General features: G+C 42.0%; 2 protein-coding genes across 2 annotated transcripts; both read left to right on the top strand.

The window, feature by feature from the left end:
- Window positions 1–22,141: 22,141 nt before the first annotated feature.
- kbtbd8 (kelch repeat and BTB (POZ) domain containing 8) lies at window positions 22,142–29,997 on the top strand. The gene is made up of 5 exons (XM_015959296.3): window positions 22,142–22,220; window positions 24,003–24,210; window positions 24,394–24,700; window positions 26,187–27,006; window positions 27,086–29,997. The coding sequence occupies exons 1-5, from the start codon at window positions 22,205–22,207 to the stop codon at window positions 27,547–27,549; spliced, it is 1,815 nt and encodes a 604-aa protein (XP_015814782.1). The 5' UTR covers window positions 22,142–22,204; the 3' UTR covers window positions 27,550–29,997.
- A 129-nt stretch (window positions 29,998–30,126) lies between these two features.
- On the top strand, window positions 30,127–51,174 carry LOC107385437 (monocarboxylate transporter 2). The gene is made up of 5 exons (XM_015959297.3): window positions 30,127–30,264; window positions 32,499–32,719; window positions 44,086–44,229; window positions 45,579–46,388; window positions 49,583–51,174. Exons 2-5 carry the CDS (start codon window positions 32,503–32,505, stop codon window positions 49,852–49,854), a joined length of 1,443 nt encoding a protein of 480 aa, XP_015814783.1. The 5' UTR covers window positions 30,127–30,264; window positions 32,499–32,502; the 3' UTR covers window positions 49,855–51,174.
- Window positions 51,175–72,089: the final 20,915 nt, after the last annotated feature.

Here is a 72,089-nt window from a genome sequence, read left to right on the forward strand (position 1 = left end):
AGCACTCATGACTGGTGGCATGCTTGTTTGTTTATTTCCGCACGTCATGACGTGTTACCTCACATCTGACGTCACTTTGCGGTGGTGAAAGCTAAGTTACTGGAATGGAGGGGAAAGGAAAATACATTGTTAACAATTTGGTTATCTTATAAATAATGATGCCTTGCTTCTTTGCTTGCTGACCTTAGTTTAGCAATATATGCTGTTTTGTTTATCTTCCTCTGGGTTTCTTGAAATTCAGTTATTTAAAAAAACAAGTTTATTCTATTTTTATTTATCTATCTACTTATTTATTTTTTTGCTGGAAGAAATTCAGTGGTTCTTTACTCAGGGGAGTGAAAGAAGCTTTGCCTAGTTTACTATTCGTTTTTGTGTGTTTATTCGTGGGAGAATGATTGTGTGTGTGTGTGTGTGTGTGTGTGTGTGTGTGTGTGTGTGTGTGTGTGTGTGTGTGTGTGTGTGTGTGTGTGTGGTGTTGGCTCTCATGTTCACCTCTCCACCTTCTTGACTTAAACTACATAATGTCAGTTAGTTCTAATTTTATTTATTACAATCAAAACACTGTATGGATAAAGGTCTCCATGCTATCCATTTGAATGTTCATAGTTTACTCTCCAAAATTGATCAGCTTAGAGCCTGGCTATCCTACAACAATCCTAATATAATCACATTATCTGAAACTTGGTTTACTAATAGTACCACAGAGTCTGCTATTCATCTTGATAATTATGAAGTGTACAGGGCTGACGGAGGATCCAGTGGAGGCGGAGTCGTTACTTTTATCTCCTCCAACTGAGTTCATAGGTAATGATTCCTGATGTTCAACCTGATCTTTTTGAAGATATTTTTGTGCAAATAAACAATTAATTTTTGGTAACATATACCGACCACCTACATCTCCAAAACTAGAGTCTGATAGTAATATCCTAGCTATGGTTTCATCATTGGGAGTTTCAAGAGAGATTATTCTGATGGGGGATTTCAACTTAAACTGGAATGATCCCTACACATATAGAACGCAACATGGTTAACGGGGCTAATTTGACACAATCACTGAGCCTACTCGAATTAGCTCAAACTCTAAATCTCTCATTGATTGGATTATTGTTTCTCATCCAAACAGAATTATGACCTCTGGTGTTCTCTCTGACTGTTTCAGTGACCACTCCATTTTTCATTGCATTTGGAAAATTAATACTCCTCATCTTTCTTCTAAATATATAATGGTTCGTGAAACTAAACGATTTCAATATAACTTATTTATCAATTACATGCTAAGGATTAACTGGTATAGACTTCATTTAATACGGGATGTGGAAGCTGCTTGGGACTTTTTTATAGTGAAGTAGGGGTGGTTATAGATAGACACACCTCTTGGAAACCTATTAAGGTTAAAGGGCATCATCTGCATTGGGTTAATAGTGAGCTCATTAATCTTTTTAAAACCAGGGACAGTGCCTGGACTAAACATAAACTTACACAATTACCTGAGGACTGGAAGGAATACAAAAGACTTTGAAATGTATGCACAACTCAAACTAGAAATGCTAAAGCTAATTATTATATCCTATCCTATGATCTAAGTAACCCAAAGCAATTCTGGAAGGGAGTCAACACTTTAGCAGGTAAGTCTAATAATATATCAAATAATATGATAGTTGACAATGAAATTTCCAATGACCCAACAGTGATTTCCAATGCCTTTAGCTCTTTTTTCTCTCAAATACCGCCTGTTCATTCTCCTGATCGTTGTGTAGATTCCTTGATGTACAGCCAACCCTGCAACAGCTCTTTCAAATTCCAACTACTCACCACAACAGATGTTCAAAAGGCCATTGATAAGCTCTCTTCCAACAGCAGTCCCGGTCCTGATGGCTTAGAGAGTAAGTTTATTAAACTTGCATCTCACGTCCTCTCACCCCCATTGGCTGTGCTTTTTAATATGTTGTTTGTCGCCTGTGAAGTGCCCCTTGCTTGGAAATGTGCTAAAGTCGTTCCCTTGCATAAAGGAGGTGACTCAAAAATTCTGAACATATACAGGCCTACATCATTAATCAACTGTGTGGTTAAAGTCTTCGAGAAATTAATCTTCAATCAACTTTATGACTATCTCGCCGACAATAATTTATTCACTCAGTGCCGGTCTGGCTTCAGAAAACATTTCTCTACAGCCACTGCTCTCTTGAAATTTACCAATGATGTATTCTCTAGCTTTGATAACAATTTGTGCACTGGTGCCATTTTCTTAGATCTCTCCAAAGCATTTGATTTAGTTGACCATTACCTTTTACTGGATAAATGGCATGCTATTGGCTTTTCAAGAGCATCCTTACTTTGGTTTAACTCTTACCTACATCATCGTCACCGGTGTGTGTTGTACAGGGGCTGTTGGTCAAATTTTACTGGAATATCTAAAGGCATCCCTCAAAGTTCTTCCTAGGAACCTTTATTGTTTTCTATTTATGTTAATGATATGCCCCTGTGCTGCACAGACTGTAATATTCATCTTTATGCTGATGACACAGTTATTTATTGTAGTAAGCCAACTATCACTGAGATACATTTTTCGCTACAAAAATACTTTAATTCTATTCAGCAGTGGCTGTTGGCCATTAAGCTTCTCCTTAATAAATCAAAATCATATTCCTTACTGTTCCATAAGAAAGCCCTAGATATTGGCGAAAAAAAAAAACCTCAAGCTTTGTTTTTTCCTTGTTAGTTGGGGTTGTGTCGTGTGGGGTGAAGTATTGTGAGCCTTTGAGGGTGTGTGTGTGTGTGTGTGTGTGTGTGTGTGTGTGTGTGTGTGTGTGTGTGTGTGTGTGTGTGTGTGTGTGTGTGTGTGTGTGTGTGTGTGTGTGTGTGTGTGTGTGTGTGTGTGTGTGTTTGTGTGTGGGTATGTGTGTGTGTCTCTAAATGATTGTTGTAATGTTTTGATTTTGATTTTTGCTCTGCTGTCTTGCTCTTAATTTTTGTTCTTCTTTTTGCTGTAAAGGAGAACCCACTCGAAAACGAGATGCTTCATCTGAAGTGGTTATTCCTTCGTATAAAATTATGTTTAAATAAATAAAATAAATCTCTCAAAAACACACATTTCAACTACAATTAAACCTCTTCTTTCTACGTGTCATACTTTGCATCCTCCTCCATCTACTTTTTCTGTAATTTAACAAAAAACAGGAAATCTTTTTATAATTAATACACAACTGTGAAATTAATAGTTAAATTAAATGACTCATTACCAAGTTCTGGTCCAGAACTCTGGATAAAAGCTCTGAAAAGCATCATATTAGTCTGAAGGAAACGTAGCGAACACAGATCTGTTTCTATACATTCTGGAAATTATGTAATGATGTTTTTTCATGGTTCCATAATAAAGAATTTTTGTGTGAGATGGGAGACAAAGAAAAAAAGCGTAGATATTAGGTGATCAGTTTCTTTGCCAAAAAAGAAAAAAGAGAAAAGGAGCATCAGAGGCTGGATAATCAGAAACCAGAACTATCATCAAATAACAGCTACCTGCAGGAAGCCTTTTTCTCAGATTCAACAGCAGCTAGGCCCAATTTCACAGGCCACACTAAGGCTGAAAGGAAAGAAATTGGAAAAAAATTGTGAAATCGATTTCTAAGATTGCAGTTGTACTTTTTATTTGTCTCTTCTTCTGTCATCTTACAGCGTTACGCAGCATTTCAAGCCTGCACAACACCGATGATGGCACTGTCAGCTGAATGCTAGATTCTGGTAGCTGTCAGTTTTTTCTTAATTTTGCTTAATTCTTATATTATGTTCATTCTTTTATTATCATGTCGTGGTTGTAGAAATACATAATAATAGAAGTGTGTCTTGTTTAGTGGTGGTGGAGACCTCCTTTGAAACTGCTTGGCTCTGATCACAGTGATTCAACGTGTAGGATGTGTTAAACTTTCAGAAAACGGTACTGTATAAAGCATTCACCTTGCAGATTTATTCTCAGTTTTTTGGGTCAAACTAAAATTTGTCAGATAAGCAAATAAAGTTCAAAATCACTCGAGGATAAACATAGTAAATACTTTTCAACTAATGAATTTGTTTATCAAAGTGACAATGTGTAGTTTTTACTATTAATCTAAATATCAATAAAAATGTTGTTGGAAATTAATTAAATGATGCCCAGTTGATGAAAAATATTGGCAGTTTCGTAACATACAACTATAAAAATCAGGTCTAAAGTGCATGGGAGCAGGTCTATGTCTCTGGGCGATGCCATATTAGACTAGAATAGACTTTCTTGATCCCACAGTGGGGAAATTGGCTTGATACCACAGCACCAACACTTAAGAGAATAATTTGAAGAAAAATAATAACAAACGTACATGTATACACATGTACCCCCGTGCCTGCATGACTCTCACCCAAACCCAAGTCCACCCACCCACCACACATTGGAAAAAGCAACTCCACAGTTATTCCTAAGTTACTAATTTTTTATTTTAAATATTCACACAGCAACTCTTTAAAGTCAACAGCCTGAAGAATAAATGTAAGCTTGAAAGATAAGTAACCTGAGAATATTCCAATAATCAACAATTCAAAATGTCTTGCAAATGTCATTGGGGGTGGGATGCAAAATCAAAAGCAGCATTAAACTGTGCAATCGAAAGCAAAACTCAAATATCAGTGTCATCATAAAGAAAGTTCTACTTTCCATTTTGTTCAACTGCTTTGGCCAGTCAGCAGGATCCATGGGGCCAGCAGCTCACATGTTCACAGACATCTGTTGAAGCTGATGATGATGGCACTTCAGGCTGTTGGATTGGAGCCCTGAGTCTGCTGGTGTTGGGTTCTTCTTCTGTGAGAAAATAAACACACACACACACACACACACACACACACACACACACACACACACACACACACACACACACACACACACACACACACACACGCACACACACACGTACACACACACACACACACACACACACACACACACAAAGCAACTTAGCCCTCTGATGCATGAATTAAGAACAGTGCCACTTTCACATTCAATATTCCTCAGTCATGTGCAGTGATGCTTTTCATTATTTTTAATGTTACTAGATTTTTTATTTTATTTATCTTTTTTTAATCTGTTCTATGAAAACATGAATAAAATGATCAAAAACAGGTGGAAGTGAGCGCATCCATGGGGAATATTTGAAAAAAACTTATGTCTCACTCTCAGGTGCTCTTCAGCATCAAATAAATTGTAGAATATGAGGAAGAAGGTGATCTGAGGCACTCTGAGGATTTCATTTATTAAACAAGAAAATGCAGACGCATTTCGGTACCACCTTCTTCAGGGCATAAACCCTCACTAATGTCACAAAAACTAACGTCCATCCTTTTTTTTTTACAAATTTACAGCCTAATTGACAATAACGTCTTAAGGAGACAATTTCAGATGTGTATGTTCAGATTACTTAATATTCTCAATGCTAAATCAATGCTGCACTCATTGTGCCAAAAACAAGTGTCTGGTGTGGATTTAAATAAATTAATTTTGCATATCGATATATGTGATAAGCCGTTTAATTTGAAAAAGTCAGTTTCTACTGCTGATTACAAATAGCCTAATAAGTAACTTACTCACCTGGTTCTAGATGCTGAGATTGTAGCTCAGTAAATGTTCTGCTGCTTGATGCCTGGATAGAAGACGCTGCAGCGTAAACAAGAAAGAGACGGTATAAGATGTCATGCTGTGTTTAGGCAGTGCAAAAGGCAGTTCTCACTCCCCGCCGGGCCCGGCGGCAGTGGGGGAGTCCCCGCCACGGCTGCGGCGGTGCCGCCCGCCCAATGTGTCGGACAAAGTTGAAATTTTGCTACACCCACACCTAGCGTTCTTCTGATATACAAATATTAAATTCATATTGTATGCATACTTAAAATTTTATACAAAGTTCATAAAAAGGCTGCAATCATACTCCAAAAAACGGTAAAAAAAATCTTACAAACATCATAATCACAGTGAGGCTGGACAGGTGTAGAAGACAGTCCCGCCCCCGTGGTGTCAACAGGTGCCTGTCGACAGGCTGCAGATGTCTCATTGCATCTGGACACGACGATTCAAAAGTAAAATTAATAGGTTAAAGTTATGAGATGCTGTATTGTGTATGTAAACAGCTAGCGAGGGTCCGTCCATGGACCGTGCGTGGCAGGAGGGGCAGTTAGCCACAACAGTAACGCAAAAAGTTATTTTGCCAAATTTATAAAGTCTACAAACCTCTGCTTTGGGCCCGTTTTTTGTTTCTTCCTCCTTCCTTCGCTTTCGGAATGCTGATCCCGATGGCTTGGGTGTTCTTTTCATCATAAAAGATATCAAAAGTTTAAACGTGACGGCAACAGGATGTCCTTCTACAGTGCTACCCACGCACATGGTCTACGGCACCCTTAACAGTCAAATGCTTCGGAGCGGTGGCCCAAGCGGGAGCTTGTCATGCAGCCAGATCATTAGAATTTAAATATTGATGTTTTAACTTCATGTCATTTCAGAGGGGAAGTTTGTGTATTTAGAGAGTGCATTTCATATTACAAACAAAAATTTAATAAACTTTTTTTTTTGCGCCCTATCTATCAGATGGAGCCCCAGGCGGCCGCCTGTGTCGCCTGTCGGCAAAGCCGGCCCTGGGTAGCGTTCTGTTTTACATCTGGGATGTCTCAGTCTGCCTCTGAAGGAGCTGCCCATGGTCTCCACAGCGGAATGCAGTGGACATTAGATGTCATGTTTCCTTCTATGGGAGCCCTTCAGGAAAAAAATGCATTTACTGATTTGTAACAAACAGTTACAAAACTTTCACCATTCATAAAGGTTGTTGTTTTACTCATTTACCTCTTCACTTGTTGTCAGTGATGAAAGGGAGTCTGATGTCCTTGTCTATTTTCTGAAGTTTTCACTTCTGGGGCTTTTTGACCCTAATGAGCATAAATTGATAAGGTCTTACTTCAACACAAACAAACAGTTTGCTTGTAAAGATTTAAGCATCTACTGCACCCTATCGCCAGGAAAATACACACTGTCACTTTAAGAGGGAAAAGCATTGCAAACTATGCTTGTTCTTTTTATAATGTAATCTATCCCTTTGGATATGCTGTGGTAAAACAAATGTTTAGCTGAGTACAGTTTCATGAGCCACATTCAGACCTGATTCCTTCCAAACCTGGAAAAAAAAATGTATGTGTGTGTGTGTGTGTGTGTGTGTGTGTGTGTGTGTGTGTGTGTGTGTGTGTGTGAATAAGGATTCATGTGCAGCAGAGAAAGAAGATAAATCTTGAGAGATAAATGGGAATCTGGTTTGAACACCATAAAAGTTTAAGTCTGAATCCACTAATCGGGCTTAGCAGGAAAAGTCAGCCAGATGAAAATGATTCACAGACCTTTTCTCCGTCGCCAGAGATGGCCAAAGGCTGTGATAAGCCTGAGTCCCCGTAGGGTGAAACCTTCAGGGACTGTAAGAATTTTGGCCTCCAAGTAGGTCAACGGGCGCCTGTGGATTGGAGAAAAATGCGTTCCTCCACCGTGGCTTGACTTTAAGGTCCTCAACTCAGCTGCACCGAAACGTGGAATTCAGAGCGCAAGTCCAGATTCACAAACAGTGCCGAATCAGGAGAACTGTTCTAAATTGCTTTCAATTCTTAATACGCAAACTTGTCTTGAACGCATCAACTTCCGGTTGCACGTGGGACGTCAAAACAAAACTGTCAGACGTGCTGGAGTACAAAGCGGAGGTAAGGATCCAAACACGGGTGAAGAAGACAGGCAGACAGGAATGGTTCAAGGCTTTAATATATAACACACTGACACAGAAACAATGATCCAACACGAGACAAAGAACTGAAGGGGTTTAAATACAAGAGGGTTGGGAACTTGGGTGATTGGAAAACGAGAGGCAGGTGGGAGCAATTAACAGAGACACATGACTAAACCATAAGGGGAGACAGGACAGGGTGTGACAGTACCACCCCCCACCCACCCCCCAAACGGGCGGATTCCAGATGCACCCAGGAACATAGAGCAGGGCGGGAGGAGGGGGACTCGGAGGGAGGGCCGAGAGGGACCGAGGGCCCGAGGAAGGGGAGGCAGGGACCAGTAGAGTCCGGGGATCTGCGCCTGGGGCAGAGGAGGCGACGACGGGCTCTTGGGGGCCTGCGTCAGTGGCAGAGGAGGAGGAGGCAACGACGGGCTCTTGGGGGCCTGCGTCTGTGGCAGAGGAGGAGGCAGTGACAACGGGCTCTTGGGGGCCTGCGTCTGTGACAGAGGAGGTGGTGACGACGGGCTCTTGGGGGCCTGCATCTGGGGCAGAGGAGGCGACGACGAACTCTAGGAGGCCTGTGTCTGGGACAGAGGAGGAGACGAGGATGGACTCTTGGGGGCCCGCGCCTGATGAGGGCAGGACTGGCTGTGACCGGAGGCAGAGACGCCGGAGGAGACGTCCTTGACTTATGGACTGGAGGCGGCGGCGTCGGCTTCTGGACCGGAGGCGGCGGCGTCGTTTTCTGGACCAGAGGCGTCGTCGTCGGCTTCTGGACCGGAGGTGTCGGCGTCGGCTTCTGGACCAGAGGCGTCGTCGTCGTCTTCTGGACCGGAGGCGGCGGCATAGGCCTCTGGACCGGAGACGGCGGAGACGTTGGACCGGAGGGAGCGTCGACCTCTGGACCGGAGACGGCGTCGACCTCTGGACATGAAAGAGCGTTGACCTCTGGACAGGAAAGAGCGTCGACCTCTGGACAGGAAAGAGCGTCGACCTCTGGACTGGAAAGAGCGTCGACCTCTGGACTGGAAAGAGCGTCGACCTCTGGACTGGAAAAAGCTTCGACCACTGGAATGGAAAGAGCGTCGACCTCTGGACTGGAAAGAGCGTCGACCTCTGGACACGACAGAGTGTCGACCTCTGGACACGAAAGAGCGTCGACCTCTGGACACGAAAGAGTGTTGACCTCTGGACTGGAAAGAGCGTCGACCTCTGGACTGGAGGAAGCGTCGACCTCTGGACTGGAGAGAGAGTCGACATCTGGACTGGAGAGAGCATCGACCTCTGGACTGGAGACAGCGTCGACCTCTGGAGTGGATGAGGCGACGACCTCTGGAGTGGATGAGGCATCGACCTCTGGAGTGGATGAGGCGTCAACTTCAGAACACGAGGAGGCGTCGACCACAGGACTGGAAGAGGCGTCGACCACAGGACTGGAAGAGGCGTCGACCACAGGACTGGAAGAGGCGTCGACCACAGGACTGGAAGAGGCATCGACCACAGGACTGGAAGAGGCAACGACCACAGGACTGGAGGAGGCGTCGACCACAGGACTGGAAGAGGCGTCGACCACAGGACTGGAAGAGGCGTCGGCCACCATCGACTTATGGTCCAGGGGCGTCGATTCCTGGTCCGGGGACGTCGACTTCTGGTCCGGCGACTTCTGGTCCGTCGACTTCTGGACCCTCGACTTCTGGTCCAGGGGCGTCGACTTCTGGTCCGGGAGCGTCGACTTCTGGACCGTCGACTTCTGGATTGTCGACTTCTGGACTGTCGACTTCTGGTCCTGGATCTTCTGCCTCTGGACCGCCGGCCTCTGGACCGCCGGCCTCCGGACAGCAGGCTTCTGGACCGCCGGCTTCTGGAGTGGAGGAGGAGTTGCTGCAGATGGGACCGCTTGGACAGGCTGGACCGGATGCGGTGCGACCTCCGGGACCACCGCTGGAACTGGATGCGATTGAACTGGTGGTGCTGGAAACTGGGAGAGGAGGGAGGATAGTGTGTCCAGTTGGAGCTCCTGGAGACGGAGGCTCTGATGGAGTTGGGCCAGCTCAGCTTGGAGACCGGCGAGCTCTGCTGGGTGGACTGCAAGCTTGCTCCTCTGGCTCTGAGACGAGGGAGCTGCTGGCTGGACTGAAACCCCCTCCTGGTGATTCGGGGAGGACAGGGTGTCCAGGTGGGACTCCTTGAGGCTGACGAGCAGACGGATCCGGCCAAGCTCCGCCTGGAGACCTGCAAGCTCTGTCAGTTGGGCTGTGGGCGTGGTTCCTCCGCCTGCAGATGACGGAGGCGAGGATTGGACCGGAGACGGGACTGTTGGTCTGACTGGGGGCGGGTCCAAGCAGGTGCGCCAAGCCGGGGCCGCGCCGAGCTTGCGGCTCCGTCCTGGGACACAGGATTGCGGTGGAGCCCGGCATCCTTCCCCACGCCGTGGGCCAGCTCCGGGGGAGCACACAGCCAGTCTGATGCCCATGAAGCTGGAGCGATCCGGAAGCGTCTCCCGGTCCAACCTCTCATCTGGCTCCGGGAGAGTGGAGAGGAACGCCGAGGCTGAGGGTCGGTGACGGCGTCGGCGGCGAGGCGACGCCAGAGGAGGAGAAGAAGCCGGCCGGTGGTCCGAAGAGAGGAATTGGAGCAGGCACTCCCAGGGGAGAATCTCCCCGCTGGATCCTTTTACGGGTTGTATCATTCTGTCAGACATGCTGAAGTGCGAAGTGGAGGTAAGGATCCAAACAACGGGTGAAGAAGGCAGGCAGACAGGAACGGTTCAAGGCTTTAATATATAACACGCTGACAGAGAAACAATGATCCAACACGAGACAAAGAACTGAAGGGGTTTAAATACAAGAGGGATGGGAACTTGGGTGATTGGAAAACGAGAGGCAGGTGGGAGCAATTAACAGAGACACATGACTAAACCATAAGGGGAGACAGGACAGGGTGTGACAAAAACAAACAGAGTTGCTTCTAAGTTTACCGTAACTGTTGAAAGCTAATTACTTTAAAGCGCCGGGTTCTGCTAGGCCAGATGGAAAACAGCCCGCAGGGAAATGAACTTAAGGCGTCCTTTGTTCTTAAACTGCCGCCATGAGGTTCGGATGGGTGCTTATATAACCTTTTGGGCACGCCCACCCGTATCTTACTCAAAAACCGCTGGAGGGCACTGTTACTCTTCCAAATAAACTCTACCTTCTCCAAGATGAAAATCCATGGTCACAGTTTAACACAGTTATTCATATAAAGCCTCAAAAAGTATTACTTTAGCATCAAAGTATTACTTTATACAGGAAAGAATAAAATTCATGTCTTAAAACTGAACAGTTTTACCATAAGCATGAATTTTACCTGGAGAAACAGCAAATGACAGAGGTTTAGCATGAAAGAAAACACAAAACAAACAGTTTAGGCCTGTGGCTGATAAGATTTTTACTTAGAGCACCTTGATTTCTATTTAAAGGGTGAACAACCTAAACACCTTCTTTGATTATAGATAAACAAAAAAATGGTAAATGGTAAATGGCCTGTATTTGATATAGCGCCTTCTAGAGTCCTAGAACCCCCCAAGGCGCTTTACAACACAATCAGTCATTCACCCATTCACACACTGGTGGGGATGAGCTACAATGTAGCCACAGCTGCCCTGGGGCGCACTGACAGAGGCGAGGCTGCCGAGCACTGGCGCCACCGGTCCCTCCGATCACCACCAGCAGGCAACGTTGGTTAAGTGTCTTGCCCAAGGACACAACGACAGCGACAGACTGAGCGGGACTCGAACCAGCAACCTTCCGATTATGGTGCGAGCACTTAACTCCTGTGCCACCGTCGCCCCATAAATACCAGAGTTTTGATAAAAGCGTGTTGAGGGTCTGCCCTCATGAGGAAAATTACTGTGCAGTGATTTTCTCCAAAAAACTGTGCTAAATATGCTCTAAAAGAACATATTCAAACATCAGCGCCAAGAGACTTCATTTCCCATGATGCTTTGCACACGGAAGCAATGTGATGACGTCACCGCCAAGGCGGAGCACGAACAACACAACAACCAGCTCAAAACTATAAGTTTCAGTGAAAAACGAAACTTAGCGTTCTTTTGCCCAGTATCACTGGCTGTAAAGGACACGCTGCTTTCTCCAGCTCCATTCAACTCAAGCACGCACGAGGCCTGGAGGCTGAAGAGTGCGAACACTGAGCCGCTGGAAAAGCAACTCCAAAACCATCAGAACCTGGCTGGAAACGAGTGAAGCTCCATCAAGCTCACGGAGACGCTGTAAGTTATCAACTCAGCACAAAAAGAAACTTTGTTCTCTTTGTGTCCAGCCCAGTTGGAGAAAACTGCGGAGGAGAAACGACGGAGAATCACATCAAATCAGCGCGGATGACAAGGGGACGCCTTTGCTCCGGAACAGCTGTTTTCTCCTGCAAGTTTTTTTATTTCATTTAAACTTTTACCTTTTCCGTTCCTTCTAGACCAAAATAAACGATCGCAGTGCGAGACCGTTTCAAATTATCAGACGTGTTTTTCTCTTTTTCCGTAACCAAATACGCCATACATCTACCGTGAAGTAAGACCTTTTGTTATTATTTATTTAATCTGGGTTTTGTCGGTCAGCTGTGGCCAGGCTGCATCGACTCTGTTTTAGATTAAATAATTTACAAGTGACCTTTGTTGTTTTGTCAACTTTTGAAGTGTTAAAGTTAAGTTTTACTGTGATTTAATTCCTGTGCCTGCATCTGAGAGAAGAAAAATCACAGCTTACAGCACACAGCTCAAGGACACACACTCCCTGCGCACCTGCTCTGGGAAAACAAAGCATTCATTCACACACACATTTGGTTTCACACACACACATCTCCAATTATATCAAATTGTTTAACATTATTAATCCCTTGTTAATTAAATGTTATAAAATTCAGTTTGTCTCAAGCGATTTGTTTTGTGTTGGTGTGAAAATCTCTGCTCCTAGAACTTTAAGAAAGACTGATAAGAGTTTGGATTCAATTTTTCCCCGGTTAAAGGGGATGGTGCCCCGGAGATACTTAATTTTATCTTAATTAATTAATAACTCGGTAAATATTCCCATATTTACATAATTTATTGAAGAATCCAAAAGTAAGTAAAAGCTTACTAATTATTTGTTACCTAATAACCCCAACAAGCGAGATCCTGGAATCTTCCAGAATGACCCTTAAGAAGTTTTACAGCACCCGGCCTGGGGGAAAGAGTCAGTTATTGGCAGGTTGAGGTAAGACAGACCACGTCCTGATAATGTCCGGCTTAACAAGTCACTTGGTGAAATTTACGTTCCTGGGAGAAAAATGTAGGAGTTAACCAGAATGCCCAACTGCAGGCCAGTTTCAAACTCCCCTCTTTATTTCCTTCTGCTGAATGTGAAAGAACCCTTTGTGTGACAATGTTATTTTTCTTTTCTGTGTAAACCCATACAAAGTTAACCTGGTTTAATGTATATATATACCGTAAATCCTCTAATACAGGCCCGGGCCTGTATTTGACTCAAGCTCATCAAGCTCCGGGCCTTTATTGGAAGGAGGACCAGAATTAGAGGCAGGCCTCTATTTCTATTTGAGCAAAATGAACTAATGGTTCGCTGGAGTTTTTGACAATTAAAATTGCGCCCACATTTTCAAAGTTAAACACATTTCTTTTAACAACGGTAGTTTCTGCTTCAGCCATCTTCCCCCTCCCCCGTGCAGCGGCCGCAAACTCACTGATGCGCCTACAGCCTCTCAGAGTTCCTACTGCTCTAAACATTAAAATAATTGTTTCATTTTCTGTTCCTCACTTCTAATTACCTTCAGTGGTGTCTGTTTGTTGCAACCACCTGGTACAAAAACTAACTTGTTTTTATTTGACTATTTTTCTGTCCTGCCTGTTTATTATCTTCCTGCATCTCCTCTCAATCCTAAAGAAAAACTGCTACCTGGGTTCATATATATTCACCTTATGAGTTACCTTTGAACTGCAGTTCTAAAAGATCTACCGACCGCAAAAACAGCGGAGTGCTCGCTGCTTGGTGGCTGCATCAGTGATCGGTGCGTCACCGAAGGACAAGGTGATGCGCCCCGCTCCACAGCAGCGAAACGCATCAGGCCCAAATAAAAGACAGAAAACATTAAAGGAAATGAGCTGACATGAACGATCGCGTGTTAAATTATTTTTTGAGGTGGCGACACCTGATTTGATAATGTTACTGTGGCCGTGCTCAGGACGCAGATCTACCGACCGCAAAAACAGCGGAGTGCTTGCTGCTTGGCGGCCGCATCAGTGATCGGTGTGTCACCGGAGGACAAGGTGATGCACCCCGCTCCACAGCAGCGAAACACATCAGGCGCAAATAAAAGACAGAAAACATTAAAGGAAATGAGCCGACATAAACAATCGCGTGTCAGTACCGACGCTCTGGCACAGCGCGTTGCCCCCCCGAGCGCAGGAGCTTGTCACCCGCTGACAGCAGGCTGCTGTCTTTTCCGAAGGCTGCATCTTGCCGGTCATTATCACGTGACAGCGACTAGTCGATGACAGGCATAAAAAGTCACTATAGTGAAGTCGACTAGTTCATACAACCCCTATTGCTCCCCAGTGTTCTGCAACATAATCAGCACGTTCTCTTTGAACTTGATATCAAATTTTCGCCGCCTCTTTGTCTCCGCACCTGCCAAATCGCGGTCTGTCACTGGCAAATCAAAAGTGAGACGGATGACACAACACCCCCCCCCCCCCCCCCCCTGGTACTTGCTTGTTACCAAATTCCACCCGGCCACAATAAAATACCGGCCATTATTCACCTCCGCCGACTCCCACACTGGCCAACATATGATACCCGGCCATTAATTGAATACAGGCCAATATTAGAGGATTTACGGTATATGTATATATATATATATATATATATATATATATATATATATATATATATATATATATATATATATATATATACATATATAGTTTACCAGGCTAGAACTAATCTGTAAGGGGGTAAATAATTTTTTCAAAAGTAAAGTTAGAGTAGAAATGATTAACAAACTTTAAACGTTGTTTGGATCTGCTCTGCATGTAGTTAACATGACATCCTACAGGGACATGCTTGTGTAATTATCCTACAAACCTATTAATAAAAGAAATCTAATTACAAGCAAAAGTGATTAAATAACAGCTCCTCAGTATGTGGGGATTACATTGCAGTCAGTGTTCAATAAAGAGCAATTAGTCCATTTCTCCTGACAGCATGGGTTTTGCAGGTGGTGCCACATGAATGTCAAATGACCCGCTGCACCAGAGTCCCAGCTCATATTGAGATGAAGAATCATGAGAAATTAATGAGAAATTAAAATCAATAGTACAATAAAAATAGTACAACAAAAAACATTTGCAGGTTTACAAGCAAACACACAACTTACACAATTCTATGAATGGGTGCAGGCAGAAGCATAAGCCCAACCCCTCAAACCCTTTGAACTTAATCAAAATTTTAGAATAGCATACCGATTCCATAATTTATACACCATTATTGAAATTAATGGGAATATATTCAAATCCCCATTCTTGCTTTATAAAAAAATAATGACCTTTAATATTTTATGCATTTTTTTCATTGACTTGTTTCATAATATTTAATCACATTTGATTTAAACATACCCTTGAACTTTACCATTATTTAACAATCGTTTTGCTCCTGGTCTAATTTATTTCACACATCAACCCCAACACAAGAGATACAAAGTTGCTTCATTTTAGTTCTTACTTTATGCTTTCTAAACATTTTATACCCTCTGAGATGTAGCATCATCAAGGTCCTCTAATTTGTGGCAAAGGTCACATTTACCCAGCTGGGTCAAGCTGGGTCAAACAGTACTTTTAAATCCACAGATTAACCAAGGAGCCATGATGTCTGGGAGAACATATCACCTATCTGCTGCTGTTCCATCCCAGGAGAAGGACACTTCAAGTCACGATAATAATTAAATGATAATATTAATAAAACTCTTTGATTTTATTACTGTTTATTATAATCATCATTAATGATCACTTGGTTCAGTTTAAAGGTATTTTAATTACATGAAATGAATTATTATGCTTTGGGTATAATAATGATTAATTCTGATTATGGTTGATGACGGTAAAAGATGTGTTCAGCATATCAAAATGTCAGTTTCACCTTATCCATCTAACACAGTGGGTTATCCAGGGTAAAGGGTAACTGCATCACATGTTTTTGACGCATGATAAAAGCTTTCTTATTGAGAGAGTGGGAGTGTCCTGAGAGCTTGGTAAAACTAACCATCACCAGCTTCAGTTCAGTTCTTGAACCAACATCATCCTGAGGAGACGGGACGGCCGCCCTGATCCTTTGCCAAGCTGTTCTGTCACGCCGACAAGAATAGCTAAGAATAAACGTAACTGTAACCAGCTGACGGAAACTCTACCCAGAGTTATTGATTTCTGAGTCAAGTTAAGATGCAAAAACTCCTTCAGAGTTACGACTTTGAGAAGCAAATAGTTCCACCAGTTGAGTGACCCAAGGAGACATCTCAGGACCGATTTGGTCGTGCTAGAGGTTTTTCTACCAACCTCGTGCCTGGAGGAAACCCATCTCCACCTGGACACTTCAGATCCAAAAAGGGGGTCTTCTGATTGCGTGAGGTAGACTTCGACAGAATGCGTTTGATACTGTTTTCTCTAAGTGAACAACTCAGGTAGCTGCAAAACATCATTTCCATCCAGAACGCTTCCTCTCTCTCTGAAAGAAATCTTCTGATAATTCCATTCACGTATTTCTAATTTAGCTTCCATCCAGCCACAGGTTTGTCTTTTAAAACAAGTTTAATATCAAAGCTGTTAAAAATTGTCATTAAATTGTCATCCATGAATTGTCGTTTATAATTGTCGTTTCAAATCTTTAAGTTTAAAATAGTTAGTAATACAATTTCTTCATTTTTAAACTTGCCTCATTATTGAAACGAAACACAGAAACGGTATAATATTTCTGGTTATTGAAAAGCAAAGATTCCTAGCTTCTGATTCAAAAGTAAACTTTTGCTATAAATTTAATTACTTAAATTAAACATTAATCTTTGATTTAAAATTAGACCAAACAGGTTGGTGTATGAACTTAGATCGATATGTAAGTATCCGGGTTATTTATACATGATCTAAGCCTCATAGGTTAATCTGATTGGTCATTTTCAGAATCTCCAACTGAATAGCAACAGTGCTGATTCTAGTGTGTAGTTAATCTCTACAGAGATCATAAACACACTCTCTGATCTGGAACAGAACCTGAATTTTTTTTTGGCATCAAATCAATCAAAATCAAAGATACTTTATTAATCCCAGAGGGAAATTAGAGTTTCAGTACACACAATTCAGAGATCAGACATACATGGGCAAGACACATGACAAGAATTGGTGACTGTGGTCATTCGTAACCCTGAGTCGCGCTACCTTAATAGAGATAAGAGGGTAACATGAGGAATTGATTCGGGAGGAGGGAAAAAAGGCACTTCACAGCTACCCTCCCAGGAGGGCAGCTTTGCTCTGCAAAAAAACACCTCACAGATATGCAACAGACTCCAGACAACACAACATAACATGAGACTCCAGTAGGAAGGCGGGGGGGGGGGGGGGGGGGGGGGGCAGCCATCTACAGCGCTCAGCCACTGTAGCCACAGGTGGGGGGGAGATCTTGGGAAAAGCGCAGAGCACATTGACTCCTGCAGGTTGATGACCTCGCCAGGCTGAAGTCCACCAATCCGAAGGCGGGGGGGTAGGTCGGGTTTTCACAGCATCTGTCTGCATTCCTTCGTGGGGGTTTGTTGCTAGCCTCTCAAGGCTGCTAGGGCGTCAGATTCGGATAGCAAGACTTTGTTTGGGTCAGGCTGAGATAATTTTCCTCTCTGCCTTCAGTCTTAAAACTGATCATTCCAGTCCTTCAGTGAAGCCAATTTTGGGTTTTTAAACTTGTCCATACCGTCTGGTGACCCTCTATGAGATGACATCCATTTTGCGCACTAATACCAGTATCACAGCTAGAACATTGTCCAGCTTACGATTCACCTTGAGTAACGTCCCAGTCTGTGAAGTCTCCACACGGACAGTGCTTTCCGTGGGTGCGGGTCACCCTCTAAATGCTCCCGTCTTCCCAAATTTCCAGAAAAACAGATATACTCCCACTCCAATCAGGAGAAATCCAGTGATCATCAGGCCGAATATCCACACGTCTTCGACATCCTCAATGGACAGCTGGGAGAGGCATGTGTTCTTCCATTCCCTCCAGGAATCCAGCATATACCCCGCCGGGTGTGTCCCCTGTGGGCATGTGGGAGCCCCCTGTGCCGTTCTCATTGTTGAAAAAATCTTATCAATCGCGTTGAATGACCAATTTATCAAATCCATGGTTAAAATAGCGTTTTTCAGAAGAAATGCAGAGAAGCGCTCTGTGGGCAGACAGGACAAAGAGCCTTGGGAAAAAAAGATAACGGAGCAAAAAGAGAAGCGTCTGTACTCTGCGAGTGCCAGGAAGAAGAAATGAATCAATTTATTCATCTTTTTATACAAAAATTGTGCAGTTCTAAATGTAACCAATTCTGTTAGCTTTAACACTTTTAAACGAATAAAAAGTAAATGTGTATGCTCTCTACAAGCTGCTTTATTTACAAGTCGAATTACTCTATTCTGAATTATAAACAATGGCTTTAAGTGGGTTGTGTAGGTATTTCCCCACACTTCCACACAATACATGAAATAAGGCAGAATTAAAGAACAATACAAAAGAAAGCTTTTTCATCTAAAAATTCTTTAACTTTATAGAGAACTGCTAATGATTTAGATAACTTAACTGTAATTGTGTCAGACTGGTCGGCTGGAGACGGGAGTTGAGCTTGTAGAGAGCGTGGTTTCACAGACGCGGAAGTGATAGCGTCGGTGAAACGCTGGCTCACGGTTTAATCAAGGAATCCCCGAGCATTCGAGCGTCAATGAAGTGACACGGAAATGCTGGGTTTTCCAGAAGTAAGTAAGAGCACTCACTGTGAGCAGATAGTTCGTAAGATGGATCGGTTGATGGAGCGGGCCGGTTCACAGGAGCGTTCCTCGGGGCCGTAGTCCGCCCAGTCTACGAGGTATTGCCATCCCCCACCTCTGCGGCGAGCGTTCAGGACGCGTTGGACGGTGTAGATGGGCTCACTGTCGAGGAAGCTGGCAGGCAGAGGCACCGGAGCCGGAGGTGGAAGCAGGGAGGATTCCACATAGGGCTTGAGCTGGGAGGTGTGGAAGGTGGAATGAATGCGGAGACTCGCCGGCAACCGCAGCCGGTACGAGACCGGGTTGATGACCTTCTGTATAGTGTAAGGCCTGAGGAACTGGGGAGTGAGCTTCTTGGATCCGGCATGGAAGCGGAGGCCCGCGGTGAACACCCAGACTTTATCCCCAGGAGCATAGGAGGGACCAGGATGGTGTCGGCGGAGATGTTGGCGAGCGTAACGGGTGTTAACTCGGGTGATGGAAGCACGTGCTTTGATCCAGGCATTCTTGCAGCGCCTCACTAGGGATTGCGCGGCAGGTACAGTGACCCCTGGTGGGCGAAGACCGGGGGCTGGTAGCCATAGCAGACCTTGAAAGGGGACATGTGATTGGTTGAGAAGGTGTGAAGATTGTGGGACAACTCTGCCCAGAGGAGGTATTTAGGCCATTGCGAGGTTGGGCAGAGACAAAGCACCGGAGGTACCGACTCAGCTGTTGGTTAACCCGCTCTGTCTGACCATTGGTCTGCGGGTGATAGCCTGAGGATAGGCTGACCGATGCTCCCATTAGGTGGCAAAAAGCTTTCCAGAATCGGGCCGTAAACTGGGGACCCCGGTCGGAGACTACATCGACAGGGAAGCCGTAGAGGCGCACCACGTTCTCCAGGAACAGTTCCACCATGCGTCGGGCCGAAGGGAGACCCGGAAGGGCGATGAAGTGGACAGCTTTAGAAAACCGGTCTGTGACCGTGAGGACAGTGTTGAGGTTGTTGACCGGGGGGAGTCCTGTGACAAAATCCAGGCCCACGTGGGACCAGGGACGGCTGGGCACCGGAAGAGGTCTGAGGTCACCAACAGGGGCCTGGCTGGGTGTCTTGGAGCGGGCGCAGATGTCACAGGCGCTAGTGTATTCCTTAACATCCCTCGCCATGCATGGCCACCAGAGTGCTCGCTGGAGGAACTTCAGAGTTCGAGAGAACCCCGTGTGGCCAGACAGGCGTGACAAGTGGGGCCAGGAGAGCTTCTCGCTGCAACAGGATGTATGGACATAGAGACGACCCACGGGGGTCTCTGGAGGTGCGGGGTTGTCCCGGAGGGCGTTCTGGATAGCCTCCTCCAACGGCCACCTCAGGTGGGCCAGGAAACGGTGCTCTGGGAGAATTGACAGATTATTAAAAAATTCAGTAATGGGTAGTGACCAAAAGAAAGAGTTTGTAGATACAAGCGACCAAAAAGAGCTTTCTCCGTAGGGTGTCTGGGCTCTCCCTTAGAGATAGGGTGAGAAGCTCAGTCATCCAGGAGGGGCTCCAAGTAGATCTGCTGCTCCTCCACATCAAGAGGAGCCAGTTGAGGTGACTCGAGCATCTTATTGCCTCTTGGATGCCTACCTGATGAGGTTTTCTGGGCATTTCCAACTGGGAGAAGACCTAAGGAAAGACCCAGGACACATTGGAGGGACTATGTCTCGCAGCTGGCCTGAGAAAGTCTTTGGATTCCCCCGGAGGAGCTGGCCCGAGTGGCTGGGGAGAGGAAGGCCTAGGCCTTTCTGCTTATAGGCTACTGCCCCCAAAACCCAACCCCAGATAAGCAGAGGAAAATGGATGGTCAGATAGATGGATAAATGTGAGAGGTGGTTAAAATGGATATAGTCTGGAAATTAAACTGAAACGAATAAAATGTTCACATTAATTTGATTGAGTGTTTGGCTATAGATCATTCTCAAGAGACATGACAGCTGAAACTGTGATCAAACTTGCTAGGAGCCTAGTTAGACAACACAACATACCATTATAGTTCTCATAAAAACAAGATTTTTGTCCAAATAACAAAATTAAATAATAATAGACATTGCCTGGTTTTATATTGGCAGTTATATTTAACCCATTAATCCCCGCTTATGTAGCAGACAGTGGGTTGTTAGGATGGATCTCATTGGTAGCATCATGTGAATCCAATTCTCAGTGATCCAGTTTATCTTAATAGGTTGTTGAATGGAAGTCAGCTGAACTCCTGGTTCTTTCTTTGTAGTTCATTTGCTTTTTTAATTTAAACACATATTAGCATTTAAAAATCCACCTTTTATCCTTGAACAATGCAGACAAAGAAATCAACTCTCACCCCTAAACTCATTCTGTGGATTTTGGGCCCAAGTTACAGAAAGAGAAACAACCTACAGCGCTGTGAGTATTTGTCCCCTTGCAAGTTTCTTGTGTGTCTGACTCAGCTAAATGTTTCAGATCCACAAACTAATTTCAAACTTGAGTAAATACCCAATTTTAAAATGATGATTTTGATTTTTTAAGACAGAAAGGTGATCCACACCAACCCGTCCATTTGCGAAAAGGTAATTTGCCCCACACTATTGTTGGCAGCGATTTCAACCACTAATGAGTCTCTCACATCACTGTGGCGTACTTTCGCCCCACTCTTCTTTTCTGAATTGTTTTATTTGGCCTACTTCGGAGAATTTTCCAACATGAATGGCCTGTTAAAGTAAAAAATCACAATAGGTCTGTTCCCTTTCAGGAATTTCCAGTAAAAGGTAAATTATTTCAAGTGGTCCAGGTTGTTTTTCACATTATCATTTTTGTCAAACATAAATGATGACTTTCAATTCTAATGAAATTCAATCAGTTAGAATAATTTTAAAAAATTCAATAAAAAATAACAAAAGAGAGGGACCAGAGGAAGAAAGACAGTTTGTCCTAGAAGGAAGTTACAATTCTGTCGTAAGCACAGCCCTACTTGAACGTGAATATTATGGCTACTTGCAGCACTTTTCAAATATTTAAAACACTTTCTGAAACATTTCAGGACAATTTTGTTTTAAACATGTTTTCTTCCAATAATCTCAGTTGATGACGCCTTTGAACATCATTTTCTAGAGAGAAATTTTCAATTTGAAAGCTTTCATGTAAATTATAATGACATTTTGAGAAATATTAAAGCATTTATTTAAACATAAAAATAACTTAATGTACACGTATAGTTTGTATGCGTGAACTGTTATTCCGCGAATACAAAAATGTATCCGTCCAATTAACTTTTTTCCGCTATTGTAAAAGATACACGAAACATGATTGGCTATGAGACTCAGAGCTCTCTTCTGATTGGTTGTTCCTTGTTTCCGGGGCTCTGATGTGAACTCACTGACGTTTCTGCCGAGAGACAGACTGGAGAGAATGGCTGCCAGTGGAGGTTAGCAAAGTCTTCATTGTTTTCTGCTCTAACCACACTAAAGTAACACGTTTCAAAGTTAGACTTTGTGTGTTTAATCGCTCGCTTACTACAGCCTTTTGGCTTAGGTAAAAGTCGTGACACGCTTTAAGCTCGTTAAGGGAAGTCACGCTCTTTACGACTACTCTAAACTGGTTTTTTTGTCGTTTGCCGGACTGAGTTGCTAACGTTAGCTATGTGGCTAACTTTCGGCCCCCACAGCTGATTGTGTAAACACTTGTTTGTAACGAGAGCCCAACGTTTGACAAGTAGCCCTATTTATTCGCCTCAGCATATTATTGCCACGGGTATCGCAAAAACCACTGATTCGTTCCTTATCCGTGTAGGTTTGCGGCAATTAAAGACACTTTTCGCCCTTATGTGTTGTGTCAAAGAATGCATGCTAATATTAGCTTGCTGCTTGGATTTGTGTTCAAAGTTAAGCGTGTACGTTCACTAAACTACGTGGACGTATTGCCTCTTGATGAAAAAGACGGTAGAAAACAATGAAAGCAGGATAATTAAGAAATCTGTCTCCTTCGAGTTTGTTTTCAGCTCCATTAACTTCTCAAACTGTTGGAGCAGACGTCGGGCATTCGAGGTGATAGCAAGTTAGCTACCACCTGGCGAGACAGTTTCTATTCATCCACTCCCAGCCTTTGTCCTGTCAAGAAGTTACTGTTGCTTAAAACGATCACAAGATAAAGGGTTCTTCAGAAGAAGCCGAAACAGCAGAGTTGCAGATAAACAAGTCAAAAAGTTGCGATGTCTCGCAACTCTCACGCTGTAACGTTAAAATATGTATATTTACGCTGCAGTTTCTAATTATAGAAACACTTTCAAAAAACAACAACCAGGATTTCTACCTCTTGAACTGTGCGTTTTTGCTAAACTGTTAAATCACCAGAGGACCAGTCAGCCATACAGCTGGAGAGTATTCATAGTTTCATTAAAATCATATAATTAAAGAGTTAAATTTATTTCTTAAACATAAGTCATTTGTACTAAAAGCTATCTGCAATTGTTAATGATGATTTTAACAAAGATACAAACTAATTAGTTCAAAGACTATTTTAAAGCGTCTAATAATGTTACGATAAACACCTAAAATAATTAATAACATCCATGTAGGAGCTAACATGAATGAATAGATGGGCAGTTTGGTGAGTTAACTTTAACTTCTGGTCCAGAAATGGCAATTGGAAAAAGGTTGGAGTGATCAGCTTGACTTTTAGGCTCCAGAAACATTAGTGACAGCCTAATTTAGCTCTGGGTCGGAACAAAAGAGACTCCCACAGTTACATGGTTGCTTTTTTATATTTTCATGTTTTATGGACATTGATTGTTTGCAAGTTATCTTGAATCTGGAAGACAAACCTTCTGTGTAACAGGTTAGGTGAAGATGTTAATCATGCCTTGTAGTACAAGGCACTGGTTATTTCTGGTAGAAATAGAATTAATGTGATTTATATCTTAAGTAACTCAAAATCTTACTATAACAGTTATGATCGAATGTCTCAAAATGCTTAAAGGAAATGACTTTTCATATTTAGTCATTTATCTGTACTTTACTCGCAGATCTTGATTTTAATTTCACTCAATGGTTTTTAGTTTTTTTTTTTTTTTTGATTGTCATGCTTTGCCGTTGATATCTTGTCTCCTCTTTGGTATCATCACAAGAACAAATATTACCTAATTTTGTCACACACCTGCTTACACTTGTGTGCATGTCTGTAATAAGGTCTCTTTGTGTGTGTTGTTCAGAGGTAGGGAAGCTGTTACAAGTACAGAATGGGACACCTCCAGCCTCAAACTTCAACGGGGTCGATGCTGTGCATGCCTGCAACATTCTTCAGCAGCTCAAAGCTTTGTATGATGAAGCACAGCTAACAGACATTGTTGTGGAAGTGGATCATGGCAAGACTTTCTCATGTCACCGAAACGTTCTTGCAGCAATCAGCCCATACTTTAGGTAAAAAAATGCTTGATTTGCACAAATGTTTATAATTTAGTAAACGTGGAGCACAGTGGCTGACTAGTTTTTACTGCTGAATACCAGATAATTTATCGTATCATTTCCAAGGAAATCATTTATAGGCTGAGCATAAAATAATTTCATTTATTTTATTTGGGTTTTTGTCGTATTCACCAACAGGTCCATGTTCACTAGTGGCCTTACGGAGAGCAGTCAGCGTGAGGTCAGAATTGTCGGAGTTGAGTCTGAATCCATGCACCTCGTCCTAGACTATGCTTATACATCCAAGGTCACACTCTCCGAGTCCAACGTCCAGGCCCTGTTCACGGCAGCCAGCATTTTCCAGATTCCTGCTCTGCAGGATCAGTGTGCCCAGTTCATGATCAGCCGGCTTGACCCTCAGAACTGCATAGGGGTCTTTATGTTTGCTGATGCCTACGGGCATCAGGAACTGAGGGAGCGCTCGCAGGATTACATCCGCAAGAAGGTCAGTTGTTCCTAAGCAGGGTACTGAGTAGGGTTGCAATGATTATAAATTTTGGTGGTAGGATTTTATTTTGAGAAAAAAATCAGAGTTTCACTATTACCACAATTATTTTACATGAATAGATTTCACATCTGCATCAACATATATAAATCACACACACACACACACATTCTATAAATTATTGATAAAAGGCATGATTACATTCTATAAAGGTTTTGAACCCCTGAAAAATCTATTGCTTCTTTTCAGGGATTTTTTATCAGAAAATTTACTCAACTACTGATTTGCAATATTGATGTTTTACCTCCACAAATAACACAAGTCTGGAAGAGTTCTGCTGTGTGATGGAGTTGCTAATGATTAGCTTCTAATAGCCGAGACGTTTTCTGCTGTTTCCTGGATGCTAGACCAACTACAACCTTCCCCGTCGTGAGTCAAGATTGTTCAGTCCATGAATGTTAAGTGACAGTGTGACAGAGATCTGTCAGAATTTTCTAATCCCAGTGTTTCACTGTCTATTTTGTATCTGAAGCTAATGCAGCAGATAGGTGTAGGAGACTATTTTCATGTTCAGCCTGCATGAAAAACTCAGTGATCTATTAAAATCAGAAATAATATTACAAATTATTTTTCAGTAAGCCACACATTTAATTATATTTGCCTAAAAGCCTTTTTTGAGTTTCTATAAAGACAAAAAGGTTTTACTGTTGACAGTTGGTCAGGGTTAGCACCGAAGGATGGAGACATCTTAATGAAGTGTGAAGCTAAATTCCTACTAGTGAAATTGTTATTATGAATAATGCTTATTACTTAAATGTAATTTATACTTGTTCATATCATTTCAAATTTCATCAGTAAGAATGTTATTTGGACAAGGATAAATTGTATTATTTCTATGTAGAACAGGAATTACAGAGAGGTGTAGTTGATTAAATATTAGAATGGCTTGTCATACAGGCTTGTTGTAGACAGATGGAGGTGAAAAGTTGAACAACACAATATGAAACATCGTTGTTATATTATTGTTAAATCCGTTCAGTCACTAACGTAATCTGACTCCGTTGGAGCTAATTTGCCTGATGATCTCAGAGATGATCTATTGGGAGTGTCGCAACGTTTTTTCTGCCAGGTCTGCATATGGACGAGCCGTCGTTCTGAATCCCTCTCTTAGTGGCTTTGGGAGTCTAAAATATCCCCTCACAGGAGACTTGAAGCGCTTCCTTAGTGGAAATGGAGCAGTCCCAGTGGTTGTTGAAGCTGTTGTGTGCGTCTGTTCAGTTTCACTTTCACTTTGGTCTGCAGACTTAAAAACATTTTTTTTTGCAGTGTTGGAGACATCTTTACAGTGGGTTAAGTGCAGCATTTCACACCGTGGTTAATAGTCAAACTGGTTAATCCTTGCAACCCTAGTACTGAACAGATATTTTCCTACTGTTGATGTCTTTGTTGTTGTCTTAAAATTGAAACCTTTTGTGTTTTGTGGTAGTTCTTGTGTGTATCAAGAGAGCAGGAGTTTCTCCAGATGACCAAGGAGCAGCTGGTCAGCATTTTGAACAGCGATGACCTAAATGTGGAGAAAGAAGAGCATGTCTATGAGAGTATTGTCCGCTGGCTAGAGCATGATCGACCGGGCCGTGAAACTAACCTGGTTGAGGTGTTTTCCCAGTGCATCCGTCTGCCGTTGCTGGATGAGGCCTTTCTCAATCTGATACCTGCCCCTTTTGCTTGTGCCATGGCTCTTTCTAAAGACCCCACTGAGGTCAAAGCTCGCCTCACTGGCACAAACGGTTGTCCACAGCGCCTGGGCATGACTGCTTCTGAGATGGTGATCTGCTTTGATGCTGCTCATAAACACTCAGGTAAAAAGCAGACGGTGCCTTGTCTAGACACAGCAACAGGAAGGGTGTTCAAGCTCTGCAAACCACCTAATGACCTCAGAGAGGTCGGTATCCTTGTGTCGTCAGAGAATGACATCTACATCGCTGGTGGGTACCGGCCGAGCAACAGCGAGGTGTGCATCGACCATCGAGCAGAGAGCGACTTCTGGCAGTACGAGCACGCGGGCAATCGGTGGCTTCCACGTGCACCGCTGCTCAGAGCAAGAATAGGATGCAGACTTGTTCACTGTTGTGGAAAGCTTTTTGCACTAGGAGGTCGAGTTTATGAAGGGGACGGACGAAATGCATTAAAATCTGTTGAGTGTTATGATGCCAGGGACAACTGTTGGACAGCAGTCAGTCCAATGCCAGTTGCTATGGAGTTTCATAGTGCCGTGGAGTATAAAGATCGCATCTACGTCATCCAAGGTGAGTTCATTCTTTTAAAATGATGCTAATTATGCTGCTTATCTGTTCAAAAGTGAAAGTTTTTTTTTTTCTTTTGTAGGTGAATATTTTTTCTGCTATGATCCCCGCAAGGATTATTGGAGTCATCTGGTCCCGATGAGTGTCCCTCGAAGTCAGGGTCTGGCTGCCTTGTATAAAAACTGCATCTACTACATTGCTGGCATCTGCAGGAACCACCAGCGCACCTTCACCGTGGAGGTCTACGACATTGAGAGGAACACGTGGAGCCGGAAGAGAGATCTGCCCTTTGAACAAGCCACAAGCCCGTATATCAAGGCCATGCTGCTGCAAGGGAAGCTACACCTGTTTGTACGTGCCACACAGGTCATGGTGGAGGAGCATGTGTTCCGCACCAGCCGCAAGAACTCCCTTTACCAGTATGACGACGAGGCAGAAGTCTGGACCAAAGTCTATGAGACCCCCGATCGCCTCTGGGATTTGGGTCGCCATTTTGAATGTGTGGTGGCCAAACTTTACCCACAATGTCTCCAGAAAGTGCTTTGAGCTAAGTGATATTTGTGAACCCAATCTATTAGGTGAGGGAAGCGTTGTTGTCCTGCCTGCCTTGTGCCTGGTGTTACACCATATGGACCATTTCTTTTAAGTCTTAAGTTGTTCAAACTTTGGTTCAACATGATCAAAATGGGGGTGCTTATAAAGATTGCAGTATTTTATTTTTATTTTTTTGGATGGCACCAACTACCCACACTGAAGTGTGTTTAACAGAACCGTACAGCAAATCATAAGTGCAATTATCCTATTTTTGCTTGTTTTTGAGCCATGTTCTGTTTTATGTTTGAAATGCAGAAAATGATATTGATTTTTACAAACATCAGGCATGAGAAGTAGGGTGTCTGCTGACTTCAGACTCTCCCTAGAAACCTGGATGATATGTGTCACCATAGATTAAGATTCTCTTTATATAAATAACTATATAAACTATATATTCATACGGGTAAGGTGAGTAACATAGCTTATTAGTAGGTTGCTAGCTCTAAGGTTTGCATTTTATTTTTTTCTTCTATGTTTGTGCTTCCCTTCAGTTTATTTAGTAGTTTTAAAACGATGCGTGCTTCGTAATAACATAGTGTTTTAAAGGATGAAAGCATGAGTGATATTTTTTCCCCCCCCCTTCCTCAAATGTGTTGTTAAACCACACACACACTAAGTGTGACATCATAGCTATTTAAGTTCGGGGTTTCTAGTTGAATGGGGCTCCCGCACCTCACCGTTCTCGAGTCAGCATCCATTTCGTGTCATATGCAAAAGATAATTTAACTGAAATCTTATAAATATTCACTCTCCACATTGGAGAAATAATGAAACAGTCAAATTTGTGCTAACGCTAAGTGACAAGTTCAGACCAACTAACAGGTTTACCTCAAAAACTTCCGATGTTTTAGACTTGGAGCAAAGGGACATTTAAGACCATTGTGTTGATGAAGCAGCTGTGTGAAAAGATCCTTTCAGTGTTGAGATGTGAGGTTGAGACTTTTGGCATCAGACTATGGTCAATTGAAAAGTTGTATTTGATAAAATGCCAAAAAATTTGTTTTAGTTGTGGACGTTGAAACTAATGTGGTAGCAATAAATCAAGGAACTGTGATTAGGCTATATTGGTATACTTTAGTATAAGTGCATTAATGTTTTTTTGTTTGCTCGTCTCTGCTAGTGGAGAGAAGATGATAGTACCAGTAATGATTGCTGGGTTGTTGCATGGGTGCAGGCTTGACATGATGTGTAATTCAGTGCATAATATTTGTGTGTGTGTGTGTGTGAGTGATGCCAATGTGCCTGTGGCTAATAAGGACAGTGTATGGTGGGGGGTTCAGTTAAAAACTGCATCACTTGATTAATTCCTGAAACGTCAACTCAGCATTGCACTGAATCTCTATCCACTTCAGAAGTCGTTAACTGCAAACTCTACGAAGCACCCTCTCCGACTAGACCTGCATGCGGGTTTCACTTTGTGCTATTTCATGCCATGGATTTTGTCTTTTTATGCCATCACATGGACACAGAACTGTTGGTGCTGCTTTTTTTTTTTTTTGACAATCTTGTGTAAAAACCGCCACTGAGTGGTACCTCCCTCCTGTCATAGTGATGTTCTCAGTGGTACCAGTTCATGCAGGTGCCCGTGTTGCGCTGCACATTTCCTGTTTGTCCAAACAAACGGAGAGCGCCCTCTCTTTTTCCCATCACAGGGTTTCATCTGACAGGTTTACATGGAAAGACTTGAGGATTAAATTTACTTCTCCAAGAGAAGATCCACTGTTGAAAAACTAGATGCTGATTCCAATCAACATGTGTTGAGCAATACCCCTAAAACAGAAATAAAACACCCATCTGGATTGTGAGAACTTCACCAACATGGCTACAGGAACGGAGAACTCAGGATTTCTACTGATACACACAGTACTGTATTTAAGATTTTTGTTACATGTAAAATACTGTATTATAGGTTTGCTGTAATTGCACAGGTTTCTAAACTTATATTCAGTTTGTTTTATAACTTGAAAAAAAATTAGATGTGATTTCCCTTTGTTGTCTCCAGTGGCTGTTTTTATTTTAGTTTCTTTGTGTGATTATCTAATTATGGTAGAGTAATCCTGCTCTGATGGGAGGAAAAGATTACCTGCACGAGTGATCATTTAGATTTTATTTCCAGTAGTGCATTAGTTTTTAACACCTCGCGTAACTCCAGATAACAATATGCTTTAAACACCAGTCATGTTGTGCATCAAGCTAAAACACATCTTTTGTTTTTGATCATTTCCTGATCTTTTACATGCATAGGTGCTATTCCATTGTATCGTTTTCCCCCTTCACTTTTACTTTAGTGGTTTTGTATTTTCTTTCTTTTCTTTTGAGGGTTTTCAGGTTATAGTGGTTGTTGAGCTCAACTGTGAACTTCACATTGCACATAATTGAAAATAAAAACATGAGATTGGAGTTGGTTGGCCCCCCCTTTTTTTTTTTTTTTTTTTTGCATTTGAACAGCTCACATGTGAGTATTGATTGGTGGGTGATGCAGCACAGCAGTGTGACCTTTAGGCTCAAATATGAGACAAGAGTTCACAAGTGATGAAGACGGGAGAACAAACCTTCAGTTCACTGCGTGACATGTGACTAGGCGGTGAGTGGAAAGAAGCTGGTTGCAGGAACTCTTGCTTTCCAACTTTCGAACAACCAGACAAACTAAAGGCTCTCGGTGAGAAGGTAAGAGCAGCATGACTTTTTATGGAAAAACTTCGGATAATTTTCCACGTTTTCTCAGTCTCTGGTCTGACTCGGGAGTGATCGACTTTAAGACATTACTAGTAGATCTGGAGTGTGTAAATTTTTTTTTTTTACAGTGGGGTACCTTTTGTTCCCCTTGTACGCGTGTTAGCATAAAACGGGAACTAAACCTCCGTTTGCTGATTTAACTTGCAAACATCACGCAGCTACTGATGCTTTTTGCGTTTATGGTGGGATTAGAAGGTAAAAGTTAATATAGCTCATTTAAAAGTCACGTTTTGATAACGTATAGCTTTTGCAATACGCGCACTGTAACGTAGTGTACATACCAGAAATGTACAATGTGCGGCTCGGGGGCCAGTTGCGGTCATCGGAGATTTTTTATGCGGACCCCAACTTACATTTCCAGAATTATTTTTTCGCTATAGTCGGATTTTGAACTAGATTGGGGGTTAATAGCATTTTTATGTTCATGTTTTTACTAATAGCTTATTTTGGACATACTTTAAGGAGTATAGATGATAATAGTTCACCATAAAGTAATTTATTTATTATTAAAATTTTAATGATAATTTTTAAGGTTCACAAGTACTATTTACTTGAAGACGTTGGCCCTCTACACCCCAGTTATATGCATTATGTGACTTAAACTCCACATTAACACGGTAGTCATTTCATCACAAAGTCTTAAAATGAAACCAGTTGAACCAATAAATATGTGAATAGTTTAATTATTGTAAATGTTTTTCCTTCATAAGACAGTAAAAACTGGTTTGCTGTCAATCCATACATTACATAACAAACTAGACGCTAAATGTTCAAATCAGAGCCATTAAAAAGTGTCTACAGAACAGAAACATTTAAAACAAATAACATTTTACCCTCTATTAGCAACCTTTGTTTAAAGAAACAGATTAGTTATTGGGGGCTTGTCAGAGTTGACTCTTAAAAAGCGTTACTGCTTTTTTAAACAGCTCTAATAATAATTTCATATCAGTTTTTTGCAGATGTTAAATTTTACATTTTAACCCATACTGTGCATGTCACATTCAATTCTGAATCATGTAGTTTTACACTGAAGACATTAGCTGTGATTCTGATGCGTTTCCAGATGTCACTTTGATCATTCTGTCAGAATAACTGGTGAAAAACATGTCACTTTAACTGTTATAAAATAGCATTTCACATAAACTGCAATGAAAATGTCAAAATTAAAGTTTAAGAAACGTGACTAATTGTTAACTAATTTGTTAGACCAGAACTAATCTCTGAAAATATTATGGATTATCTACAGCAGGTAAGATACTAATTGTTCAGAATATCTATACAGAACCTTTTTGCAAAACATGTGAACACAGCGCTCAATTTTTAAAGTTTTGACCTTTCCGTGCAATGATTATCATCCTAAGGGTCCAAGCTCAAACCAAACCCAAACAATTTTTCTGAAAGATTAATCGATACCCTCGCGACTCTTCGAGGATAAGCGGGTAAATAAAATGGATGGAGATTAATCGATATAAACTTTAAAGAAGAGTTTTATATATATTAAAATAAAAATTTATAACAAAAACCCAAGTGAATAAAATAGTTTCCATCCAAAAGCTATTGTCATTTTATGAACAGTGCCTTCAGATATAATGACAAGCCCAGTCATCATGTTTTGGTGTTTTATTCATAAAAAAATTTATACTACTTGTTTTACTTGTTTTTTTACTTGTTCACTTGTGCAGCCTGGGCACCATTTTTGACCTTTAATACAATTCTGAGTGACACTCAGATGCGTTTCTAGCTGTTGATTTGACCTGTTTTGGGAGAATAGTTGAAAAATAGCCCTTAAATAATTTTAACATTTTTTTAGATTAGAAAAAAAAACATTTTCAAAAGGGCTATTAACTTGGCAATTTTTATGTTGTCTTCAAAAGTCTGGGCACCTCCTGACTTAGCTGTACACTGCATGTTTTGACATTTAAGTATGTGTGAAACAAAAATCTGACTATTTTTATTATATATTACTTATATTATTGTATTGTTTTGCATTCCATATTAGATTCCAATGGGGTGGCTTATGTGCACGTATTTTATCAACACAATAAAACCTCAGTTTAACAGCTGTTTTCTGTACTTTCACTTCTGAAACACATATTTGAGTAAATTCTGGCAAGCAAGCAGAGCTATTTTGAAAACACCTCATGAACGTTTCCTTCTTTAAACAGGAAGATGCCTCCCACACCTACAGATGTGCTGGGCAACAAACCCCTGGATGGGGGTTGGGGCTGGATGGTGGTGTTTGGGGCCCATATCTCTATCGGATTTGCTTACTCAACTCCCAAAGCTCTTTCCATTTTCTTCAAGGAGATTCAAGAGGACTTAAAGGCCAGCTACAGTGAAATAGCGTGGCTCTCCTCCATCATGCTAGCTGTTATGTATGCAGGCGGTGAGTTGATCAAATCAAGCTTGGTTTTTGCAAACTGGAAACTAATTACCGTTATCAGGATGTTTCCCCTGAACAAAGATCTTATCTAAGAACGTGTGTTAATGGTGCACTTCTAAACCATTCAAATGTATTTACATTGAGTAATGTTGGTTTAATAGAATACAATACAGCTGAGATATGCCTCATTTAATGCAGATGATTTCTCTCTGGTCTGATTAGTTTAGGAGTTTTTTTATTCAAAAGGAAAAAAAAACAATCACCAGAAATGATTCATAAACATCTCTAAAAGGGGGTTACGAAGACAAGCTTTTTGATTTGTGGTGTGTAAACTTCAACGGGGAACCGCTGATTTAAACTTATCTTTCATGTTTGACTTTATGCAAGATTTCAGCCGACATTCACTTATTTATCAGTGGAAAAAAACTGATAAGTAAGTCACCCAGCATGAAAAAAGAATCTAGGGTTGTGTGTCCTCAGATCTGTAGGCCATCACATGCTCTGACGTCAGCACTTTTAAATCAGCGAGCTTCTGTGTCGACTGCAAACATTAACCAGGTCTAGCTGGGATTCATCTTTATTTCTGCTGATTCATTTTCTGTTATTCTTGATTATTTTTCACTCGTCTTTCATCCTTTGAACAAAGTTGGTGGTAAAAAAAACCACACGAAACAGCTGAGTTCTGATGTGTGTTTGCGTAGTCTGAGACTTTGTAGTTTCTGATTGAGCATCAGGCCAAGTTTTCAAGCACTAAACACAATCTGTACTGAAACACAGCAGCATGTGTATTCCAGCACATAGATAATTGATATATTGACTTCACATGAGTGGATGCACCCATTGACATGGTGGGAGGCTATCTACGGGGAACGTCGCCTGATTTAGATTTTAAATTACTTCCTTGACCTCAGCTCATTATGCACTAATACTAATGCTGTACAAGTTCCTTGCTTTTGTGTTTTCTGCTACTTTCACTGGCTAAATCAACTTTGTATGCAAAAAAACAATCAATCAAACAAAAAAATACCCCGGAAAACATGCATAGGAAATTCTAAAATTCATTATATATTGTGATGCTCAAGAACAAATCTAATATTTTAACGACTCTTCAAAGTGAACGATAAGAGTTGGGTAATTATTGATAACCAGTTTCAAATCTATGTTTTGACTGTTGCTTAAAAACACAAACCCTGGACCTGAGTGGTCAAAAATAACAATTAAAAAAGAGATTTGCAAAAAAAACCCGCTCTAATAAATTCAAGCCGCACATTCTCGACTTGTCTTCTTCCACCTATCCGGGTCCGGGTTGCGGGGGCAGCATCCCAACTAGGGAGTTCCAGACTGTCCTCTCCCCAGCCTTCTCCACCAGCTCCTCCGGCAGGATCTCAAGGTGTTCTTGAGCCAGTTTAGAGATGTACTTTCTCCATCGTGTCCTGGGTTGACCAGGGGGCCTCCTGCCAGCAGGACATACCTGAAACACCTCCCTGGGGAGGCATCCAGGAGGCATCCTTACAAGATGCCCAAACCACCTCTACTGACTCCTCTCGATATGGAGGAGCAGCGGCTCCACTCGAGTCTCTCCCGAATGTCCGAGCTCCTCACCCTATCCCTAAAGCTGAGCCCAGCCACCCCACGGAGAAGAGTCATTTCGGCCGCTTGTATCCACGATCTTGTTCTTTCGGTCATTACCCAAAACTCATGATGACCATAGATGACTGGGCGGTAGATCGACTGGTAAGTTGAGAGTCTGGCTTTAAGGCTCAGCTCCTTCTTCACAACAGACCTGTTCAGTGTTCGCATCACTGCAGATGCTGCCCCAATCCGCCTGCCGATCTCCCGCTCCCTTCTTCCCGGACTCCTGAACAAGACCCCGAGATACTTGAACTCCTCCACTTGAGCCAGGACCTCTCCCCTGACCTGGAGTTGGCAAGCTGCCCTTTTCCATTCGAAAACCATGGTCTCAGACTTGGAGGTGCTGATCCTCAAGCCACACATTTCACTGTGTAATGAATATTAGGAAAATACCTTCATGTGATTAGTTTTTCTTGATAAGACCTGAGTGTGAGTTCAAAAATAACAGTGCTGCAAAAATAAATGTTATCATTTACTGACAGGCACAAAACTATGCATTTCATTATTTAATAGATGGGGTTTTCTTGTTGAGAGAGGTGTGTAACTATGGTAAAATGGCATACAATTGTAAACGTATAGTGCAGCTTACTAGATAAAAGATTAAAGAACATAAATCCATATGATGTTTATAGGGTATTCTGGTTCCCAAGGTGTGAGCCTTTGTGAGGGCCCCAGAACGCTAGCGTGTCATTGGTCATAGTCCATGCAAAAATGGAATAGAGAACACAAGTGAAGAGTGGGTTTATTCCATTAATTGTACTTTTCCCCACATTTTTCCTGAGAAAACATGACTTTTATAGGACATATTACATTTCTGGTGGGTTTTAGAGAGTAAAGTAAAGTAGAGTGTAACCTACAAAGACTAGAGCTTCAGATGAGTGGTGGTTTATCAGCATCATCATCACCACTAAATACTTGATTTACACGATTTCTAAAGAGTTACAAAGACAAGTTAGATTGTGTGAAACATTGTGAGCCCTTTGAATGATTTCAGTTTGGAGATGATGAGATTTACTCTTACCAGATTGAGGGGCTAACAGCTAGGGTGAGTGGGGCCAAGACCAAAGTGGATTGTGACTACCTTATGTTCAGAATAATAATTTATACAGATTTACACCAATGTTAGTTTCACATATTCCAGCAGAAATGTTATAAAATTCCTACAGGAAGTGTCTGCCTGCACTGGAAGAGCTATTGATAGCGGTCGGGCCAGGAACTGCTGACACACACCAGCCACATGAGGTCTAGCATAGTCTTGACTTAGGAGGAACCCAGGGCCAACCGAACCAGCAAATGGTCTCACAAGGGGTCTGAGGAGCTCATGTCAGTACCTAATAGCAGTCACGCTACATGTGGGAGCTCATGGAGGGCAGTGCGGCCCCCAAAAAGAAATGCCACCCCACACCATTACTGACCCACTGCCAAACCTGTCATGCTGGTGGATGTTGCAGACAGCAGAACATTCTTCACAGCGTCTCCAGACTCAGTCACGTCTGTCACGTGCTCAGTGTGAACCTGCTTTCATCTGTGAAGAGCACAGGGCACCAGTAACAAATTTGCCAGTCTTGGTGTTCTTTGGCAAATGCCAAATGTCCTGTGCGGTGTTGGCCTGTAAGCACAACCTGTGGAGATCGGGCCCTCATACCAACCTCTCGGAGTCTGTTTCTGACTATTTGAGCAGACACATACACATTTGTGGCCTGCTGGAGGTCATTTTGCAGAGCTGTGCCAGTGCTCCTCCTTTTCTTCCTTGCACGAATGTGGAGATAGCGTTCCTGGGTTGTTGCCCTCCTACGGCCTCCTCCATGTCTCTTGATGTACTGGCCTGTCTCCAGGCAACACCTCCATACTCTGGACACTATACTGACAGACACATGAAACCTTCTTGCCACAGCTCGCTTTGATGTGCCATCCTGGATGAGCTGCACTGCCTGAGCCACTTGTATGGGTTGTGGACTCCTCATGCTAGAGTGAAAGCGTCACCAGCAAGTGACCAATACATCAGTCATCAGTGGTTTGTGGTCACAACCTGCAGAAACCACTCTTTTATTGGGGATGCCTCGCTAATCACCTGTAATCTCCACCTGTTGTCAATTTTTTGAGCAGTGTATATTAATCCTGATTTAAATGAACCAAGAGTTTCAACTAATCTCAGATTCATTGATGATTTATTGATGTCAATGATATACGGTACTGGAAAAGTAAAAAAAAATTATGCCAAAGTGCTTACATTTGATTGGCTAAGGTGTAAAAACCCAGAGTGTTTGAATGATAACAGTAGGCATTTTAATTATAGACCTTGTGTTAGTGTCTAAGTTACAAGAGAGACTGATAACGCCAGCTGAAAAATGACATTTCCATTTTGATTAAAACAAAAGTAGAATCTTCTGTTGCGTTAATTAAATATCATTTTATTTGTGTTGTTGTTTTCAGATTTCTCACTGAGCTCTTAATATCATAGTTGAGAGAAATTTTTATTTCAGCAACACATAAAACATTTATTATAGGGAACCAAAATGAGTGGTTCCAGCAAGCCGGTTACAGGTTAGATGATTTATGAGCTGTCGTGTCTAAATAAGTCATAAAGACTCACCTTTTTTATAAAGTTTTTAAAAGTAAAATAATGACTAAATAATCAGTTGAAGTCCTACTCACACAAATGGGTTCAAATGTGTTCCAAACTTTGATCTGAGCTAAAACTGTTTGAACAAATGTGTACAAGTTAATATTTACCAAATGAAACTTTCTTTCAACAGTGGTCCTCTAAATGTATGATCGAAGACTGCATGAAAGAAAGACGTTACTAGGATTTAAAACAAGTAGATAATTCAGTTTGCAGGCTGCCCGCAGGCAAAATAAAAGGAAATAAAGTGACAGCCAAGTACAAACCTTTTAATTTGCAGTTGAATTTGTTTTTGCGATGTGAGTTGCTTTTATAATCCACAAAAAAAATCTATACTTGCAGGAACTTCCACCACATGAGTCCCATTTCCTCACTGTATCTATGCCAACGGTAGATAGCACGGAATATGACTGAATAAAGTCCTGTGGAAGCTCAAGAGTTCATCAGTAGCTGCGTTCAAGGTTACAGGAAACGGGGTGTGCGACTCACCTGCACTCAGCTCGGTGAAATATTCCTCTCCACTGTGGATCGGGCACAGGACTTTATCATAATGTCCTTTGTGAGTCTTCAGCAATGTCACCCTGTGGAGGAGAGGGATATATCAGAGGAGGGTTCAACACTCTGGGGTGTGACACCACGTCCCCTTGGGAGAGACGTGACAGCCTTTTCAGAAAACCTCTGACCAAAGGAGTCAAAATGATAAACTCATAATGGAAATGAAAATGGTGGCAGAAAGAGAGATGCTCTTCTGTGATGTGGCCGCAGCGAGACGGGGTGATTTATCTGTGACCCCTGCTGCCACCTGGGTAACTCTACGAACCGCTGGATAGATGCTTTTCTTTGTTTTACAGGAGATACAGTTATGTAGGATTTGGCTTGACAGTTAAAAGAGATTCTGCATATAAATGGGGCATTTTTAAGGCGCCCGTTAAGAAATCTTTTAAACTGAAGTTTCAGATTTCATCATGGATCAGTGTGCTGTCAGCGTGACCTGTGGTCAAAATAAAAAGCAGCTGCTGATCTCACTTAAACTTCTTAGACAAAAGTATAGAGTTCTTAGTGAGGCCAGATTGTGAGAATATTTAAACTAGAATATTGGGGCGACGGTGGCACAGGAGTTAAGTGCTCGCCTCGCAATCGGAAGGTCGCAGGTTCGAGACCCGCTCAGTCTGTCGCTGTCGTTGTGTCCTTGGGCAAGACACTTAACCCACATTGCCTGCGGGTGGTGGTCGGAGGGACCGGTGGCGCCAGTGCTCGGCAGCCTTGCCTCTGTCAGTGCGCCCCAGGGCAGCTGTGGCTACATTGTAGCTCATCCCCACCAGTGTGTGAATGTGTGTGTGAATGGGTGAATGACTGGTTGTGTTGTAAAGCGCCTTGGGGGGTTCCAGGACTCTAGAAGGCGCTATATCAAATACAATACAGGCCATAGAAATTTCACCTGTCAGCTCAAAGGCAATTAGGAAATTGCTATTTCAGTTTGATTCATGATTTTCTTCAAATCAATCTTCAGCACAATAATCCCAATATACAGTATGATGAACGATAAATAACCCGCACTAGTATAGTGCCTTTCAGAGTCAGAGGACTCCAAAGCGCTTTGCATTACAGTTATGATTCATCCATTCACACACACATTCACACAGTGGTGGTGATAAGCTGCCCTGGGGCGCACTGACAGAGACGAGGCTCCCGAGCACTGGCGCCAACGGTCCCTCTGACCACCACCAACAGGCAAGGTGGGTGTTGTGTCTTGCCCAAGGAAACAACAGCAGCATTCTCTGCCAACAGCCGGGATCAATCCTACAACCTTCTTATGGACAACCCGCTCTAAGCTACTGCTGCCCTATTAACCCCAGTAACTACATTCTCCCTGAGATAATCCTGACAAACCGTCTGTGATGCCTTTAGGTCAGAACTATTATTAAGTACATGATGGGAATACATCAGATTAATAAGTTAGTGATTAGTACAAGTAAATTATTGTTTAAAAAGTTCAAATGTTTTTGGTTTTGAAAATGGCTCAGACTGTTTCAAACCATCCATCCATTGTCCATACCTGCTTATCCATGCTGTACCAAACAAACTAAAATATATCAAAATCTAAACCTCAAATCTGTCATAGTATGGCATTTTTGAGAGAGAGAGGAGAAGAAGATAAGAAGATTGATATATAATATACTGCTTGGCCAAAAAAGAAAAAGTTCTCACCTGTATTTAACAAAGCGACTAAGTATGAGCCCCCTATTGTATAATTACTGCATGCACAACTATCTTTCAGCTGTTATTTAACCCCAACTGATGCAATGAGTTGCTTCTCATTTCTTAAACAACCATGCAGAAAGACATCTTGTGGTCGTGGAAAATATCTTAGTCTGAGAAGGTTCAGATCATTGGCATGCATCAAGCAGAGACAACATCTAAGGAGATTGAAGAAACAACTAAAACAGAGTTAAGAACTGTCTAACGTTTTATTAAAAACTGGTCTGGTGAGTCTAGATGGACCCTGTTCCAGAGTGATGGTGCATCAGGGTGAGAAGAGAGGGAGATGAAGTGATCAATCAATCAAATCAAATCAAAGATAATTTATTAATCCCAGAGGGAAATTAGAGTTTCAGTACACACAATTCAGAGATCAGACATACATAGGCAAGACACATGACAAGAACTGGTGACTGTGGTCATTCGCAACCCTGAGTCGCGCTACCTTAATAGAGATAAGAGGGGTTTACATGAGGATTGGTTCAGGTGGAGGGAAAAAAAGGCACTTCAGAGTTGCCCTCCCACCAGGAGGGCAGCTTTGCTCTGCAAAAAAACACCTCAGACAGACAGATATGCAACAGACTTCAGACAACACAACCTAAGTGTCCACTAGGTGGGGTGGTGGGTTGGGACTATCCCCACTTCAGTTCCTGTAGCCAAGATAAAGCAGCGGGGGGGGGGGGGGGGGGGGGCATTGAGGGTTGGAGGGTTGCAGTGACCCTGGACGCTTCAGCGGCCTTCCCGCAGTCCTGACCAGGCTGGGAAAGGAGTCAGAGTTGAGTTGCCATAGCGACGGCACATTCCACAAATCTTCTGAGGGGGGAGTTTTCGTTGGAGCCTTGCAGGCTCAAGGACGCCAGATTCCGATTGGAAATTGTTTTGGGGACAGACAGAGATAATTTCCTCTCTGTCTTACAGTTTGTTGGTCCTCAACCTCTCAGAATCCCAATAATAATGGACGTTAATCTATCCCAATCCGTGCTGATTCGTCCACTCTCTCCTTGATGGCATCCATCTTTTGTGCCAAAGAATGAATCTCCGCCACAGTCCCAAGCTTACGATTCATCTCGACAATTATTTGAGTCTGTGAATTCACAGCGCGGTGCAAACCATCTCTGAGCTCTGGGATCAGGCCAATATTCCTTGACAGCTCGTAAATTTTCCGGTAAGCCAGGTAGCCTCCAAGGCCAATGAGCAGGAAACCTGACACCAACACCCATCGTGCCTAGTGCCTACCGTACAAGCCTGTGTATGATCTGGGGTTGCTGCAGTTGGTCAGATCAAGGTTCAGCAACAGGATGTGCCCCAAAAATTAGGTCAGCTGACTAGCTAACAGTTATTAATGGTAGACCAATAATATTGAACATCCCTAAGCGAATAATTTGGCTCCTAATAACTTCTATTTTGTTTTTCTTTTAATTTTATGGTAAATACCCTATACCAAGCACCTTTTTGTTTAAGTGGAAAAGCCACCATTACTAATCAGCAGTTATGCTTGTGAACGCTTTCCTCCAATATTTCTGTCGTTTGTTTAAAAAAAAACATAATCATACAGTCTTCTTTTTTGACACTTATAGCATTTTGAAAGATTAAAAAAAACTTTTTTTAATCACATTAATCTGATCTGGTATCAGATAAGTAAGACTTTCTCACAATTTATCTTTTATGCTTTAGAAACTTTGGAAAAAGCAAGAAAAACAAGCCCTGTGAGAGCCAATCATTTTAGTTACTCTTCTTTCAGTTATCAGCGTCCACGCAGAAGCTCTTCTCATTTCCCTACAAAACCGGCTGCACGTTCAGCTTTTATTAGCAGCCTGGAGATAGTGGTCTGAGTGATGCTCGCCTCTTGTCTGCACAGTTTGGGCGAGATAAATCTATATTCAAACAACTCGTCTTTATAGCAAAAAGCAAGAAAGTCGTTTTCATTATGGAATGTTGTCAAACGACAAGCGGTGCAATGTCACCCTTTCAGTCAAGGTTTTAAATGAAGGAAAGGTTGACAGCATATAAAAGACTGTTCAATAGCTGATTGATCACTGACTGTGGTGTTATACATTATCAGGGGAAAGTTTAATGAGTTGCAAGGCTACTTCTTCTGGATACATGCGTGGGGAGGTTCTCTGTCACCTACTGGGATGTTCTTTTGCCCTTGGTTTTATGTATATGAATTTATTAACTCTTGAGATTCTGTTTTAGACACAGTTTGGACTTCCCAGTGGTCTCTGTCCACACATTCATTCATGGAGCTGAGCTCTTTCTATTGCACCTTCACCTGATTACATGGGGCCCACCATATTAGACAGCAAAAGCATAGTTCACCATGAGCGAAACAAGTATTGAATAAAGAAAAAAGTAGTGCCTTAGAGTGTGATTTATTGTAGTTTTTTGCAATGTTTAGCATGGCTTCAACTAGTTCAAGCGCTGTTCAGTTATCGGAAGAAGTAGTTCATTCAAGCCTGGTTCTATTAAGTTCTTGACTGATCCGAAGTGTAAATAAGTCCAAATAGGGCTGGGCATTATGAAAAAAATGCCTATCACAATATTATTTTCCGCATCAGTCGATATTGATATATATCATTATCTAAAACAAATCACTATTTTTGGCCTCCACTTAAGAGTTCTGCAGCCCCCCAAGGCTGTTTCCAACACAATCAAACATTCACATGCTGATGATGATGAGCTACAGCTACAACCCTTGGGCACACTGACAGAAGCGAGGCTGCTGAACACAGATGCCACCGGTCCCTCTGACCAACAACCAGCAAGGCAATGTGGGTTAAGTGTTTGTACGTTAAATCATTTCTATTTGACTGTTTCGTTCCAATACCTCCAGTGGTTCCCTAACCCTAGGCAAACACACATACACACCGGCAAAAACATTACTGCTAGCCTATTTTAGCAGTTAGAGATAAACAAACAAATCCTAAACGTTCTCAATCAAAAGTTTGTGACGAGTTGAAAATGGCAGAAGAATCGCATTTTGTGTGGTTGGATTTGAACAAAGTTCCAAGTAGAGCTTCAACATGCAACAAGAAGAAACAGGAGTGAGACAAAACATTTTCTGAGCATGCAATTTATTAACAATGCTTAAATGGACTGCTGTACATTGGGCTGTAACAGCACAATGGCTAATTATTAGACACTGAAACATTTTTTTTATTTTTCTCTGAGAAATGATTTTTTTCGTCTTCTTTGTCCAGATGCAGATTTTAACAGAATTAACTAATTTTTTGTTTCTCAACACTTCAGAGTTTCTGTATTGTGTGATAACATTCTCATGGAGCAGTGAACCAGTCCAGACACGTTGCTTTAGCACACTTTCAGTACACCACCGTCATGCTAGAGTATGTGCAGAATGTAGTTCTACTAAATAATCATAACCTCTCCCAAAAAAGACGTCTTCTGAATAACAACATATTTTGCTCTGAAATGTTAAGCATTGGTTGTGCAAGTCAGCTCTCTTGCACCGATGTCCTCAATGACATCACACATTCAGGTTTTTCACGGTGCACTGATAGCAAGCATGATTTTCACCTGGATTTTCAATATTTGCAAGACTGCAGGACATGTATCCACTTTGTTTCAATCTCATAAAAGCTGTGGCTCAGAGTGAACAGCAGTGGTTCTGATTCTTATAAATCCCTTTTTTGTTTGAACTTGCTTTTGTGAACAACACTTCTTGATAAAAAATGTTTTCTTTAAAGTTTTTGGAGCACTTTGAGCTGTGTACAGGGCCAAAGTTGTAACAAAAGTACTCTGTATAAACCTGTGAGTAAAATGTTGCTCTCTAAAGAATATTACTAAATATTTTACATACCAACAATATGAAAACATTTTAAAGGGATACTATGCAACATTTTCACATTTTCAAATTATTTTCTTGAGCCGGTATGTGCTCAAATGACCCTCACACCCCCATCACCCTCGATGGCCAGAATACCACATTTGCAACTTCAGAGTGCCGGTCCGGTCTGTTGGGGAAAAAAAATGGAACTGATATACCTGGCGCTGCAGTCTGCTTCCAGCGTGCTTCCTGCATGTTTTAGATCATGAACACAGCTGACTTGTTTAATGTAGTGGTGAATCACTCCTGTAGACACTAATGAAGGCTGGGGAGAACAGATTAAAGCAGTGGTACTCACTCCTGGTCCTGGAGAGCCGGTATCCAGCATGTTTTAGTTCTAACCCTGCATTAACTCACCTGATTTCAATCAGCAAGTGATTAACAGGCTTCTGAAGAGCCTGATGAGCTGCTGCACTGTTGATTCAACCACTGATTTAAGTGTGTTGGAGCAGAGAAAAAAGGAAAACATCCTAGCTCTTGGCTCTCCAGGACCTGTAGTGAGGACTGCTGGATTCAAGCGTTAAAAAAGCGAATGTGCAGCGAGGAGATACGTTTTGTTTTGGTTCCATTAAACAGACACTAGGGGGTGCTAAAAGCAAGCCAAAACTGCCAAGTCTCCCTTTAATCTGTTGATCCATCACAGTCTTTAAAAGTTGAAAGGAGTCGTCATTTCCATTTCTGAAAGACCCAGTGTTGACTTTTTTGTGCCCACTCACGTCACAAAGGAACATTATTTGTGTGAGTTTTTAACCAGATTTCTTTTTTTCCAATAGAGAAACTGTAAAACCCAATTCTACTTTTATTTTAATGCTTTTAGCATCTACTATAATATTAAACCAGTTTGATTTTCAACCCCTAATGTCATAGCATGTTTGAAAAAAATAATAAAAATAGGTTAATTCAATTTTAAACTATCTTGACTTTATCTTGATATTTTGGACTATTAGTTGTTTTCAGTAAATGGAAGATAAAAACTGTTAATTCTGTTTGTTTATTTGCTCCTTTCTCCAGGACCAGTAAGCAGTGTGCTGGTCCATCGATTTGGAAGTCGACCAGTTGTCATGATGGGCGGATTAATGTGTGGGGTTTCTATGGTAACTGCATCTTTTGGGAGCTCCATTGTCTATCTCTACATCTGCACAGGAATAATTGGAGGTACACTATAGTTGGAATAAAATGTTTTATTTTAAAAAGATTTAATTTGTTTTACTGGCTGAACATTTTTTAACAGTCCTGATTTGAACGCCTGTAATTTTTTGGGTTTTAGTTTCCCAGAGACAAATATAAATTTTTTATTTGTTTGTACTTTTACCTACTAGTCTCTTCCCCCATTGATTAACTCTCTGTAATGTTTGCATCCATTCACATCCTTTTGGTTCAGATAGGTCCCCATGTTGACTGTCCTGGGCCTTGTACAGCTCTCCCAACTCCTGAGGTGCAGTTTCTGCACTAAGAGGGCCAGCAGTAGGACAGTAATTAAGACAGAACTCCCTCAAATCCCACAGAGGATAGTCTTTTATTGCCCTCCTCACATGGGGCCTCTCTGTCACCCTACGAGGCTCATTACCCTGCCAAGGGCTCCTATGAAGGATTAATAGTCCCAGCAAGTGGCTAAGTCATGTCTGGTGGCCCTGCTATGCTCCCATGTGCCTAGGCACAAAGACGTAGGCAGCAGGACGTTTTACCTACCAGGCATCCTGTCAAATGCTCATATACACACACTAAAGCTCACACATGCAAAAATAGGAGGCTTTTCATACAAATCCCTCTGCTTTTTCTTATTTTATCCAAATTACTCTTATTTTAAGGACTGGTTACCCTTTTTATGATAGCCAGTGTGAGAACATGTTTAAAGAAATTGCTGCAGCTCTGATATCATGCTGGTTCTTGGCAATGGCATGTATGGTGTGAAATCCCATAAACAACAAGGACAATATTTGCTGAATAGTTGGGAAAAAATGAGCAAAAGCACATTTACATCAGATATCCTTCTGATTGATTGGAAATAAACATAACATTTGTTTCGACTTGTTTTTCACAGGAAACACACACACACACACACACACACACACACACACACACACACACACACACACACACACACACACACACACACACACACACACATTCTTATGAGTGTTCCTGTGGATCCAAACAGGAGTAGAACATTGACTTTGTAAGAAGAAAGTCTAGAACCACCTGGCTGCAGCTTTTCCTTTTCCATAAATTAAATTAATACACCCAGACTACAGAAACGGGAGAATGAATTGATTACCCAGGCTCCTAATTTATTTCTATCTTCATGGAGAAATTATTTCTGAGAACATTTGTGCTTTCTGTAATGAGATTTTGTTGGCAAAAGTAAAACGAGATGAAACTGAAATGAGCACCCAGCGCAATCAGTCGTAATTTAACTTAGTTTGTGTTCTCTGGAGTTTTGGTTCTCCTGAGGTTGTACTCATAAAACATGACTTTTTATTTTTCTCTCCCTAATCTTCTTACAGGCTGGGGACTCTGCTTCAACCTGAATGCGTCCCTCACCATCATCAGTAAATACTTCCTCGCAAAGCGACCATTAGCCAATGGCCTTGCCATGGCTGGGAGTCCAGTGTTCCTCTGTTTCCTGGCCCCTCTCAACCAGTTTCTCCTGGGCCAGTTTGGATGGAGAGGGAGTTTTCTTATTCTCGGGGGCATGATGCTCAACTGTTGCGTTGCAGGTGCCTTGATGAGACCTGTGACTCCATCTCAAAAACCACCATCTGGTCCTCAGGCCAACGGGATCCAGCCCAATGTTGGAAATACTAAGAAAAACGGAAAGTGCATGAGAAGAACTAAGCAGTTTGTGGATTTGTCCTTCCTCAAAGACAGGGGCTTTGTCATTTACCTCGTAGGAAATGTGCTGTACATCTTCGGTGCCTATTCGCCCATTGTGTTTCTGTCCGCCTACGCAGTAAGCCAAGGTGTAGATGAGTACTCTGCAGCCTATCTGCTCTCCATCATGGGCTTTGTTGACATGTTTGTTCGTCCTGGCACTGGTTTGTTAGCCAACAGCAAATGGATCAGGCCAAGAATCCAGTATCTCTTCAGCTTTGCCATGGTCTTCAATGGTACATGCCACTTACTGTGCCCTCTGATGAAGAGCTACCCTCTGCTTGTGGCCTACTCTGTATTTTTTGGTTTCAGTTTTGGCATGGTTTTTGCCCTGATATTTGAATGCCTCATGGACCTGATGGGAAATCAACACTTCCCCAGTGCTGTTGGACTAGTGACCATTATAGAGTGCTTCCCCATGCTTTTGGGCCCACCTACTGCAGGTAATATACTCTGAACACATTCCATTTACAGACATAACTAACTTAAAGCACTTAATAATTTTATTTTATATCAGAATTCACAACCAGATCATGAAATATACTAACATTTTTCATTAAAGCACAAGTAAAATATTTAAACTCAATTGTGTGCTAACCAAATCAGTGCAAGTTACCAGAGCTGTATTATAACTATAGAGCTTATCTAAACTCTTAGATGTGTTAAAATATAGAAGAGAAATAAGCATCCCTTTGCCATTTTGTCTTTACATTTTGCTTTTTGCCATGGACCTGAGACGCAGCATAGATCGATATCAGTTTATATCGGTATCGGAAATAAAGAGTCAGACAATATCGGTAAAATGGCCAGTATCGCGCATCCCTATCAGGAGGTATAGCAGTAATGACCTTAGAGAAGCAACTGTGCTGCCCAAACATCTCTGAAAGGGTATTCATAATTTCCAGACAGAAAATTAAGTGGAAAACCCTAAGCAAGCTGTCGGTCTTCCTAGGAGTGAACATCCCTGAATGTTTTCCCCTAAGGTCAGATTGCACAAAGCTCAGAGATACATCCAAAAAGAAAGAGCTCCATCTCAGACCACATGTCTAGGTTAGCAAGTTAAAGCCCACTGTTGAAGAACTGAGGTAACATGGCTTATTTAAAGGGTTGCCAGAGAAAACACATTTTCTCTCTAAAAAGAACAAAACAGAATGACATAAACTTGTAAAGTTGAATCTAAGCTCCCAAGACTTCTGGAACAATGGTATTTGAACAGAATGGACAGTTGAGATATTTACCCTTTACACACAAATAAAGCTTATTAGCACAACAGCTCAAACAAGCTGTCAGCATGGAGGCCGAAGGCTGATGGTTAGGCAGGGTATCCCCGGGTCCTTGAAAAGTCTTAAAAAGTCTTAAATTTACTTTTCCAAATTTAAGGCCTTGAAAATCCTTAAAAATGACAAATAATCCTTAAATACAGTTTCCAAAGGTCTTAAATTACCAAAGACCCAATAAACTAGATTATTTTATTCCTATGAAATTTTTGTGAATTTCTAGTTAGTGTTGAGCATTTTTGTGTATGATATTGGCAAAAGCAGAACCATACACGTTCAGTTGGTTGTGAAAGGGGGCTGTTTTTAGATGAGCACATTAGCTGGTTAAGCTAGTGGGAGCTTGCGCCATGGGGAAGTGCAAGTTTAATGGTAAATGGATGGCTAATCCTATGTTCGCGACGTGGTTAGCACCGGTTCCAGGCAATAGCTGGAAATTATAGCAGAAATTTAATTTAAAAAATTAGCTTAAATTTGGTCAAAGTGGCCTTAAAAAAGGTCTTAAATGTCTTAAATTTGGCTCCCTTAAACCTGCAGTTACCCTGTTAGGGCTTCTTTGAGTCATTAAGTCGACCATAAACTCCTCAGTAGACAGTAGACCAATGTTTTCATCAGTCATAAAATGAACAATAATCCCAAACAATAAATCTACAGCAGAATGGCTGAAAAAGTCAAAAATCAAGTCTAGACTTCGATTCAGTTAACATGCAGTGGTGTGGCCTAAGGAGGGCTGCTCATAAATGAGTGCTCATGAACCTCAATGAACTGAAGCAAAATTGTAAAGAAGACTAGACCAAAGGTCTTCCACAACTATGTGTGAAACCTTTGATAAACTTGATAAGTCCACCAGTAACAGGAGATTCACATGAGATTAGATTTGAGTATTTTTAGAACCTTTCACCTAAAATAGGTTTACTGATTAGTAAAACTCTAGAAAAAAAGACGACGGACGTTATTCTTCTCATGACTATCCAGGAGCATATGATAATGGTCATAGATTGACTGATTATTGGTAATCTTTTGAGGTCAAACACATTGTTTCAGTAATCAAATGTTCAATATTTGTTTTAGAGGGGGGTCATTTTCCTTAGAAAAGACATACTTTAACACCACATTTTTACATTCTTTATCCCAGAGATTATTTTAAATGTGCAGACAACGACTGAGAAATCACCAAAAGTATTGCAGTAATCTGCTTCATGCAGGACTGTTTACTGTCTGTAGCTGTGGATGAGCCTACTGCATGCAACACAGTCAGCCTTGCATACCATCAGTTTGATAAACTTTTGCTTTGCCTTCAGTCTGACTTTTAATGAAGTGAAAACTTCTTGCCCCCTCCCCCAGTTTGTCTAGAGGAACCCTGTTCTGAGGGGGTCATTTAATGGGGTAAATAAGAGCCTCCTTGCATGTCTAACATTCTCCTCCAGAGGGCACAATCGTTATGTATCCCATATCTGCTTGTTACTGCTCCCCTAAACCTTCAGGTCAAGCTAATTAGGAGGAAGTAAGGTAAGTGAGTGCAATTAGCCTTTTGGTTGGGTGTTTAATGATGCTCAGTTCAAACTCTTGTCATTAAAGTCCTGTACCTGGGCCATAATTAGGCATCGAATACACTCAGATAGAGGTGACTATGCCAGATGGACATAATTACTGCTCAGCCAATCAAGGACTGTCTTAATGAGGGTAGTGGTCATTTGAGTACAGGCACCAGATGAGTGCTATCAATCAGATAATACATTGAGAGGCTAGAGATAATAATCCAAATACAATATGACCCTGGGGCACAATCTGATGCTATAATCACCATAGTTTGTTGTAAAGGTGATAAACCCAAAGAAATTTCTACGAAGAGAGTTCCTATTAAAATTCAAAGATTGCACATGAATGTGTGATTAGCAGATTTCCCAAAAGGAGCAAAGTCAGACTAAAAGAAAGTCATGAGTGTTTTTCTTGGATTGACGGGGAAAGAGGGCAAACACGGTCCTGCCCAGAGTTTAGCTCTTGCACAAAGGAGTTTGAGGTTTGCTTAAGAATCTTAAAAACCTGGAGGCTTAAATTTGATCTAAACCACATTTGTCATTTTTTTCTGCTTGATATTTATGGCTCTGAAAATAGGCTTCACTTCTGATTCGTTCTGGTAGCAGCCATCCAAATTGCCTTCCCCAGAAAAGCAGGAGAGTCAGTAAGGGTGCAATGGCTCGCTGTCAGCTCCAAAATGGCTCTTCTCAAATTGGCCTGAGCGCACCCTCACTCTCTTTCACACACGTGGCTGTTGTCCAAACCTGATGTCACCTTCTAAGTTATGAAAGCTTACATTAATTTGAACTTAACATCATTTTCTTTGCATCCTTCTCCCCCCGTAGGATTACTGGTGGACGTCTTTCATCACTATAAGTACCTCTTCTATATGTGCGGAGGAGTGATCATAGCTGGTGGGGTCTTTCTTTTTGTCTTGAACGTCTACAACTACCACATGCTTGAAAAAGAAAATTTGGAGAAAACCACAGAGCCAAACCAAAACACTCTGGAGAACCAGGAGCAGGCAGAGACGGAGCTGACTGAACCTGTGGCAGAAGAGATGATAAACACGGCCAAACATAATCCAGAACTGAGAAGTAGTGAAGAAACAAATTAAACAATTGACTGACTGATGTCTTACCCAGCTGCCTTCTCTTACATTCGCTTCATGGTGAAAGGATCAAAGGTAAAAGACGGAACCTATGAGCCTTAATCGCTGGTCCAGATCTGGAAAATAAAAAAAGGCTTTATTTTTTTTACTTCAATGTCGTTTAATGGGACATTTGTGTTTTTAAAATTTAGACCAAAGTTGCAATGAGCCAAATAAGATGCAGTCATGCTGGCAGTGCCAAATATACGACGAGTCCAGCTTTGCACATGCAGGGTTTACAATAAGTGTGCTTTTACCGTTTAGGTTAAACGGTTCTTTTTTAAAAAGATAAAAATTTACATATAATGTAGGGCTGCACAATATTAGGGAAAACATGCAATTGTGATATTATTTGATATTGTGATCAGTAAACCCAAATGTTCAACGTTTACGTTAATGCTTTGGCCACTAACGTCTAGATTAGCTGTGAGTTTTCCTGGTACCATCTGACTCGCCAAACTAGCTAATTGTTTTAATTATTTATTGTAATACTTTGTGATACAAATGTTACATACTTTAATGTTACATCGACAATTCATTTTACATATATTGTGCAGCCCTTGGCTAATGAGATTTATTATGAGTAGTTGTAGCCCTGATCTATCTATTCATTTATTCAGCCATAATATTATGAACACCTGCCTATGACCAACCAGGGCATTGATGAAGAGCATCTAGAGGTACCCTGGGATGTCAGGTATGAGGATTTGACCAATAGAAGGCTTAAGCGATGTGGAGTGTGTGTCTTTTCGGGAAAGTGGTTTGGTTCGAGTGTAATTCAAATGTTAGGATGTCTAAATGTGTCAAAGCAGCATTCATGGGTGACCAAACCAGGATCACCTGCTTAACACTGTTGGCTCTAAATGACACTCAGGCAACAATATCACAGATAATCCTGAAAACCTTTGGAATGAATCTTTGCAGGGACTTCCTCTGGAATGTGATAATGAACTCACTAGTCTTATGTTACATTTTACTGCTCATAAATCAGCACAGTTTTCTTTGTGAAAACAATTTATTCTGTGTGATAATTTGAATAACCTCAGGGAGGATGGTTATGAGATAATACAAGTGCTAATAAATGTTTCATCGTTTTTATTTCATTAGAATCTACAGTGACAAAACAGGTAACGTTTGCTGTGACTGCTATTATTCAGTAAAAATCTGCTGTGGATACTAGTGTCTTTAAATCCTTGTCCATATTTATTAAAGGAAATGAACTTTGATATTGAAAGACAAACAAATTGGTGTGTTTCTCAGTTGACTAAACCCCCTGCTGACATTTAAGAGTGGTGTTTATTTATTTATTTAGGAGACAATGGACTTGTCCCTTCATTCGTTTTCCTTCACTCAACCGGGTCTAAATCCGAGACCATGGTCTTGAATCTAGAAAGTGTGAAATTCGATAGGCGGATTGGTGCTGCGTCTGCAGTACTGTGGGCGTTGTACCGGTCTGTCGTGGTGAAGAGAGAGCTGAGCAGGAAGGCGAAGCTCTTGATTTACCAATTGATCTACCCTCACCTATGTTCACGAGCTTTGGGTAGTGACCGTAAGACCGAGGTGGCAGATACAAGCAGCCAAAATGAGTGAGGGTGGCTCGACTCTACCTTAGAGATAGGGTGAAAAGCTTGATCATCCGGGGGGGGGGGGGGGGGGGGGGGGGGGGGGGACTCGCAGCTGGGCAGCCTCCTCGTCGAGAGGAGCCAGTTGAGGTGGCTCAGGCATCTGGTCAGGATGCATCCTAGATGCTTCCCTGAAGAGGTTTTCTGGGCATGTTCAACTGGGAGGAGACCCAAGGAAAGACCCTGGACACACTGGAGGTATATGTCTCACGACTGGCCAGGGAACGCCTTGGGATGGAAATGGGGACTGGGAGAGGGAAGTCTAGTTCTCTCTGCATAGGTTGCTGCCCCTGCAACCTGACTCCGGATAGGCGGTTGAAAATGGGTGAATGGATATTTGGGTCCGTGTTGCAGGGGTAGTATCTCTAGTAGAACATCCCAGACAGCCACTTTTACCAGATCCTCTGGCAGGACCCCAAAGTGTTCCCGGGCCAGACTGGATATGTACTTACTCCAAAGTGTCCTGGGTCAATCCGGGGGCCTCCTGTTGGTAGGACATGCCCAAAACACCACACCAGAAAGGCGTTCAGGCGGCATCCTGACAACATGCCCGAACCACCTCAGCTGGCTCCTCCTGATGCGGAGGAGCAGCTGCTCTACTCCAAGTCCCTCCCGAATGCCCTAGCTCCTCACTCTATCTCTAAGGTTGAGCCCGGCCACCCTCCAGAGGAATCTCATTTCAGCCGCTTGCATCTGCAATCTTGTTCTTTCGATTACTACCCAAAGCTCATGACCATAGGTCAGGGTTGGGACATATATTGACCGGTAAATCAAGAACCTTTTCTTCTGTCTCAGCTCTTTCTTCACCACAACAGACCAGTTCAGTGTCCGCATCACTGCAGATGCTGGATTTGGATTGTGTTACTTGACTTAATACAGACTCGGAAACACTACAATAAATAATCAGTATTCAAGTTATTGGCATCTATATTATTTTTCTCAAAGCAATTTCTAATTTCCACGAGTGTCTAATGTGTAGAGATACCTCTGCGTTGTTTCACTACAGGTGCAGGTAACATGATCAACCCAAATAAAAATGTAATTGATTATTTTGTGAATCTGTCTTTCACCAATCCCATCAGACATTCCGAGTTTCTTTAATCTCTTATAGTATTAACCAAGACACGTGAAAGCTTGTTCACCCAGAGAAGTAAAATGACACTCCAACACATGAGAAATGCCATCAAATCAAGATCTACCGTGTAAGATTCCCAGGGTCGGTGTCCGATTTTTCATGACAATTAGGAGACAGAGGAACAAGTTTGGAAATGTCAGCAGCTTAAGGGTGTGGGTGCCTAATGAAGCGAGGCCCCGATGTTCCAGGCTGCTGCTCTGAGCTGCATGCAGCTTCATACACATCAGCAAATCATTGGGCCAATAAATTACAACTGCAGAGACAAACACACATGCACAAGTCCTTTTACCTTTATTTATTTATTTATTTATTTTTGCTATTTCCTGTCCCTTTATTGAGTATTTTGCAAGGACTTCGGACATGACAAGGTGGAAAGGTTCCCCAGAGACAAAGCTGTGGGTATTGCAGCCGGGAATCTGTTTGTCATTATTATATTCCGGCTCACCTCCTGTTCCCCTCTGGCCTGCTGTGTTTCTGTGATGCTCTACAACTGTTGTCCTCCATGCACATAGTGAAAAAAGACCAGCTAGTTTCCAGAAGGTCTACGAGAAGTTAAGGTTGAAATGAAAAAAACAAAAACCCTAACCCTAAATAACAAACCATGAAGCAGCTTAATAATAGCTATGGAGCAAAATCAAAGTTGCAGCACTTTTTGGGAGGGAATGTAAAAACAAATTTAATGTATTTTCTAGAATGATCACATTTTGTTAAGTGTGAAGGAGCTGAAAACAGAAACAACACAACACTCAGCCTCATGTTTAAGTGTTTTGTTGTAATTACTTATTTGATGCTTTAGAAACACCATAATAATGTGCAGGGAGACTTTCAGTTCCACAACCTGATTCTGAAACACAAGTCAGCGCCTATGATTGTAGAAATACTAACAAACCCTCCGTGATGTCAGCTATAGGTTTCTAAAGGGCTCTGTTGAAGCCTAATGGGTGGTTCTGATCACCGCCATCTTGGCCATATCCCACGTCTAGACATTCCCGGACAGGGGCGGCATTAGGCCCGGCTACTTGGGCTCAAGCCCCGAATCTTTAACGAAAAGCCCCGGATCTCACAACGGTTCTTCACAACAGTTGGACATCCACAGAAATTACGCAGCTTGTTGAGTTGATGCATGTTTCACGTTAGAGTCCATCAGTAATTTTCTGGCTAAACGTGCCCACAAACCTCCATTAGCTTTGGTTAGCTAAGTTAGCTTAAAGCTGAGATCAATGGTGGACTTAAATCCTCAAAATTCCACTGTCTGCTTCACCTCTTTGTCCATTTTTGTATTGTCTGGGAGACATATAGATGACGTCACAGAGGGTTTGTCCATCTTTTTGTAACATTCATTGGTCAATATGGAGCCTAATGGGCTCGACACCGGGAGGCGACAAACAACTGAGATCAGCTAAATTTGTCGCCATCGCTTTTATTACCTAACACACGGGAGGCGATCCGCGGCAGCGGCCAGTGGCAAAGCCGTCTACGCGTTCTGTTCCATGGCGAAATCGAAACTGCCGTTGTTTTGTTTGGCTGTGTCAGGTTGGAGGGAATTAAGGTTATTTAAGTGGTTCAGAGTTAATAAAGCGGTAGATATGATGTTTCACAAGGTGCTGCTAGAGTTATGTGAAATCTTACTTCTGATTTTACTATATAAAACAATAATAATCAACTTCTCCTCCATGTTTGCTCGGAGGTGTACGGAGCATCCTGTCCGCTCATTGGTCAGTGAATGAAACCTCCGATGATTGGTCCTCGTCCGAGCGACAGCAATGAAAAGTTGAAAATGTTTCAACTTTCTGGGATCGCGTCGCTGGGTCGCCTGTGCACGACACGTGCACGAGCGCAAAATTTCACACGCACGTTTTTCGCGTTTCGCTTGGTAGGAGGGAGACCTGCGATTATCGCTTTGTCGCGCATGTCTCATTGAAAATGGATGGAGGAGAGGCGATGTCGCCTCCCGTGTGTCAAGCCCATTTATCCACTTCTGCACCATGGGTCTCCGGAAGAAGGAAAAAATGAATGCAAGTCAACGGGGCTAAAAGAGCTATTTTCTAATCCGCTTTGCCTTACGCCCTGGATCGCACATATGTTGTACTGCAATTTAAATGAAAAGTAATGATGTGTTTTTCTGTCATGCCAGTCACGTACTTTGAGATTTATTAGCTTGAAAAAGTTTGTAATTAAAATAACTACAAACTAGAAATCTGCACATTGCATATGTGATGTCACCACATAATCTCCTCTACACAACGTAGCTGCTACTTACCAAATGACCAGATTTATGGTGGTTCTTTCCTCCTGTGGGAAGTTTGCTGAACTTACAGCCCTTTTACCTCAGTTTTCTCCGTGTCTGGTTCGATCACGTCACTTTCGTGAAGCGCATTTGTAGTTCTGGACTTATTTTCACACAAAACCTAAAATAGCGTTTTTCCCCTGTTCGAAAATAGGCACGTTCTTGGTATCAAAATGTGTCTTTAAAATTCACGGACATCATACAAGAAATCCATGTCACAAAACAAGTGTAATTAGAAAATAGCATTTTTAGCCCCATTGACTTGCATTAATTTTTTCATTCTTCCGGAGACCCATGGTGCAGAAGTGGACTTAGGCTCCATATTGACCAATGAATGTAACAAAAAGATGGACAAACTGTGGAGACCCACGGTGAGAAAGTAGGTGGGCGTGACATAGGCTCCCTATTGCAGAATGATTGGGGGAGGAGGTGGGCGTGGCCAGCCACAGCTTGCTTTTTTAAGTAACAGAGCCTTAAAACGGCTAAATTTGGAAGTTACTGAAATTGACAAAAATAAAACTGCAAACATTTTAAAAGATTTGGTCGTGCCTTCTTTCTGACTAGCAGTTAGCTCGTCAGTCTAGTCTGATGTAATCCAGCCTTAGGTTGTTAAAGACATGTCCACATTAGGCAAGGCATTAACTGTGTGCAGCTATTTCACAAAACCCACTTAAAATATTTTAACCATCACTGAAAGTCATATCAGTGACTTTAAATACTAAAAGTGCTCTTCTAGACAGGAGTCAGAGCCTGTTTCTCACTTAGGGCTCAATGAAGAATGAAAAAAAGTATTTCTAACCATAATTGACAGCTTTCAGTTTACTGTCAGTTCTTGTCTGAATGACTGGGTGGCCTGGAAGTGGATGTTATAATTAGTTTTCACTCTTGATTAAGGGACCATGACTGCTGAGGTGTCATGATGTACTCCATAAATAGAGATCAGACCAGAGTCTGGTGTCAGGATGTTGATTATTACAACCTTTGGATCTGCGTGTATTCAAGCTTGGTTGTTTACAATACAGTTCTGACCTGATGAGTCAGAACCTGTGTTGCACAAGCAAAGAGTCGGAGAGAAATAAAAGAGGAAAGAATGTGCTTCAAAAGGGCTCAAAAAGCACCGGCATCTATCAACGGAAGAAATTGAAGGGGATGTTTCAGAGCAGCAGAGATTAGATAAATGTGGAGAGTGTTGTGCAAAAGCCACCAATGCAATGCTTTATTCTCAGGAGTGACTTCAAACCAAAAGGTCTGCCTGCACACATAAATATGTAAACCTGCTGAGCAGCCTAGCATCTTTAATCAGGAAAGAAGACATGGGAATTTATCGTCTCAGGGAGTCCACACCAGAAAAATGTTAGATAACATGCTAGGTCCACACAAGGTACGTCTAGGAGATTTTTGTTTTTAACAAACTGAACCTCAAAACGAAGCTCGTTTAAAAAACAGATTTAGATTCTAAACATGTTCTGAATGAAAATCACGTCTTCATGGCTTTTATATTTCTAAAAGAACTTTCCTAAATGTATGAAGAGATTTTGACATGCTAACAGGAACATCAAGCCTCTTCAGTCATTTACCAGAACTGAACTATTAGTTGTCAAAACAGAAGTCGCTTCATCAACTGTTCAAATTCCACGCTACCGAATGGAAATATGATGAAGAGAATCGGTTCCCAAAGTTGAAAACTTTTGGTCGTTAAACAACAATCTTGAGAAAATCTCCAGAAATCAAATAAAATAATCGAGAAATGAACTGTCCTAATTGTTGCACGAGATTAAAACAAGTTAACAATGGAATAATCTACACTCTAAGAAATGAAATGTTAAATTAACTTAGCCAAGTTATGTCGACTGGTTCCACTGTACCTGGTTGCTTAAAAGTAAAGAGTAATATTTACTTTCAACACAACATTGTGTATTATTCTTTACATTTAAGCAGCTAGGCTTAGTGGAACCAGCTGACATAACTAACGTCTGCCTCGGTTCCAGGACAACACCTTGGTCTGTCAATATATGCAGACTTTGCTTTAGAGGCTGCTGAGCGGAGCCATTAGAAACTAAAACAAACATGTCAAACAGTTTTATAGAGCAAACAAGCACAATATCAACAGCATTAAAAAGAGCCAGATTAACCACTTGTTGTTTGCATGAGTACAATCACTGTGGTTTGTCTTGTTCTAATGCAAACATATTTACAAACATCCCTTTTTTCTCTACAGCAGCATTTTCTTCCTTCAGAACAGAGACGGTGACGAAGAGTACATCTACCCTATCTGTATGCTGAAGTCACCTTTTGTAGGTAATGTCTTCATGCCAGTCTCAGGAACTGATCCAAGGTTTAAGAATAAGATTTTTTTGTGATGTTATACATGTGTATTACAGGAAAATACAGTTCTAAATACTCTTAGACTGTTTCAGAAACAAGGTTATTAAAAAAGAGAAGAAAGTCATTTTTAAAATTAAACAGAAATATTATAAAGAAATTTCACTTTTACACTTGTCGCACAATATTAATTAATGTAAAGCTGTTATCAGTGTAAATAACGGTGGGCATAATAGTGGACGTGTCCTAACAAAAGATGTTTAAAGTTACAGTGTGTAGTTTCCTGGCAGTACGTACAGGGCAGGTTTACACCATATCTTCCTGACTGTCGCTAGTTTAAATGAACATTACGGTAAATGTTGTTACCTGTGGAGCAGAAAGCATGCAACCTCCACGTGACTCCTCAGACTTTGATGGTCCTTCAGTTAATTCCAAAGAGAAAATACTTTTGGGTTCCTGCGCCTGCCGATGATGTCATCATACTACGGCAACACCGCCCGGCCAAAATATATTGCATCATTTTTTGATTCTGTTCTTTCACATATGTTTTGGAAAGAGTTTAGCAGTTTTGTCATTAAATTCATGTTTCTTACTGCCTAAATGTTTTTAAACACGGTAAAGTAACTTCCTTAAGTTGCACGTCCAGTCAATCGTCTAGTATGATGTCATCGACAGACGCAGGACCCCGAGCTGGAAACATGACGTCTAATATGGCACCCCCCAAAGACCCTAGACCTGTGCCCTATGTACTTTAGACCCAATATTTATGTTCAAATGTTGAGAAGCTGTCAAGATTTTTCAACGACTGGACAACATTTTATTCTTTTTCAACAATGTTTCAATTAATATTTCCAGGGATTAAAGGTACAAACTGCACTTCGTCTCCTTAAGTAAATGTCTCTGTGAAAAATTAAATTAATTAGAATAGAAAAATGAATTTTAATAATTGCTATCTTATGCATGGAGCTACCTGTTTTTGGCTAAATAGAGTCAGGTCTGTCAGAACTGTCAGATAGTGGTCATGTTATCATGTGAATTCCCTCTCCCCAGCCACTTGGGCAAGCTCCTTTGGAGGATCCTAAGCTATTCTCAGGCCAGATGAGAACCATGGTCCCCCAGCATGTCCTGGGTCTGCTCTTGGGTCTGGATGTGCTCAGAACACCTCACCAAGGAGGCATCCAGGAGACATCCTAACTAGATGCCCAAACCACTTCAACTTAACCTTTTCCAACTTGATAAAGATTAGACACAAGTGTAGATGGGTCATGCAGGGAAATGAGGACAAACAAGTTACCACAAAAATGCAGAGGAAATGATGGAAAAAACCTAACACTGCAGGAAAAGGGGTTAAAAAAAGTAAAAGAAGGGACATTTGGTACTTGGGGAGATATAACAAACCCCTTCCATCCATCATTGCTGTCTTTGTCCTGACCACTGAGCAGGAGAGGTAATGGAAGTAATTTAACGCACATCTATAATTAATATGCTCTCGTTGGGCGGTGTGGCTCGGACAGACGGGTGATGGAGTGTGTTTATTATGTGTGTGTGCGAGGGAGCTGGCATGACGGGGCACCGGGCCATTGACATGGTAATTCGGTAACCATCACTCCTGCAGCACTGAGGTCAGATTGGTGCTGCTATATAGGGCAATACCACAAGCACCACTCCCATAGGTATGCCTAGAAAGTGGGTTTTTGTTCTTTCTCACATTCTAACTCTTTTTTTATTTTCCTCCTCTCCGAGTCTCCTGAAGAGGCACGACACGTAGCAGAGCCGCAGGCCAGTGCCCTCCCTGAATGTGTCCCTCTCTTTCCCACTTTCTTTCTCCAACCTTCCAGTCCACGACTCCCTCCTTATCCCCCTCCCTTCTCTCTAGTCAGTTGGTAAACTCGTCATCATCCCGTCTGACTGGCTCCTCTGCCGTCTCTCTTTTTCTCCTAATAATCTCTACCCCTCTTCAGGAAAAATGAACACACTTCAGGAATTTCTTTCTTTTTTTCTTGTTCTTTTTTTGAAAAGCAGACTCCTTTGCACAAACACGGTTCAAACCCAGCTGCCCTCAGTTCTGTCTCCTTTTGAAACTCAATGCTCTTTGAATACCATCCTTTTGAAGCGAATGCCCTCCGCATTTCTTTTTAAACAGTCAGTCAAGCACTCTCTCAGGCTTTCCTGATTTCTCTCTCTCTCTCTCTCTCTCTCGCTCACACACACACACACACACACACACACACACACACACACACACACACACACACACACACACACACACACACACACACACACGCACACGCACGCACGTGCGTGCACGCACACACACACACACGGTCAAAATGGGCTCATACAGAAACAAAACACGCCTGCAAATGTTCATGCACACATATTTTGCATCCACACACATTTATACACAGAAGATCAGCGTGCAGAGAATGAATTTCTCCACTGCTTAAACTCCCACTTTCTCTCAGGCAGCAATTTTCAACGAGTTATTCTCCAGTAAGGGTTTAATTCAGGTTAAACTGCCTTCATGCAGCTTTTACAACCCTGCAGATGACTGTACTGTTGTTTCTTTAAACACAGCAATTAGATGGCTGAGAGGTCTGAAAGAAATTCTAAGACATTTATTCTCAAAGGGTATTATTACTGTGTTACATTTTGCCAATAAAATGTTGTGTTTAAATGAAAATAAAACATATAGTATAAATGTAATTTTACATGTATTTGTGTTTGTTTACTTTGTGTTTTAAAGGGACAATAGAATAGAATATAACAGAATAGAATAGACAGTAGGGAAATTCACTTGTTACAGCAGCACAAACACTTAAGAGAATAATTTGAAGAAAATAATAGCAAAGGTACATGTGTATATATACACATAGGAAGTAAGCTAGTTTTGTAACATGCGACCGCTAAAAACCACAAATAAAAATTAGAAACTATGGAGCTTACTGTAAGGGTCACAGACATACTATGTAAGTATTGAACACGTACTGAGTGTTGTTTTACAATTGTAGGAGTAACATATGTATGTATTTGGGTGCTTTTAAAGCTTGATATACTACACTACACTTTGAATGTTTCACCAGAAGATTTAGAATTCTTTGTTTATTCAGGGATTGTCAGACACTTTGTATTAATTCAAGAAGAGAGTCAAGTTTATAAAATGTAAGACATTTATTTTCTAAACAATTAAAAACTTGACAACTAGGACAGTTTTTGTGATGAATGACTCTTAAGTGGATGGAATGTGAGATGTGATGATGTGTGAATGTGATGTTATCAGAACCTTTGAATCTGGAGAAAGTGAGTTCTGAGTAGGAGTGAATTTGGTCTGCTACAAACTATAGTGATGGTTTCTAAACCCACATCAGACGCAATCTGTCGAGTCTACGTACCAGCTCGATGATCCCCATGGTAGATCCGGAATGTGTTGAGGTCCGGGGACCCCAGAGGTACCGAAGTCCGTAGAAGGTCATGACAGTTGTTATTTGTGTCTTAGGAATAACTCTTAAGGAGTTGAAGTTGGTTCAGCTTTATTCTGAAGGAACCGTTTGCAGTCAGCTGTAGCGTGCAACAGGTTTTTGACAGCTTGTCAAAAGATGCTCTGAGTTAAAGAGGGTTTGCTCCGGATGGCCGGTCCAAAGCTTTCTCAAGAACTCTCAAGAACTGACTCACGGTGAAGTGAGCTATGTTTTAATCATTGTCATATTTTGATTTTCTAACAAATCAGAATTTGACATGTAAAAAGGGTTTTACACACAAACCTCAGAAAACATGCCTTGCGTCAGATACAGGAGTTCTGATTGGTGGAACTGAAAGCAATGTGTCATGATATTAGTTAACCTTGTCATCGTCACGTGTCTGAGTGTGTGAGCTGTCAGTAGATCGTGATTCACTTGTTAAATCTAACTTTACTGATCATAACATAATAATATTAATTTCAACCACAGTAATTTAAGCACAGATTAATCAAAACATTGTAATTATTCTTTAACCATTATTGTTCATTCAATCATATGATTATTTACTCATTTTGTTCATTATGATTTAATTATGAAAGTTCATCTGTCGTGTGCTGTGAAGCGAAGCAGTCTTAGATAAGAGGGAGCTTGGAAGGACCTTGGCAGATTAAAGCCCCAGTTAAGACGTATGTCTCCACCTGACTCGATACTGAAGAGGTCGACCTGTAGATGGAAAAACAGACCATTTCCGGAGGCTACACAATAAATATTGGAGCTTCACAGCTAATAGTGATGGATTCTTTATGGGTTTAAGAAGACATGGAAAAAAAAACAGTTGTTCATCACAGCGTGGGGCTTTGTTTCACAGTCATACAAGCAACACTATCTCTGGACATTGAAGTGCCAAGCCTCCCTTCACCTCAACTTGGGACTATTTCAATACTTTACTGACGTCATAATAATATGACTAAACTTACAGAATACATAATAGTGAGTGTAATGAACATATTTAATGTAATAACACAACTGCTCAACCAAAATAAAGAATGGTGTCAAAATCCCAGTTACAGTGTTAAAAAAAATGGAGGGAAGAAAAACAAAAGAGTCAAGTTCTGTTTTATTGATGACTGCTGCAGGGGTGTTGATGCTGGAAGAGGACTTTGAGGCTGATTCATTTGCAGACTGCACGTATCATCATCACCAGTCCATTGAGATGCACAGTCTACTCTTCAGCCATAGCATTCTCCAGACACATTGGAACCTGCGCAGGGTCCATCACGGCCATTTCCATTTGGACATATTGAGATGAAGCAGCAAGATTCATTTGGGCAGCCAGAATTTGCTCCCACAGTCTCCTCACAGCAGGTAGGATGCAACATGTAAATAGAAAAATCAGAATTAGTACTACTAATGCACTAATTCCTGCTTTTGCAAAGATAGCTCCCCATTTTCCCAATTTGAGAGCTAAGAAATCTAAGAACCAGCTTTCTTTGCCTGCATTCTCCATCAGCTCTACCTTTACAATTTTCATCTTATTCATAGCGTCAGTAAACATTCCACCAGGAGCCGTATTACTCGGTATGCGTGTACGATTATTATGTAGCATTCAGCAGACTCCGCTCTTCTTGGCCACCAGCCTGTCCAAAACCTGTCTGTTCTGCAAAGCCATTCTTGTTTTGGCATGAAGCGGTTCGCCGAGAAGGCCGAGAGCATTTGTCGTGTAATTTAAGATTCTTTGTTGATATAAACAAATATAGTTGATCCATTTCACATTCTTACTTATTGTCACCTGGGGAAAAATTGACTCTACACCAGCTATCACCTTATCTCTTGCTTGAAACTCAAAAGTAATACCTGTGGGCAGACCTATGGCATTCACATGCACTTAATGATCAAACACATCATACCTCTTTGTTCTATGTCCATTAGTAGTCTCCGTCTCCCTCACACCTTCATGCAAAACAGTCACTGGAACTTTCATTCGTACTAGCAGACACAATCTGACCGTAAAACTTGGCAAAACATTAGTTAAAATGTCCAGTAGCTGTCAGCCAACGGAATGGCTTGTTCACCCAGTAGATCATGAGTAGGAATCATCATTGTGATGTCATCACAATCCCGACTAAGAGCTTTAGGGTTTTCATACCAAATGAGGGTGTCAATAAAGAGTGGTGTCATATTTGCATGTGGGAACCAGGATAATACCCAAGTGACAATACAGTTAACCAATGTATTACCTACATCCACTCCTCCGTCATCAGTGAAACCTTCACTTGCAAAACATTCATAATCAGCACTATGGCCAATTTTGTAGTCAGTTGGAGGACCATTTTGGTCTGTTTGAAGTGCAAATTCAGCACATGCATCTTGGATATTATATTCTGCACATGTTTGAACCTATTTGTACTTGTCTTGTGTACTATGAAGCAATCTGCATTGAAGTCCACACAACAGCAATTTAAGAAGAGGTGGAACCTTCTTATTGCTCTTCACTTTCTCTTTGGTCTTACATGTGCGACATTGTGCAATGACACATTCTTTAGAAGTGTATTTTTCAGGAATCACCTCAGGTGAATTCATGGCTACACCTCCTGTGGGAGTTGTAGTACCAACAGGTGGCATGGTGGTTACACTTCTTAACTTGCCAGTTGGTGTTGTTTTAGAGCTTAAAGTCAGTTGAGTCAGAGAGAGAGAGGGAGTATGAACACGTTCTACGGGGATTGTGGTCATCAAAACATCAGGGATCACAGTAGTTTTAGCACTGGTAGTTAAAACATTATTAGGAACTGTGGTTACACCATCAGGGACCACAGTTATCTTAGCCGTGGTCAAAACATCGCTTGAAGCTGTGGTTGTTACAACAATTTTAGCTACCCGGGTTACTGATGACGTCGTTAACATGAGCTTTTGTCAGTTATGTTCTAATTTTGGAGTTGTGAACTGAACTTGGGCTGTCCTAAGATGTAGATACCTCTATCTATCCTCCTCTTCCCTTTTCAACAATTGAGAATTAACAAGTGCTAAATTGAATGCAGGCAATGATGCTGACTTATTTTGCATCCAGCCTGCTGCATAGAACTTAACTTTGCTATGGTGTGCTGCGTCTCTGTTGGCCAAGTGACCTTGTGATGGGTTGACGAGTTGCTTCTTTGCTGTTGTCTCCATCTTTACCTCCTCCAAGACAAGCACAAAACCCCCTAGTGTTATCAGGCTTAGCATGGCCTTCTTTTTCTCTGCCATCATGCCGTTTCATTTCATTTTGTTTTATTTATTTATTTATAAAGCCCCTTCTGCGACCAATGCAGACGCCCAAGGTGCTGAACACAACACAATAAAAGCATAAAACCATCAAAATAAAATATAGCTATCGTAAAACCAACATAAAAATTAAGAGAGGAGAGTAAAAACAAAAAATAAAATTCTGAAAAGATTAAGAGGCAGGGGCAAAAAAAAAAACAGGTAAGAATTGCTAATCCTGGAATGCTTTGACAAAAAAATGGGTCTCAAGGCGAGTCTTAAAAAAACCCATTGAGGGTGACTGACGCACCACCAAGGGCAACTGGTTCCAAAGCGCAGGTGCCAGCACCGAGAATGCACGGTCCCCCCGTGACCTACACTTGATGCACGGAACCATCAACAGCTCCCTGCCGGCTGAGCGAAGGGCCCGTGAGGGGTCATGTCTATGCAAAAGGTGGCCAAGATATGCTGGAGCCGTTCCTTGTAAGGCCTTGTATGCCAGTACCAACACCTTAAATTTTGCCCTGTATTGTACAGGCAGCCAATGAAAGGATGCTAAGGGGTGATATGCTCCCTGCGCCTAGTGCCTGTCACACACCTAGCGGCTGGGATCTGTACTAACTGCAAGCATGCTACCGCACCCTGACTAAGGCCGGCATACAATGCATTGCAGTAGTCAAGCCTTGAAAGCATAAAAGCATGTGTGACGGTCTCTAGTGGTACTCTTGACAGCAGGGACTTAATTCTGGCTATTCGGCGTAAATTAAAAATCACGATCGCACAACCTGGTTGATTTGTGCGTCAAATTTAAGGGCCGAATCCAGTTGCACTCCCAAATTTCGGATGGTGGTCTTCACATTAGATGCTAAAGGGCCCAGATTCACAGCATCGGATGGGCGTGCAGACATGCCAGGGCTAAGTACAATTACTTCAGTCTTAGCTTCATTCAGATGTAAAAAGTTTGTAGCCATCCAGGAGCACACATCCTCTAAGGCATCTACAAGCTTTTGATATTGATCCATCGACCCCACCCCCACCCCCACCCCAGATTTTCAGCATAAAAATGAAAACATATGCCAAACCGCCGAAGAAGATTCCCCAACGGTATTAGATGGATTGCAAAAAGAAGCTGACCCAGTACAGAGCCCTGTGGCACACCCCACTTGAATCCTGCCCAGGTCGAGGAGGTTTCACCTACACTAACACAAAAACTCCTGTCGGATAAGTAGGAGCGTAGCCATTGTAGGGCTGAACCGGTAATTCCCGCCCAATGTTGCAGCCGATCCAAAAGAATGTCATGATCGACCGTATCAAAGGTTGCAGATCTGACATCAAAAGAATGACAGCATCCCCCCCGTCACAAGCTAAAAATAACATAATTAAGAACCATTAAAAGTGCAGTCTCGGTACTGTGACCTGCTCGGAACCCTGACTGAAAGATCTCCCAGAGTTCAAGAGTGTCTAAAAATGCAACCAACTGTAAATATACAACCCTCTCAAGCAGCTTAGATAAGTAAGGTAGATGTGAGAAAGGTCTGTAAATGGTTAATGCTGTTTGGTTAAGTCTGACACAATACTGCCCTGAGTTTTGTCTTTGATTTTCGTGCAATGTGTCAGATGATGCCACGTCAATCCTGCTTCGACCTGGACTGCTGTTGGTTTTGCTCGAACCACTTTGTAGTATCCCTCTCACCGTGGTTTGTGCCACTTCTTCCTGAAGACTTTGATGTACACCTGGTCTCCAGGAGCCACTGGCCCATCTGCGCCTGCGCTAGAGACAAGCTCTTTTTTCTTTTCCTGCAAATAAATGGCTTTATGGATGCTAGTTAGCTGCTTAATGTAGCCTTTGAGTTCAAGCTCTAGTTCCTCCAATGAGGGCCCCTTGTGGGGTCCTCTGAGCTGAAGAACTAACAGGGCCTGCCTGTTAGAACCTCATGAGGTAAAAGATGCGTGCTTCTGTTAGTCTGCATTCGATAGCTCAATGACCCAAAACACACAGCTTAAACACCCAACAATGGCTAAGAGGAAACCAGTGCACTATTCTAAAGTGGCCTTCTATGAGCCCTGACCTCAATCCTGTTGGAAGGAGCTGAAACATGCCGTCTGGAAAAGGCGCCCTTCCAACCTGAGACAACTGGAGCAGTTTGCTCATGAGGAGTGGGCCACAATACCTGCTGAGAGGTGCAGAAGACTCACTGAGAGTTACAGGAATCATTTACTTGCAGTAATTTGTGCAACAAAATATTAAGTTACTGTCATTTTTGTCCAGGGCTGTTCCATGAGTTTATTTTTTTAATTAAGCATGGTTAAAAAGCAATGTCTGACTTTTATTGGTTAAATTTAATAGAATTTTTATTTATTATTACTTTTGTCAGATTCAAGTTATTTATGTGACCATTGTGGGTTTTTCTTTCATTGACCGAAGGGTACCAACAATTTTGTCCACACATGTATGATTTCCTGGTATTGATATTGCTTTTATTCTTAACTGCAAGAGGATTAATTTTCTCTAGATATGTTTAAATGTTTTTTTTGTCTCAGTGTCCCTGTGACCTTTTCTATTTCTAGAAAAATGTATTAAAAGCAGATGCAGGTATTTGACTGTTTACCACAAAGTTGGGGTTTCGTGAATTATTATTATTATTTTTTGCTTATATATTTTGCAGAAAGGTGAATTCGTAAATGTGTCTATTTTCCTTTCAGTGTTTTACCTTTTAGCATCTCTATCAGCAGATGTGGAGAGGGTCAGTAGGTGTGTGACCTCTGAGGGCCGAGTGCCCACGTCTGGCGTTAATGGGCAGCATATGGACTCGGTAAGTGATGAGCAGGACTCGGCTGGTGACAGGTGTTGAGTCATCTGTTGGGTTGACCCCATGCCTCAGAACGGATATAATCAGAGGACATCGTCATTCAAGAGCCCTGGCCATAACACACTCATGCATACGCACACACGCACGCACGCACGCACGCACGCACACTTTTTTATCTAACTCATCTAAGTTCTAAAAATAATGTTGATGCATGCAGAACATTTTCTATATGATACGTTGCTGTATGACCTCAGACAAGTGTTTTTATAAGGACCCATGTATACACAGGGATATGTATCAAATAAAATTTCCCAGTAATGTCTCAGAACTGCTGCAAACAGGCAGATAAATATGGAATCTCTGGTAAAATGTGCAGGAAACACTGAACCCCTTTTAAAGAATCTATCAACTGTGCTGAGAAACAAAGAATGTGGCCTGATTTTTTTTAGTTTAAATCACAGGTTGAAGTGTCATAGACAAAAATGTGGGATTAAAAATGATTGAAATCAACTGTCCGACTGAGACTAAAAGGAATTTTTTTTTTTTACAGAAAATAATGGGGAAAAAAGTTGAGAAAACAATTCATGACAAGAACAATAAAAGCTAAAGCTTCTGTTGGGCTGCATGGTGGTGCAGTCAGCTTGATTGACTCGATGTGTGATCTAAAAAAGGAACAGAGCTACAACCTGATATAATAAATAGTTACAGTTACAAAAGTAGAAGTATTTTGATCTCTTGTTACAGTAATCAGCTAAAAACTGTCTCAGAGTAGCTAACTGAGTTAGTTTAGGAGAATCATTGTGATGCAGTTGTTCTGTACAAACACACATGAGGAGAAGGAAGTGTCAGTCTGCAGACTCCTCTCTGTAAACAGCTGCACTAAACTGTGTGTGCAAACATTAGGCGCTTGTTCTAAAACCATCACTCTTTAAGTTCTCCTTGAACCGAGGGAATATATATTCTTTCATCAGTACCCCGTATCTGAAAGCGATTATGCAAAATACTAACTTTTTGTTTTTGGTCCTGACCTTCCATTGCTCTCCACACACACACACACACAACCTTTCATTTGATTCAAAGGAGGTAGATCCTGTTTGGTGTAACGAGGGGCCCAGAAGATGTAGCCGGACTCCATGGCAACTGACGCCTGCAATAAGGTCACATAAGAGGTGTTTAATTAGTGGGCTGCAGCCGTCCCCCACGGAGGAGTGTTTTATTACCTCAATATGTCACAGGGTGCATCAACTACCAGCCAAGCGCAGGCATATTCACGCAGACATGTACGGACAGAAACACACCGCGGCGCTGCTCGGAGAGATTTACTGAGTTTGAGTGCACAGAAAATGCTTTTGTACACGAACCACGAATAAGACGAAGTCACGGTACAAATCTGAGAATAGGAAAAGGACAGAGTGTGACGGGGTGAGAAAGACGACCACCGTGGCGAGGCTCCATGCTGCGCCGTCACCCAGCAGAGAAATTCTCTCGTTACTAGCTTAGCTTTTTTAGGTGCTTAGCCAGCTCATTGCTGGGTCACTTTGGCTCACAGAAATGAGTGGCATCTGTTCAGTCCTGACTGTATGTGCTCCTCTAAGCCAGCTGGACGTATCACTTTACTGGGGTGGGGGGGGGGTGGGGGGTGGGGGGGGGGGGGGGGGGGCTGGTGGTACCAGGGCCGTTAACTCATGCCAGCCCTGTGAATGGCTGCAAAACACACATGCCAGAGCATCATTAGCGGAGGAGGAGGATGACTGAGAGGCGGGAACCCACCACCCTTGTCTCGTGGGGGGAGGTGGTGGTGGGTGGTGGGGGGTTGAATCTTTAGTGTAACTTTGGACTTGGTAAACGTAATAAACTAGATGTGTGTGTGTGTGTGTGTGTGTGTGATGTTGTTGTTGTTTCAACAGCTATCGTAGAAGGACCAAAGGTCAATGATGAGCATAAGCATCCCTGCTATTTTTGGCTCCAGTTGTGTGTGATAACAAACCTTAAGCCCTCCAAATTAACCAGCACATCTGTCACCATCAGCATCCCACCCCAGCAGCACCAACAGCAACCCCACCCCGCCACCCTCAACCACCACCGCCTCATTCCTGTTAAGATCTCCTCAAACTTAGAAGATCTGTGCCAAGTATCTCATGAATGAATTTATTTTTCTCTAATTTCTGAGCTCATAAAAACATGGAGAGGTTCCTGAGAGGAACGTGGTACAACACCCCATCCCAACCTCCACACACTCTTTTTCTGTGAAACTGTGGCCTGCGATGTGTGTGGTCCACATTGGACCCGTTATTGATTGCATTTTTGTAAGACCAATGTAGAACCTCGGCCAATAATTGGCACGGACCTTTGTGTTTCTTTCCCCTTCGCCATTTCTTCTCCTCGGTGTGCATGATCTATGGACCTGCTCACTCATAGAGTTTATGATTTAAGAAAGCAATTTTCAAGCTGCTGCTGGTGGTGGTGAGGCCAAAGCGTTCCGGGCAAACCAGTGTGTGTAAGCGTGCCAGTAGAGGTCAGTGTTGCTCCACTGATGAATTTTGCTCTCTCTCTCTCTCTCTCTCTCTCTCTCTCTCTCTCTCTCTCTCTCTCTCTCTCTCTCTCTCTCTCTCTCTCTCTGCCGTCAGTCACCCGGCCTTCATTTTCTCCTATTTAGTTGCTCATTCTGCTCTCTGAGCCTCACTTTCCCCCCATTCATCTTGCTCCGTCGGATCATGCTTTAGGAGTCCTGGGAACATTAAATGATAATCAGAGTGTGGCGTGCACATCTCCCCTCCTCGTTCTGCCTTCGAAACCAGCAGATAGGCTCACAGGGAACAGCTGTGTGCTGTAATTGCGTTTGACTCCACTTAATCTAATAGCTTTAAGAACAATGAAACATAAAAGGCGTGTTTTTGAAATCGGAAAATCCAATGAGCAACCTCGAGGAGAAATGAATAGAGCCGCGTGTGAGAGATATTAAGAGGCTATCGACGCAGATTAAGTCACACACTCTCACACACACACACACGAAGGAGAAAAAAGATTAAAATTTCACCATCAAAGGATTCCGCCTATTCTTTATCGATTGGTGAAATGTGTTGTTGTCAACGATTAGACTTGATTACTGCTGACACGCGGGGCTGAGGCTGAAACACAAGGCTGGTAATGGCCACGACGCCTCCTGCATATCAAATATAGCATGAATCCTACCGGAGTAATTAATATCACACTGTGGTTATGAGTTTCCTGGCATAAATGGCCAATCGGATTTGCACGGCCGGCACGGTGGTTATTAAGATGAAGCATCAGGGGAGCCATTTGGGCCGATGCCCCTCTCTGTGTACACTGACCCCCTACCCCCTTACCCCCCTCTATTTTCTTTAGTCACGCTTTTCTTTAACATTTGTCAGGTTGACATTTTGGCTTTTGGTTGCCATGCAGTTGTGAGGAAACACAGCATGGTAATTTCACAGCTCTAAGAGTTTCTCCTCAGAGAGACACGAATCATTTAGCCAACAGGTTTGTTTTTCACAAGTCTTGACTTTCAGGTGTGCTAACCCATGTGTCACCCATGAGTTATACTCACAAAGAGTGTATTCTTGTGTCTTACTTTGCAACTTTTTTTTATTTTTAAATCATGCTCTTTAGCCAGTACATGCTAAAAATGACCCTTTACGGGGTTAATGAAAGGCCACCCAGCCCCCATTGCCCCTTGAGGCCAGAATATTCCACTTGCAACTTCAGACTGGCGGGCTGCTCCGTTGGACCTAGAAAAAAATTGAGCTGACATACCTGGTGCTGCAGTCTGCTTCCAGCACGTTTCCTGCATGTTTTAGATCACGAACACAGCTGATTTGTTTAATTTAGTGATGAATCAAACCTATAGACACTAATGAAGGCTGGAGAGACATTTCAGCTCTCAGCCGTACGGCAAGATTTAGCTTTTGGTTCTACAAATGGACATTAGGGGGTGCTAAAACAAGTCAAAACAGCCTAGTTCCCCTTCAACCCCAACAACGTTTACTGCTGTTTCTCTTTTTCTGACTGGTCTGAACCCAGGTTCTGACACATGTTGACCCTCTGTGGAATAACCAGCCACACAGCTGTTTTCACCCTTTCCTACACACACATGTGGTGGTTGGCTGGTAGTATGATGCAATGATTTCTTTATTAGATAAAAAATGTTTTTCATATTAGGAGCAATTGTTTGTTTTTAGCTCTAAAGTGTTGCATCAAAATGCTTTTATTAACTCACCCAGAAATTTGAAACCATTCAAACGATTTGATGGTGTTTGATGGTTGCTCAGAAGAAAATAAAATATATTAAGATGTTTTTGTTTGTTTGTTTCACAGAAATAATGTTAAAGTCAACAATTTATAGATAAAAGAGAATTTTCTTTAGAATGAAATCTAAAAGATTTATCAAGGTTTCAGTAAAAAAATTAAGTTTAATTAGCTGCTCTGAGAGCACGACCTCCCCTACTCACTGATCTAGGACAAATAATCTTTTATCTAAGAGGCCATTTGATGTGGTCTGACTTATATTCAGGTGCCAGATCAAGAACATTTGGACTTTAATCTGGGAAATAACCGGCTTTGTTTTTCTAGTTGGCCTTAATCATAGGACGCAAAAGGAGGTGGAACAATGCATTTTTCTGTTTTTGTAACCTAAGTGACCATTTCAGAGTTTAGAGTAAATGTGTGTGTAAATGTGTGTGTAGTTACTTCTCTGTTGGGCTCCAGTGTGGGTTCCCTAAAGTCCTGAAACCATAATTGCCCTGGATCATTCCAGCATAATCCTCCTCTGAAGCCATATTTAAAACTCACATAAAATATTATATACTGGAGAACACGTGTGTGTGTGTGTGTGTGTGTGTGTGTGTGTGTGTGTGTGTGTGTGTGTGTGTGCCTGGAGGTGGGCCGATGTGTGCTTTTTGTCCTTCGTCCTCTCCCCTACAGATAAGATGACTGATTCTGGAATACGGGGGCTCTTCCCTCACTTCGTGTCATTTCCAGGCCAGAAAGCCCCGGGGGGATCCTTCCACACGTTCCCTTTCCAGCAACCCTCCCCTCCATCTCCCCCTCAGAGCCCTCCGGGTCTGCAACACACATAACACATTGGCTCTGTCACCGCCACAGCTTATTTTAGAAAAGCCTCCTTGGCTGCTGGGAGAACTTTAACTTTATGTAAATCATATTAATAAATTTGCGAGAGTTAGGGGAGGAGGGGGTGAATGTGCTCTGAGGATTTCAGCTCCAGAAGGTGAGCAGGACAGTGACAGTAAGTCAGCAGTGGGAAGGGACGGTCCAGTAAGTACTGTGTTGGCGCTGGAATTAGAGGCATAAAAA

Source organism: Nothobranchius furzeri, chromosome 3 (genome assembly GCF_043380555.1).
Source record: "Nothobranchius furzeri strain GRZ-AD chromosome 3, NfurGRZ-RIMD1, whole genome shotgun sequence".
NCBI classification, from domain to species: domain Eukaryota; kingdom Metazoa; phylum Chordata; class Actinopteri; order Cyprinodontiformes; family Nothobranchiidae; genus Nothobranchius; species Nothobranchius furzeri.

Bases quoted from the DNA above. Each gene is read 5' to 3' on its own strand.
- kbtbd8 (XM_015959296.3), top strand. The intron at 24,701-26,186 runs GTCAGTTGTTCC...GTTTTGTGGTAG, and splicing joins AGGATTACATCCGCAAGAAG to TTCTTGTGTGTATCAAGAGA. The intron at 27,007-27,085 runs GTGAGTTCATTC...TTTCTTTTGTAG, and splicing joins TCGCATCTACGTCATCCAAG to GTGAATATTTTTTCTGCTAT.
- LOC107385437 (XM_015959297.3), top strand. From the start codon at position 32,503: ATGCCTCCCACACCTACAGATGTGCTGGGCAACAAACCCCTGGATGGG. The intron at 44,230-45,578 runs GTACACTATAGT...ATCTTCTTACAG, and splicing joins CTGCACAGGAATAATTGGAG to GCTGGGGACTCTGCTTCAAC. The intron at 46,389-49,582 runs GTAATATACTCT...CTCCCCCCGTAG, and splicing joins TTTGGGCCCACCTACTGCAG to GATTACTGGTGGACGTCTTT.